At 45.4% G+C, this 71,431-nt stretch overlaps 3 protein-coding genes across 4 annotated transcripts; 2 read left to right on the plus strand and 1 right to left on the minus strand.

Annotated features, from left to right (window-relative positions):
- Window positions 1-2,265: 2,265 nt before the first annotated feature.
- LOC106589153 (transmembrane protein 64) lies at window positions 2,266-31,495 on the plus strand. 2 transcript variants are annotated; one of them, XM_014178854.3, is made up of 4 exons: window positions 2,266-2,863; window positions 3,045-3,881; window positions 20,686-20,841; window positions 22,897-31,495. In XM_014178854.3, the coding sequence occupies exons 2-4, from the start codon at window positions 3,162-3,164 to the stop codon at window positions 23,083-23,085; spliced, it is 1,065 nt and encodes a 354-aa protein (XP_014034329.2). In that variant the 5' UTR covers window positions 2,266-2,863; window positions 3,045-3,161; the 3' UTR covers window positions 23,086-31,495. The 2 variants fall into 2 exon arrangements, with proteins under 2 accessions (XP_014034329.2, XP_014034328.2); XM_014178853.3 differs by having other exon boundaries at window positions 2,266-3,881.
- A 4,941-nt stretch (window positions 31,496-36,436) lies between these two features.
- On the plus strand, window positions 36,437-38,118 carry acot13 (acyl-CoA thioesterase 13). The gene is given in 3 exon segments (NM_001146400.1): window positions 36,437-36,589; window positions 36,982-37,166; window positions 37,537-38,118. Coding segments are annotated over 3 exon segments (426 nt in total). The 5' UTR covers window positions 36,437-36,505; the 3' UTR covers window positions 37,694-38,118.
- c27h6orf62 (chromosome 27 C6orf62 homolog) lies at window positions 38,036-48,885 on the minus strand. Its single transcript, XM_014178852.3, has 5 exons — window positions 47,192-48,885; window positions 46,615-46,791; window positions 44,990-45,115; window positions 44,403-44,537; window positions 38,036-39,467 (listed from the first exon to the last, which is right to left on the minus strand). Exons 1-5 carry the CDS (start codon window positions 47,318-47,320, stop codon window positions 39,342-39,344), a joined length of 693 nt encoding a protein of 230 aa, XP_014034327.1. The 5' UTR covers window positions 47,321-48,885; the 3' UTR covers window positions 38,036-39,341.
- Window positions 48,886-71,431: the final 22,546 nt, after the last annotated feature.

The following is a 71,431-nucleotide window of genomic DNA, read 5'->3' on the forward strand; positions in this document are numbered from 1 at the left end:
AATTGACTTAAGTACAACACGCAAAATCATACAGTCACTTTTTCACCAAACTGAATCAGTGTTTATTCTAGAAATCCATCTTTCACATTGCAATACATGGTCATATAAAGTCATTGCCTTTCACAATGCAATGCTCTGAATGTGGATGGATAAAAGAGTTCCTTCTGATCATGACATAACAGTGGACACAGTTGTGACAAGAGAAATTACCATCAGGAATGATAGACATGCAATAGGATGCTTTTTTTCTTCTTAGGAAAAATCTGACTTTACTAAACAACGCCGTAAATGTTAGAGTCTTATAGCTAAATGTCTATTATCCACTTCCTTGGTCGACCTTGAAATGGTACCGTATGTAACCGTCTCTCTCCTCGCCCCAACCTGGGCTTGAACCAGGGACTCTCTGGCACACATCAACAACTGACACCCCACCGAAGCATCGTTACCCATCGCGCCATAAAAGCCACGGCCCTTGCAGAGCAAAGGGGAACAACTACTTCAGGTCTCAGAGCGAGTGAAGTCACTGATTGAAACGCTATTAGCGCTCACCACCGCTAACTAGCTAGCCATTTCACATCGTTTTTTATTTTTTTTATTTTTTTTATTTCACCTTTATTTAACCAGGTAAGCAAGTTGAAAACAAGTTCTCATTTACAATTGCGACCTGGCCAAGATAAAGCAAAGCAGTTCGACACATACAACAACACAGAGTTACACATGGAGTAAAACAAACATACAGTCAATAATACAGTACAAAAAGAAGTCTATATACAATGTGAGCAAATGAGGTGAGATAAGGGAGGTAAAGGCAATAAATAGGCCATGGTGGCGAAGTAAATACAATATAGCAATTAAAACGCTGGAATGGTAGATTTGACAGTAGATGAATGTGCAAAGGAGAAATAATGGGGTGCAAAGGAGCAAAATAAATAAATACAGTATGAGGATGAGGTAGTTGGATGGGCTGTTTACAGATGGGCTATGTACAGGTGCAGTGATCTGTGAGCTGCTCTGACAGCTGGTGCTTAAACCTAGTGAGGGAGATAAGTGTTTCCAGTTTCAGAGATTTTTGTAGTTCGTTCCAGTCATTGGCAGCAGAGAACTGGAAGGAAAGGCGGCCAAAGGAGGAATTGGCTTTGGGTGTGACCAGAGAGATATACCTGCAGGAGCGCGTGCTACAGGTGGGTGATGTATTGGTAACCAGTGAGCTGAGATAAGGCGGGACTTTACCTAGCAGGGTCTTGTAGATGACCTAGAGCCAGTGGGTTTGGCGACGAGTATGAAGCGAGGGCCAGCCAACGAGAGTGTACAGGTCGCAGTGGTGGGTAATATTTGGGGCTTTGGTGACAAAACAGATGGCACTGTGATAGACTGCATCCAATTTGTTGAGTCGGGTGTTGGAGGCTATTTTGTAAATGACATCGCCGAAGTCGAGGATCGGTAGGATAGTCAGTTTTACGAGGTTATGTTTGGCAGCATGAGTGAAGGATGCTTTGTTGAGAAATAGGAAGCCAATTCTAGATTTAACTTTGGATTGGAGATGTTTGATGTGAGTCTGGAAGGGGAGTTTACAGTCTAACCAGACACCTAGGTATTTGTAGTTGTCCAAAGAACAGAAATTGACTTAGCGCTGAGCTTGTCTAATGAAATATTGACTACGAATTATTTTAAGTTTGAATGCTGTTATTATCTTCAGGATGTGCTATGGATCACAATGTATTTATGGGGAAATGTGATTTAGACTTTGTATACAATAATAATTCACATTCTAGGTTTATCAAAGTGTAAACTTTAGGAGGGGTCCACTTGTTTTATCAGTGTTTATGTCCTAAATGGCCCCCTATTACCTAAATCGGCCACTACTTTTGACCAGGGGGCTATTCAGACTTGTTCTTCTTTGCCTGAACTTAGACATCTTGTTCATAATACCTACTGTAGACTGAGTTGTGTCTGCTAAGAAGAACATTAAACTATCTGAGGAAATCTCACTTGATAATGGAAACTATCAAGTGAACATGTGTTTACATTTATGAACCTAAATAATTAAAACACAAACTGTTTTTCAAATACAGAACTTGTTGACTGTACTGACTCTACAAAACAACTGAATGGACAAAAACAGGAATAATAACTAATAGAGATAAATAAAATACAAATTAATAATACAATTATGCTTATTATAACCATCCATTGAAAAAATGTAAACGTTCTGTGTGTTCGCGATGTCCCAGGCTCGTTGTCTGATTGGGCCAGAACGACAGTAGTCTGGTTCTTGGCATTCTGGGAAATAAACAGATTAGTATCTGGTGTATCAATAGCATGTAGCGTCTATCAGCACTTACTATTGTGGGAGAAGCGAGAAATAACACGTAGTTGGGTTGTCAGACTGACGTCGGTGCTCCGGTTGTCACTTTGCTCCGGGAAGAGAAAAATAAGGATATTTTTTTTTTTTCCGGGCGAATCGCGCGTTGGAATCGCGCGTTGAACTGGATTTCCAGGACTTTGCACACGCAGCAGCCTGTAAAGTGGAGTCTCTCTCAGTGGACTAGCACCCCTGCTGCAACGTTGTGCTAAATAGGACCGAAGAGTTGCAAAAAAAAAGTCTTGCACGGATTTATCTTTCAACCGTTTTGGTATCTATACGAATAGTAAGCATGATCTGACGTTTTTTTTTTTTTGTAAATAACGTGACTTTCTTATCAGTTTGTTTGTTGCCCTTCCTCGGCTTTCCAGATTTTCATCGACCGATGCTTTTTCAACTCAGTGATTCACTGGTGTGAGTGATTTCTGGCGTTTGACTCCTAGGCGATGTGAACGTTAATCATAAGTGATTGAACTGGCATGTCTCCCAATTACACACAAGGTAACTGTCACACTGGACAAGGATTCATATAAATGGCAACTCAGATCGGAATCATTTTTCTTTTTTGAAGTCTATGTAAACAATTGTCCTCTGTACTGATAAAGTGATGGGTCCGCAGCACAGAAGCCATCGATAACCTCCTGTGTGTCAGCACATTTTTAACCCTACTTATCTTTCTCAGTTGTCATTTTAGATTTATGTTCAAGCCTTATTCAAGTTACAACGCTCATCGTTAACCTGAACACCACCATCAGAGCGACTGGCTATCTCTTCCCGAGACTCCGTTGAAAGGACAATCATGTGGGGCCCGGCGCCACAATCCCTGCAGGTCTTCGTAAAAGTCCTGAAACACGCCGCTGTCAAAGGACAGATCCAGCTGAACCGCTGGCTCCAGAGATCCACCCCGGACGACTGCGATCAAATCGACAACTTGATATGCAACGCCTTCGACGAGAGAGGAGGCGCCGTCGGGAAGTCAGACGGAGACCCGGAGAGCATCGTTGACACAGGCGTGTCATTCACCGGTGGCGGCGCCACCAACGGGGATTTCAGACACCCGTGTTGTATTACTACGTGTTGTTTCAAGAGCGCCCTCCTGGCGTGCATTCTGACAGCTGTGTGCTTCTCCTCCGTGGCTCTCGTCCGACAGTACCTCAAGGACCTTCTCCTCTGGGTGGAGAGCTTGGACAGCCTGGTTGGAGCCTTGCTGTTCATAGTTGGTCTGATCATCGTGTCCTTCCCATTCGGCTGGGGCTACATCGTACTGAACGTGGCTGCGGGGTACCTGTACGGCTTCGTGCTGGGTATGGGGCTGGTCATGGTGGGGGTGCTCATAGGTACCTTCCTGGCTCACCTGGTGTGTAAGAGACTGTTGACGGACTGGGTGGTCAACAAGGTGGGGAACTCTGAACAGCTCAGTGCTGTAATACGGGTGGTGGAGGGGGGGAGTGGACTCAAAGTTGTGGCCTTAGCGAGACTCACACCCATTCCTTTTGGACTCCAGAATGCAGTGTTTTCAGTGAGTATGGTTGAAATACTTTCTCATTTCTTGCAAGTGAATTTGCTGGTGGTGTCCGTGGTCTGTGAAGTTGCTGGTGGTGTCCGTGGTCTGTGAAGTTGCTGGTGGTGTCCGTGGTTTGTGAAGTTGCTGGTGGTGTCCGTGGTCTGTGAAGTTGCTGAAGGTGTCCGTGGTCTGTGAAGTTGCTGAAGGTGTCCGTGGTCTGTGAAGTTGCTGGTGGTGTCCGTGGTCTGTGAAGTTGCTGGTGGTGTCCGTGGTCTGCAGATCAAGTGAGAAACGGGACCAAGATGTATGGATCCCCAATGGGACCCTGTTCCCATAGTGCGCTATAAAGACGTCTGCAGGGGTGGTCGACCTTGTTCCTGGAGAGCCTGGTGGATGTTCCAGCCCTGCTCCAACATATTTCAATGATTCAGCTAATGTAGCCTAGGTCCTGATGAGAAGCTGATTTGCAGTATCAGGTGTGTTCAAGCAGGGTTGGAACACAAGCCTGCACACTTAGGAGGACAAGGTATTTATCTATAAAAGGAGGGATGTCCACCTGGGAAAGAGGGTAAAAACTTGACTCTGGCAAATATAGACCTATAAGAAAATTACGTTTGAGCAAGTTATTGGTCTATAAGCAGTACTCCAGTTTGTTCAGCAAGTTATTGGCCTATAAGCAGTACTCCAGTTTGTTCAGCAAGTTATTGGCCTATAAGCAGTACTCCAGTTTGTTCAGCAAGTTATTGGCCTATAAGCAGTACTCCAGTTTGTTCAGCAAGTTATTGGCCTATAAGCAGTACTCCAGTTTGTTCAGCAAGTTATTGGTCTATAAGCAGTACTCCAGTTTGTTCAGCAAGTTATTGGCCTATAAGCAGTACTCCAGTTTGTTCAGCAAGTTATTGGCCTATAAGCAGTACTCCAGTTTGTTCAGCAAGTTATTGGTCTATAAGCAGTACTCCAGTTTGTTCAGCAAGTTATTGGCCTATAAGCAGTACTCCAGTTTGTTCAGCAAGTTATTGGCCTATAAGCAGTACTCCAGTTTGTTCAGCAAGTTATTGGCCTATAAGCAGTACTCCAGTTTGTTCAGCAAGTTATTGGCCTATAAGCAGTACTCCAGTTTGTTCAGCAAGTTATTGGCCTATAAGCAGTACTCCAGTTTGTTCAGCAAGTTATTGGTCTATAAGCAGTACTCCAGTTTGTTCAGCAAGTTATTGGCCTATAAGCAGTACTCCAGTTTGTTCAGCAAGTTATTGGCCTATAAGCAGTACTCCAGTTTGTTCAGCAAGTTATTGGCCTATAAGCAGTACTCCAGTTTGTTCAGCAAGTTATTGGCCTATAAGCAGTACTCCAGTTTGTTCAGCAAGTTATTGGCCTATAAGCAGTACTCCAGTTTGTTCAGCAAGTTATTGGCCTATAAGCAGTACTCCAGTTTGTTCAGCAAGTTATTGGCCTATAAGCAGTACTCCAGTTTGTTCAGCAAGTTATTGGCCTATAAGCAGTACTCCAGTTTGTTCAGCAAGTTATTGGTCTATAAGCAGTACTCCAGTTTGTTCAGCAAGTTATTGGCCTATAAGCAGTACTCCAGTTTGTTCAGCAAGTTATTGGCCTATAAGCAGTACTCCAGTTTGTTCAGCAAGTTATTGGTCTATAAGCAGTACTCCAGTTTGTTCAGCAAGTTATTGGCCTATAAGCAGTACTCCAGTTTGTTCAGCAAGTTATTGGCCTATAAGCAGTACTCCAGTTTGTTCAGCAAGTTATTGGCCTATAAGCAGTACTCCAGTTTGTTCAGCAAGTTATTGGCCTATAAGCAGTACTCCAGTTTGTTCAGCAAGTTATTGGCCTATAAGCAGTACTCCAGTTTGTTCAGCAAGTTATTGGTCTATAAGCAGTACTCCAGTTTGTTCAGCAAGTTATTGGCCTATAAGCAGTACTCCAGTTTGTTCAGCAAGTTATTGGCCTATAAGCAGTACTCCAGTTTGTTCAGCAAGTTATTGGCCTATAAGCAGTACTCCAGTTTGTTCAGCAAGTTATTGGCCTATAAGCAGTACTCCAGTTTGTTCAGCAAGTTATTGGCCTATAAGCAGTACTCCAGTTTGTTCAGCAAGTTATTGGCCTATAAGCAGTACTCCAGTTTGTTCAGCAAGTTATTGGCCTATAAGCAGTACTCCAGTTTGTTCAGCAAGTTATTGGCCTATAAGCAGTACTCCAGTTTGTTCAGCAAGTTATTGGCCTATAAGCAGTACTCCAGTTTGTTCAGCAAGTTATTGGCCTATAAGCAGTACTCCAGTTTGTTCAGCAAGTTATTGGCCTATAAGCTGTACTCCAGTTCTCAGGATATGTAGGGCCTATGTAACAGTGTAGGTTCCATCCCTCTCTTTGCCCCAACCTGGGCTCGAACCAGGGACCCTCTGCACACATCAACAACTGACACCCACGAAGCATCGTTACCCATCGCGCCATAAAAGCCGCGGGCCTTGCAACGCAAGGGGAACAACCACTTCAGGTCTCAGAGCGAGTGACGTCACTGATTGAAATGCTATTAGCGCGCACCACCGCTAACTAACTAGCCATTTCACATCGGTTACACCTATTGTCATACATTTATCTGGGTCTTGTCTCTAATACATACCCCACTGCCTTTACAAAAGGACACTTTTAGACAGTGTTAACACTAGGCCTACACTTGACAGTCAAACGACTTGGCGTGGATCCCAAATGACACCCTAGTCCCATAGGGCTCTGGTCTAAAGTAGTGCACTACTTAGGGTGTTATTTTGGGATATCTCGTCTGTCTCTCCACACCAAGGACAGGATATTGCTGCCACCTCAGTCTTTTCTGTAACCTGACGCACTTGCCCTCCAATCACTGTTTGAATTATTGATTAACCTCTCTGACGACTCCCCTTTCATTCTGATCCTAGTAATCTGAATGAATGGAATCGGTTGTTGTGCATCTGCAATGAGGTAGCATGGTCCCACGTCTGTCTGTAATTATCACGTCAACTCCTTGTCAGTCATGCCTAACATGTAAATATCATAGCGTGGCATGATGGCACAAGCATGTTTCTACCCACGCAGGCTAGCAATTAGACTGTACAAATAAAGCATGCCAAAAAAATTAAGAAACGTGGCATTTCAAATGAAAATGTTATTCGTCAACTGCTTGGTAGACAACAGGTGTAGACATAACGGTGAAATGCTTCCTGACAGGCCTTCACAACAATGCAGAGAGAAAAGAGAAATACGGATAACATGGCTATATAGATGGGTTAGCTGACCGTCGTATAAATGATGTGTGATAGCTAGCTAAGTGTAACGGCTAGCTAGCTAGCTAAGTGTAACGGCGTGATAGCTAGCTAAGTGTAACGGCTAGCTAGCTAGCTAAGTGTAACGGCGTGATAGCTAGCCAAGTGTAACGGCGTGATAGCTAGCCAAGTGTAACGGCGTGATAGCTAGCTAAGTGTAACGGCTAGCTAGCTAGCTAAGTGTAACGGCTAGCTAGCTAGCTAAGTGTAACGGCTAGCTAGCTAGCTAAGTGTAACGGCTAGCTAGCTAGCTAAGTGTAACGGCTAGCTAGCTAGCTAAGTGTAACGGCTAGCTAGCTAGCTAAGTGTAACGGCTAGCTAGCTAGCTAAGTGTAACGGCTAGCTAGCTAGCTAAGTGTAACGGCTAGCTAGCTAGCTAAGTGTAACGGCTAGCTAGCTAGCTAAGTGTAACGGCTAGCTAAGTGTGCTAGCTAGCTAACTGTAACAATGTATTTGAGAGACGTGCTTATTGTGCAAATGTATTTTCTATTTTCAATAAACATTGTAGATTAAATGTATAGCTTAGATGTTGTCAACAGTCAAAGCCAACCCCGTCTGATTTGCCCCATAGTTGCTCACACGTCGGTTTTGTTGATAAACAACCAACCCGTCTATACACGCGGTACCAGTACCGTGTCGCTGTGCAGGGGTACGAGGTAATTGAGGTAGATATGTACACAGCCTAGGTAGGGATAAAGTGACTAGACAACAGGACAGATAATAGACAGTAACAGCAGTATACTGTAGGTAGGGGTAAAGGATAGATAATAGACAGTAACAGCAGTATACTGTAGGTAGGGGTAAAGGATAGATAATAGACAGTAACAGCAGTATACTGTAGGTAGGGGTAAAGGATAGATAATAGACAGTAACAGCAGCGTATGTGATGAGTTAAAATAATTAGAGCAAAAAGGATCAATGCAGATCGTCCGGGTATCTATTGGTTAACTATTTATCTCACTATTTAGCAGTCGTATGGCTTGGTGTTAGAAGCTGGTCAAGGTACTGTTGGTTACAGACATGGTGCATCACTACGGCTTGCTGTGCGGTAGCAGAGAGAACAGTTTATGACTTGGGAGGCTGGAGTGTTGACAATTTTTAGGGCCTTCCTCTGACACCGCCTGGTATAGAGGTCCTGGATTACATTTACATTTACATCATTTAGCAGACGCTCTTATCCAGAGCGACTTACAAATTGGTGCATTTACCTTATGATATCCAGTGGAACAACCACTTTACAATAGTACATCTATATCTTTTTTTGGGGGGGAGGGGTTAGAAAGATTACTTAATTCTATCCCAGGTATTCCTTAAAGAGGTGGAGTTTCAGGTGTCTACGGATGGCAGGGAGATCGGCCCCAGTGATATACTGGGCCGTACGCACTACCCTCTGTAGCGCCTTGCGGTTGGATGCCAAGTAGATATCATACCAAGTGGTGATGCAGCCAGTCAAGATGCTCCTAAATGGTGCAGCTCTCAAACTTTTTGAGGAACTGAGGGCCCATGCCAAATCTTTTCAGTCTCCTGAAGGGGATGAGGCGTTGTTGTGCCCTCTTCACGACTGTGTTGGTGTGTGTTGACCCTGATATAGGTTATTGGTGATGTGGACACAGAGGAACTTGAAGCTTTCGACCCTCTCCCTTACAGCCCCTTCGATGTGGATGGGGGTGTGCTCGCTCCTCTGTTTCCTGTAGTCCACAATCAAGCAAACCGTTGTCGTGTCGTCAGCAAACTTAATGTTGGGGTCCAGGTGGGAAAGGGCAGTGTGGATTGAGATTGCGTCATCTGTGGATCTGTAGGGGCGATATGTGAATTGGAAGTGTGTCCAGGGTTTCTGGTATGATGGTGTTGATGTGAGCCATGACCAGCCTTTCAAAGCACTTCATGGCTACAGATGTGAGTGCTATGGGGCGCTAGTCATTTAGACAGGTTGCCTTTGCGTTCTTGGGCACAGGGACTATGGTTGTCTGCTTGAAAGATGTAGGTATTACAGACAGTCAGGGAGAGGTTGAAAAGGTTAGTGAAGACACTTGCCAGCTGATCAGCGCATGCTCTGAGTACGTGTCCACGTAATCCATCTCTCCAGCTGCCTTGTTTTAAAGGTCTTACTCACATCGGCTACGGAGAGCAAGATCACAAGTTGTTCTGAACAGCTGGTGCTCTCATGCATGGTTCAGTGTTGCTTGCCTCAAAGCGAACAGAAGGTATTTAGCACGTCTGGTAGGCCCACATCACTGGGCAGCTCTCGGCTGGGTTTCCCTTTGTAATCCATTATAGTTTGCAAGCCCTGCCACATCTGACGAGCATCAGAGCCAGTATAGTAGGATTTGATCTTCGTACTGTATTGACGTTTTGATGTTTGGATGGCTTGTCCGAGGTCATAAAGGGATTAGTGTCCTGCTGCTTGAAGGTGGAAGCTCTAGCTCAGTGTGTATGTTGCCTGTAATCCATGGCTTCTGGTTGGGATTTTCACTGGGGATGTCGTCGATGCACTTATTAATGAAGCCTGTGACTGATGTGGTACACTCTTCAATGCCATCGGTGGAATCCCAGAACATATTCCAGTCTGTGCTAGTGAACCAGTCCTGTAGCTTAGCATCCGCTTCATCAGACCACTTCTGTATTCGCTGGTACTTCCTGTTTTGAGTTTTTGCTTGTAAGCAGGAATCAGGAGAATAGAATTGTGGTCAGATTTGCCAAATGGAGGGTGAGGAAGAGCTTTGTACGCACCTCTGTGTTTGGAGTAAAGGTGGTCCAGATTTCTTTTGTATTTTTTTTTTACCTCTAGTTGCACAGGTGACATGCTGGTAAAAAAATTCGGTAAGACGGATATCAGTTTCCCTGCATTAAATTCACCGGCCACGAGCGCTGCTTCTCGATGTACATTTTATTTCTTGCGTATGACTCTGTATAGCTCGTTGAGTGAGGTCCTAGTGCCAGAATTGGTTGGTTTGTGGTAAATGGACAGCTACGAAAATGTAGAAAAATTATCTTGGTAAATAGTATGGTCTGCAGCTTATCATGAGTAATTCTAACGCAGGTCAGCAAAACCTCGAGACTACCTTTCACGTACGTTTTATGTTGAAAGTCAAGTGTTTTTTTTTAAATTATTTTTGCAACTATAGTGTTTCTTCACAGGAAATACATTACTGCTACACATCAGAAAATAGCTTTATTTTGATCAGATGACAACAGAGTTCAAAGCTATTTGGCTAGAGTGGTGTAAAGTACTTCAGTAGAAATACTACTGAAGTAGTTTTTGGGGGTATATCTGTACTTTTACTTTAGTATTTATGTTTTCGCCAACTTTTTACTTCACTACATTCCTAAAGAAAATAATGTACTCTTTACACCATACATTTTCCCCTGACACCCAAAAGGAAAATGGTCTAATTCACACACTTATCAAGAGAACACCCCTGGTCATCCTTACACTGCCTCTGATCTGGCAGACTAACTAAACACATGATTTGTTTGTAAATGATGTCTCAGTGTCAATAAAGATCTCATCATCAATAAAATAAGAAAATAGTATATAAGGAAGTTGATACTTAAGTAACTGGACTTGCTAAAATGTACTTAAGTATCAAAAGTAACTGGACTTGCTAAAATGTACTTAAGTATATTTAAAAACAAATACTTTTACTTTTACTCAAGTTAGTATTTCACTGGGTGACTTTCACTTTTACTTGAGTCCTTTTCTATTAAGGTATCTTTACTTTTTATTAAAATATGACAATTGAGTACTTTTTCCACCACAGTTTTGGCTAGCAGCCACACAAGTAATTAAGCTTACAATGAAAAACCAAGTTCTTTCTTACGCAGCAAGATATTTCTTATGTTTTATCTTTTGTGTGAAAAACGGGAAACAAGCAGCAGCAGCAATCTCACATCACATCTTTTGCAAAGCACAGCTGTGAGTGACCCTGTCAGAGTGAAGCAGGTAACACTACAGCTCATTATGGTTTCAATTAAGGAATTCTCAAATGGCACCTTTTAAAATAATAATAATAATAATAATTATTGACTGATTATACCTGGGGAAATTTAGCAATTAGAACTTATCTGTAATGGTTATGATAAATTAGGCATTGTTGCTGTTGGCATATACAGCACCCCAAAAAATACCCCTTGACTTTTTTTTCTAATTTTGTTACATTACAGCCTTATTCAAAAATGTATTTAAAAATAAAACATGCATCATCAACCTACCCCATAATGACAAAGCGAAAACGGGTTTAGTATTTATTTCAAATGTATAAAAACGACAGCTTATTTACATAGGTATTCAGACCCTTTGCTATGAGACTCGAAATTGGGCTCAGTTGATTCCTGTTTCCATTGATCATCCTTGAGATGTTTCTACAACTTGATTGGAGTCCACCTGTGGTAAATTCAATTGATTGGACATGATTTGGAAAGGCACACACCTGTCTATATAAGTTGACAGAGCAAAAACCAAGACGTGAGGTCGAAGGAATTGTCCGTAAAGCTCAGAGTACGGATTGTGTCGAGGCACAGATCTGGGGAAGTGACCAAAAAATGTCTGCAACATTGAAGGTCCCCAAGAACGCATTGGCCTCCATCAGTCTTAAATGGAAGAAAGTTGGAATCACAAGACTCTTCCTAGAGGTGGCCGCCTAGCCAAACTGAGCTATCAGGGGAGAAGGGAGGTGACCAAGAACCCGATGGTCACTCTGACAGAGCTCCAGAGTACCTCTGTTGAGATGGGAGAACCTTCCAGAAGGACAACCATCTCTGCAGCACTCCACCAATCAGGCCTTTATGGTAGAGTGGCCAGACGGAAGTCACTCCTCTAAAATGACAGCCAGCTTGGAGTTTGCCAAAAGGCACCTAAAGGACTCAGACCATGAGAAACAAGATTCTCTGGTCTGATGAAACCAAGATTGAACTCTTTGGCCTGAATGCAAAGAGCCACGTCTGGATGAAACATGGCACGGTCTCTACGGTGAAGCCTGGTGGTGGCAGCATCTTGCTGTGGGGATGTTTTTCAGGGACTGGGAGACTAGTCAGGATCGAGGAAAAGATGAACGAAGCAAAGTACAGAGAGATCCTTGATGAAAACCTGCTCAAGACCTCAGACTGGGGCGAAGGTTCACCTTCCAAAAGGACAATGAGACAATTCAGGAGTGGCTTTGGGACAAGTCTCAATGTCCTTGAGTGTCCCAGGCAGAGTTTGGACTTGAACCCAATTGAACATCTCTGGAGAGACCTGAAAATAGCAGTGCAATGATGCTCCCCATCCAACCTGACAGCGATTGAGAGGATCTGCAAAGAAGAATGGGAGAATCTCCTCAAATACAGGTGTGCCAAGCTTGTAGCGTCATACCCAAGAAGACTGGAGGCTGTAATCGCTGCCAAAGGTGCTTCAACAAAGTACTGAGTAAAGGGTCTGAATACTTATGTAAATGTAATATTTCCGTGATTTTTTTTTAGTAACATTTCCAAAAACCTATTTTTGCTTTGTCATTATGGGGTATTGTGTGTAGATTGACAAGGAAAACAAAAAATGTAATCCATTTTAGAATAAGGTAAGATAAGACTGGAGGCTGTAAGGTAACAAAAATGTGGAAAAAGTGAAAGGGTCTGAATACTTTCCGAATGCACTGTAGATTAATCTGCATTTATTTGTTCAGTGCAAAAAAAAAATCATGCCAGTACTCAAACTGGGGCGGCAGCGTAGCCTATCGGTTAGAGCATTGGACTAGTAACCGAAAGGTTGCAAGTTCAAATCCCCGAGCTGACAAGGTACAAATCTGTCGTTCTGCCCCCTGAACAAGGCAGTTAACCCACTGTTTCTAGGCTGTGATTGAAAATAAGAATTTGTTCTTAACTGACTTGCCTAGTTAAATAAAGGTTAAAAAAAGTCAACAAATGTTTAATGCCCATCCCTACTAATCATTGAAGCATTGCTCTCTCAGGCACACCAGATGTTAGGTCTAGGATGGGTACATTGTTCTGATCAGCCTGTCAGGAATGGAGCTAGCTAGCTAACAAGACTACCGAATTTGCTAGCTCACAAGACTAGCCAAGTTAGCTGCGTTGTTCCTTGCATACGATTGATTGCCTGTTGTCTTGGGGGTTGCACGCAGCCCTGGAGACGGAGCTGCTTGTTAGGCAGCGTTCAGGGCTTAAATACCTCACGAGTGCATTGTGATCACAGGGCTCCTTGATGAGGTGGGGATCGTTCATCTCAACAAATTAATGGATGATGCATTTTATCTCGGATCTCCACACAACTTTTGTTATGTAGTGATCTTGACATAAGGGAATTTATTATAATATTTTTTTACCCCTTTTTCTCCCCAATTTTGTAATATCCAATTGGTAGTTACAGTCTTGTCCCATCGCTGCAACTCCCCTACGGACTCTGGAGAGGTGAAGGTCGAGAGCGTCCTCAAACACGACCCTGCCAAGCTGCTTCTTGACACAATGCTCGCTTAACCCAGAAGCCAGCCGCACCAATGTGTCGGAGGAAACGCTGTCCAGCTGGCGATCGTAAGTCAGCTTGCAGGTGCCCGGCCCGCCACAAGGAGTCGCTAGAGCGCGATGGGACAAGGAAATCCCGGCCGGCCAAACCCTCCTCTAACCCGGACGACGCTGGGCCAATTGTGAGCCGCCTCATGGGTCTCCCAGTCGCGGCCGACTGTGATACAGCCTGGGATCGAACCCGGGTCAAGTAGTGACACCTCAAGCACTGAGGTGCAGTGCCTTAGACCGCTGCGCCACTCGTTGTAACCCGAGGATTCGTCCCAAATGGCACCTTATTCATTACATAGTGCACTAACATGGGAATAGGGTACCGTTTGGGACGCTGGCTGAGTGAGTCGTATAGGATTGTAGCTTCCAACCAGTCAGCAGCAGGTCATACTTTCATAAACTAGTGCACTATGTAGGAAATAGGATGCCATTTGGGACAGAGACACTGTGAGGAACTTTGGTGTTGGATTTGGACGTTCCATATCCAAAAGGTTATCATGTCCCATGAGTAGGAGTGCTGATATAGGATTCCCCCCCCCCCCCCCCCCCCCCCATATAATCTTATGCACTGTAATCTAAAAGGTGTAACTGATTGCATAGCCTTATCAGCACTTCTATTCTGGGTCTATTTAAATACAGCTTCCAAGGCTGAGAAGGAAGGGGGTGATTCCATAGCCTTATCAGCACTTCTATTCTGGGTCTATTTAAATACAGCTTCCAAGGCTGAGAAGGAAGGGGGTGATTCCATAGCCTTATCAGCACTTCTATTCTGGGTCTATTTAAATACAGCTTCCAAGGCTGAGAAGGAAGGGGGTGATTCCATAGCCTTATCAGCACTTCTATTCTGAGTCTATTTAAATACAGCTTCCAAGGCTGAGAAGGAAGGGGGTGATTCCATAGCCTTATCAGCACTTCTATTCTGAGTCTATTTAAATACAGCTTCCAAGGCTGAGAAGGAAGGGGGTGATTCCATAGCCTTATCAGCACTTCTATTCTGGGTCTATTTAAATACAGCTTCCAAGGCTGAGAAGGAAGGGGGTGATTCCATAGCCTTATCAGCACTTCTATTCTGGGTCTATTTAAATACAGCTTCCAAGGCTGAGAAGGAAGGGGGTGATTCCATAGCCTTATCAGCACTTCTATTCTGGGTCTATTTAAATACAGCTTCCAAGGCTGAGAAGGAAGGGGGTGATTCCATAGCCTTATCAGCACTTCTATTCTGAGTCTATTTAAATACAGCTTCCAAGGCTGAGAAGGAAGGGGGTGATTCCATGCCAGTGTAGCCCGGGAAATCTTTTCGGTATCTCCAATTTCTTCAGCCAATTTTCGACAGTAACTTTAGGATGTTTTTGACTTTTCTTTTACATTTGATTAACTTTTTTTTTTTGAGAGAGAGAGAATCATGATGAGTGGCCTTTAGACCTAAAAATGCCTCCCTTTTGATCTGTGAACCGTACATGATGGACAAGACTACATTTTGTTGTTATTCTCCTTATAGTGTGCTCTAACATATGGAGTGTCTAGATTGTGAAATACACTTTTCACGTTCATTTATTCAACATTTAAAAAAAAAATGATATCTTGATTTTTATTATTTTTAGGCATATTGCTCATGTATGTATGTATGTATGTATGTATGTATGTATGTATGTATGTATGTATGTATGTATGTATGTATGTATGTATGTATGTATGTATGTACATATACTCTTATAGACCCCTCAAACACATCCAACTCCCACTGTGGGCTCTCTGGTGCTTTTAATGATATGACATATTTTTATACATAGAAATTGACATTATAGGTCATTATCCAATCATAGCCCTCCTTTTAGGATTGCACATTCAGCAAATCATAAAGCAGAGGGAGTTCCCTTTTTTGAAACCATTTTCACATTCACTGTGTTTGTGGTGCTCATAAAATGGATCATACCTATAGAATTAGCAGAGAGCTTCCCGGAAATGGATCATACCTTTCAGAATTAGCAGAGAGCGTATTAGAGATGGATCATACCTTTCAGAATTAGCAGAGAGAGTACCGGGGATGGATCATACCAGGTAACCAGGTAGGCAAGTTGAGAACAAGTTCTCATTTACAACTGCGACCTGGCCAAGATAAAGCAAAGCAGTTCGACACAAACAACACAGAGTTACACATGGAGTAAAACAAATATACAGTCAATAATACAGTAGAAAAATAAGTCTATATACAAAGTGTGCAAATGAGGTAGGATAAGGGAGATAAGGCAATAAATAGGCCATAGTGATGAAGTAATTACAATATAGCAATTAAACATTGGAATGGTAGATTGAGGTGAACAGGTTTAGTATTGTCTGGAATCTGTAGGGTTGCTATCTTGTAGTAGACACCTGCTGCTGCTGGTTGGAACAATATAGACTAGTAGTTAGTCATTAATTCAATCCCAGACAATTTAACCGGTTTACATTAGTCGCTAAGTGATAGATTGGTTTACAACTGAGCCGATTGTAGCGTATTGTTGATTTAGGAAGGCCTATCCTTTAGATTACTACTGTTAGTAGACTAAAGATCTATCCTACATATGTCATTAGTATTGGGCCTACTAGGGCGATATAGCCAAAATATCACATCACTGTATTTTAAAAAGATTAGACGGTATGATGGTATTTTGTGTTTTTGAATAGTAAAACTTCAAAATGTGCTTTGAGTAGTACATTACCCTAGAGTCAACACATACATTCTAAATGATTTCAATGGAACTTTCTCCATTCTGATTTAGCGGCTAACAAGACCCAATTTACTAAGAAAATACAAAATGGCTGTTTGCAGATGTAAGAAACACAAACTAACAGTGGATTTATATTGTTTTAGTCACGTCGGCCACGGCGAAGGAGAGCAGCCCACAGTCCTTGGTAAGCAGGCTGCGTCGGAAGCACTTTGTTATCCTCAAAGCGTGCGAAGAATGTCTTTAACCTGTCCGGAAGCAAGACGTCGGTCTCTGTGACGTGGTTGGTTTTCCTTTTTGTAGTCCGTGATTGTCTGTAGTCCCTGCCACATATGTCTCATGTCTGAGCCGTTGAATTGTGACTCCACTTTATCACTATACTGACGTTTTTAGCTTGTTTGATTGCCTTGCGGAGTGAATAACTACACTGTTTTAGATTTTACCATATTACCAGTCGCCTTGTCATTGTTAAATGCTTTCAGTTTCGCAACGAATGCCACCATCTATCCACGGGTTTTGGTTAATCATGAAACACACACCTCCGCCCTTCTGCTTCCCGGAGATATTTATCCCTGTCTGCATGATGTACTGAGAATCCTGCGGGCTTTACTGACTCTGACAGAGTGTCCCGAGAGAGCCATGTTTCCGTGGAACAAAGTATGTTACAAGCCCCGCTGTTTCTCTGGAAAGAAATCCTTGCTCTAAGCTCATCAACTTTTTTTTTTTTTTTTTATCCAAAGACTGAACATTAGTGAATAATATACTCGGAAGCGGTGGGTGGTGTGCGCGCCTCCTAAGTCGAACCAGCAGGCCGCCTCGTGCCTCTCCTCCGCCGGCGACGTTTTGGGTCGGCCTCTGGAATAAGTTCAATTGCTCTGGGGAGAGTGAACAAAGGATCTGCTCCAGGGAAGTCGTATTCCTGGTCGTAATGCTGGTAGTTCTGGTGAGTTACCGCCGCTCTAATATCCAATGGTCTAAGAGCTAGTCGCGATGCTGCGATCTCCATCGGCGACATCTGCTGCGATCTCCGTCAGTGCCTAACTGCCATACATAAGCAGCGTGTGAGTTTCAAGTTTGGGGAAAATCATTTTCATCATAAAAATGCACCTTTTATAATAAAAGCATTACGTGCATAATTGCTTTTGTGGTCACTTTTGATAATGGTGTTTTCCCACTAATGGAACATTCACCCTTATACCCTGCTACCATGTGCACATTTGAAGCTAAACTTTCTGATTGGTTGTGTCAGCCACATTTTTTTATGCTAGTGGTTGTATTAATTTGGGATCTATCGCATCCTACAACTGTCCCAGACCTATGTTTTGGAATATTTATTTCTCGCACAGAATAGGTCAACTTTTGTACTATGGGAGGGTAGTAGATTGACATAGGCTAGTGTTTTTGCTGTTCGTTAGGCCTACTCATCTTGTTGGCTGATGAAAAGTAAATATGGACAGTTGTTCCAATATCTTCGATATGCACCTTGGAATTGGATGTGTTTGTCTTCACTTGTAGCCTGTGAGAAAGACCCGATCATGTGATGGAGCTCAGGGAGAAGGCCACAACGGCCACTGGCCGCAAAAGGCATGGATATGTTTTTTTTTAGGGTGCGTTACGCCAACACAAAGGGGATGCCGCCGTATCAAGTGCTTGTCAAATTGTGAATGAGAGACTGATGAAGTGTGTACAGCCTGCGGAAAAAAACAAAGCAGAGCTCATACCTTTTCAAGCAACTTTTAAAAAAAATCACCATTAGTCGCATCATGCAGCCTTACAATGTATTAAACATCAACATATAGCCCAACGTTTGTTCAATTGTATCTTTCATTCTATAAAATAATGGCATGGAATTCTAAGCCAATCTTGTCTGCTAAATGAACCAGTGTAGCCCACAGCCATTTGGCATAGCCACATCAGGACCTAACATACAGTGGGGGGGAAAAGTATTTGATCCGCTGCTGGTTTTGTACGTTTGCCCACTTACAAAGAAATTATCAGTCTATAATTTTAATGGTAGGTTTATTTGAACAGTGAGAGACAGAATAACAACAACAAAAATCCTGAAAAACGCATGTCAAAAATTTTATAAAATGATTTGCATTTTAATGAGGGAAATAAGTATTTGACCCCTCTGCAAAACATGACTTAGTACTTGGTGGCAAAACCCTTGTTGGCAATCACAGAGGTCAGATGTTTCTTGTAGTTGGCCACCAGGTTTTCACACATCTCGTGAGGGATTTTGTCCCACTCCTCTTTGCAGATCTTCTCCAAGTCATTAAGGTTGAGGCTGACGTTTGGCAACTCAAACCTTCAGCTCCCTCCACAGATTTTCTATGGGATTAAGGTCTGGAGACTGGCTAGGACACTCCAGGACCTTAATGTGCTTCTTCTTGAGCCACTCCTTTGTTGCCTTGGCCGTGTGTTTTGGGTCATTGTCATGCTGGAATACCCATCCACGACCCATTTTCAATGCCCTGGCTGAGGGAAGGAGGTTCTCACCCAAGATTTGACGGTACATGGCCCCGTCTATCGTCCCTTTGATGCGGTGAAGTTGTCCTGTCCCCTTAGCAGAAAAACACCCCCAAAACATGTTTCCACCTCCATGTTTGACAGTGGAGATGGTGTTCTTGGGGTCATAGGCAGCATCCCTCCTCCTCCAAACACAGCGAGTTGAGTTGATGTCAAAGAGCTCCATTTTGGTCTCATCTGACCACAACACTTTCACCAGTTGTCCTCTGAATCGTTCAGATATTCATTGGCAAACTTCAGACGGGCATGTATATGTGCTTTCTTGAGCAGGGGGGCGCTGCAGGATTTCAGTCCTTCACGGTGTAGTGTGTTACCAATTGTTTTCTTGGTGACTATGGTCCCAGCTGCCTTGAGATCATTGACAAGATCCTCCCGTGTAGTTCTGGGCTGATTCCTCACCGTTCTCATGATCATTGCAACTCCACGAGGTGAGATCTTGCATGGAGCCCCAGGCCGAGGGAGATTGACAGTTCTTTTGTGTTTCTTCCATTTGCAAATAATCGCACCAAATGTTGTCACCTTCTCACCAAGCTGCTTGGCGATGGTCTTGTAGCCCATTCCAGCCTTGTGTAGGTCTACAATCTTGTCCCTGACATCCTTGGAGAGCTCTTTGGTCTTGGCCATGGTGGAGAGTTTGGAATCTGATTGATTGCTTCTGTGGACAGGTGTCTTTTATACAGGTAACAAGCTGCGGTTAGTGCTCCTAATCTCAGCTCGTTACCTGTATAAAAGACACCTGGGAGCCAGAAATATTTCTGATTGAGAGGGGGTCAAATACGTATTTCCCTCATTAAAATGCAAATCAATTTATAACATTTTTGACATGTGTTTTTCTGGATTTTTTGTTGTTGTTATTCTGTCTCTCACTGTTCAAATAAACCTACCATTACAATTATAGACTGATCATTTCTTTGTCAGTGGGCAAACGTACAAATTCAGCAGGGGATCAAATACTTTTTTCCCTCACTGTAAGGACAATTCAGAGTATGCTATTCTGTTCTTCTGAAATAGACTACATTTTCTTCATATCATGTTTCATTAGACCTGTCCAAAATAAATAATGGATTTATTGTGAGGGTGTAGGCTATATTACATGGATTTATTAGACTTTTTAAAATGTAGATGTTCCAAAGGTCTGCATCAGTGGCTTGTAGGCTGTGTGTTTGAAGCCAGGAGATGCTAAATGTGTTTTATGTTCATTAACAGTCAAATACCGTGAAGACCGACCCAGTTATTTGCTTGACAATCACCAGCTGACTAAATCTTGTGACCGCCACAGCCCTATCCCTCCCCACCAATATCTGCTAGGCTACGGAACAGTAGGCATAATACCTGCAGTCTTGTCTGTCTACCAAGGTCATATCTGGAGGCTCATTTCATCAGTCCTGGGACGTTCTAGGCCAAGGGGACTGAAACATCATTCTATTGAGTAATCTAGTGAGAAGAAACAAGAGAGGTGCAACTGTAAGCTTCAATACTCTATTTTTTATTTTTTATAGATCAGTTTAGAGAAACGTGACACCACTTAGAGGTTATAGCTATTCACTAGTCTGTAGGAGAAACGATCAATCTCGGAAATAAAGGTCGAAAACACAGGAAAACGTCATGTCTTCACTGTATTTTTTTCACCTTTTAATATGAGATTGATTGTTTCCTCTACAGACTAGCGTCTTGTCCAAGTGGTGTACTTAGATATGAAGCTGGCTCGCGCTACATAGGCCGTCCCTATAGGCCGTTCTGGCTGGGACAAGACTAACTTTGAAACACTCTTCCTTTCAGATCACAGACGTGTCGTTGCCAAACTACCTGGTGGCGTCGTCAGTCGGCCTGCTGCCCACTCAGCTCCTAAACTCCTACCTGGGCACCACGCTGCGCACCATGGAGGACGTCATCGCAGAACAGAGCGTCAGCGGATACCTTGTCTTCAGTCTACAGGTGAGTCAGAACAGAGAGTTGGATACCTTGTCTTCAGTCTACAGGTGAGTCAGAACAGAGAGTTGGATACCTTGTCTACAGGTGAGTCAGAACAGAGAGTTGGATACCTTGTCTTCAGTCTACAGGTGAGTCAGAACAGAGAGTCAGCGGATACCTTGTCTACAGGTGAGTCAGAACAGAGAGTTGGATACCTTGTCTACAGTCTACAGGTGAGTCAGAACAGAGAGTTGGATACCTTGTCTACAGGTGAGTCAGAACAGAGCATCAGCGGATACCTTGTCTACAGGTGAGTCAGAACAGAGAGTTGGATACCTTGTCTTCAGTCTACAGGTGAGTCAGAACAGAGAGTTGGATACCTTGTCTTCAGTCTACAGGTGAGTCAGAACAGAGAGTTGGATACCTTGTCTACAGGTGAGTCAGAACAGAGAGTTGGATACCTTGTCTTCAGTCTACAGGTGAGTCAGAACAGAGAGTTGGATACCTTGTCTACAGGTGAGTCAGAACAGAGAGTTGGATACCTTGTCTACAGTCTACAGGTGAGTCAGAACAGAGAGTTGGATACCTTGTCTTCAGTCTACAGGTGAGTCAGAACAGAGAGTTGGATACCTTGTCTACAGGTGAGTGAGAACAGAGCGTCAGCGGATACCTTGTCTACAGGTGAACCAGCAGCAGGGGTCTGTCCCCAGGGGCCTGTTAAACCTCGTCCTGGACTGTGTACCCACTAGATATTCTCAATTCAAAGTGCCTCTTTGTTCTCGACCGGGCTGAATCTGTGTCCTGAAAACTGTCCCTAGAAGTTGTTTTTCTTTTTTCTAGTTTATGCTCCTTCAAACCTGGGCTTTTTATGTAGAATGACAGTCTTTTTGTAGAATGACAGTCTTTTTGTGGAATGACAGTCTTTTTGTGGAATGCCAGTCTTTATGTAGAATGACAGTCCTTGGTTCTTCAGGTCAGACACACCTGTTGTATGTGTATATATATTTTTATTTTTTATTTGTATATATTTTTTTTCATTCCATGAAGCACACCATGTTCCTCAGCACATAAACCCCAAGGCAGCAAGCAGACACAGTACATGTTGGATGGATGAAGAAATGAAACCATCAGTCTGGATGTTCTGAGAGTTAGTCTGCCTCATCCAGTATGGTCCTAAAACTGTATGGTTCTAGCCACTATGGTCCTTTTTTTTTTTTTTTAATATTTTTTTATTTTACTAGGCAAATTGACAGAGAACACAATCTCATTTACAGCAACGACCTGGGGAATAGTTACAGGGGAGAGGAGGGGGGGATGAATGGGTCAATTTGGAAGCTGGGGATGATTAGGTGACCGTGACCGTATGAGGGACAGACTGGGAATTTAGCCAGGACACCAGGGTTAACACCCCTACTCTTACGATAAGTGTCATGGGATCTTTAGTGACCACAGAGAGTCAGAACACCCGTTTAACGTCCCATCTAGACACTGTGGTCCCGGACACTGTGGTTCTAAACAGTATGGTTCTAAAACACGGTTCTGTTCCCCTCTCTCTCTCTCTCAGATCATCATCCAGTATAGGTCTGATGTTCTACGTGGTATTAATTCCTTGGTTCTAAAACACGGTTCTGTTCCCCTCTCTCTCTCTCTCAGATCATCATCCAGTATAGGTCTGATGTTCTACGTGGTATTAATTCCTTGGTTCTAAAACACGGTTCTGTTCCCTCTCTCTCTCAGATCATCATCCAGTATAGGTCTGATGTTCTACGTGGTATTAATTCCTTGGTTCTAAAACACGGTTCTGTTCCCCTCTCTCTCTCAGATCATCATCCAGTATAGGTCTGATGTTCTACGTGGTATTAATTCCTTGGTTCTAAAACACGGTTCTGTTCCCTCTCTCTCTCTCAGATCATCATCCAGTATAGGTCTGATGTTCTACGTGGTATTAATTCCTTGGTTCTAAAACACGGTTCTGTTCCCCTCTCTCTCTCAGATCATCATCCAGTATAGGTCTGATGTTCTACGTGGTATTAATTCCTTGGTTCTAAAACACGGTTCTGTTCCCTCTCTCTCTCTCAGATCATCATCAGTATAGGCCTGATGTTCTACGTGGTCCATCGGGCCCAGGTGGAGCTGAATGCGGCCATCGCTGCCTGTCAGATGGAGCTGAGGACTTCGCACATGAACGGCACTTCCACCAATCACAGCGGCTTCACCTACTGCAGCAAGAGGGCGTCGGCCGGGGGCGGGATCATCAACGTGGTCTGACGTCTCAAAACCCTGATTTGACACGAGCGAATGGGATCAAACTGAACACCGATTGGCCAGTAGAGCAGATCTGATATCTTCCACGACGAGGAGGACCTACCAAATAGCGACACTGATTGTGTGGATCTGTGGGGCTTGTAGCTGCAGCTGAGGGCTGCCAGGTGTTTAGTAGTCAGGTACACTGGTCTTGTCATCACAGACTTAGCTACAACCTGAACACTCTATGCAGCACAGCTCACCATTCAGATCTCAATGAGACCAAGGGCTTGTCTTCTACAGTGTGGGACCAGGGGCTTCTCTTCTACAGTGTGGAACCAGGGGCTTCTCTTCTACAGTGTGGAACCAGGGGCTAAGGGCTTCTCTTCTACAGTGTGGGACCAGCGGCTTCTCTTCTACAGTGTGGGACCAGGGGCTTCTCTTCTACAGTGTGGGACCAGGGGCTTCTCTTCTACAGTGTGGGACCAGGGGCTTCTCTTCTACAGTGTGGGACCAGGGGCTAAGGGCTTCTCTTCTACAGTGTGGGACCAGGGGCTAAGGGCTTCTCTTCTACAGTGTGGGACCAGCGGCTAAGGGCTTCTCTTCTACAGTGTGGGACCAGGGACCAGGGGCTTCTCTTCTACAGTGTGGGACCAGGGGCTAAGGGCTTCTCTTCTACAGTGTGGGACCAGGGGCTAAGGGCTTCTCTTCTACAGTGTGGGACCAGGGGCTAAGGGCTTCTCTTCTACAGTGGGGGACCAGGGGCTAAGGGCTTCTCTTCTACAGTGTGGGACCAGGGTGCTTTGCGAAAATGTTGACCTCATTTCTAATGATGTCAAAAGGAAGAAATGGTTTAGCATACACTACGAGGCCTTTTTTCTATTGTTTTTTTGTTTGTTTTTTTCTCTCTCTCACCATAAGAAGCAGTACGCCAACTTATTGTTCCTGCTCTGTTACTGCGGTAGAGGCTTAATGATGACGTATGGCTTAATGATGACGTATGGCTTAATGATGACGTATGGCTTAATGATGACGTATGGCCTAAGGATGACGTATGGCTTAATGATGACGTATGGCTTAATGATGACGTATGGCTTAATGATGACGTATGGCTTAATGATGACGTATGGCTTAATGATGACGTATGGCTTAATGATGACGTATGGCCTAAGGATGACGTATGGCTTAATGATGACGTATGGCCTAAGGATGACGTATGGCCTAAGGATGACGTATGGCTTAATGATGACGTATGGCTTAATGATGACGTATGGCCTAAGGATGACATATGGCTTAATGATGACGTATGACATATAGCTTAATGATGATGTATGGCTTAATGATGACGTATGACATATAGCTTAATGATGACGTATGACATATAGCTTAATGATGACGTATGGCTTAAGGATGATGTATGGCTTAAGGATGACTTAATGATGACGTATGGCTTAATGATGACGTATGGCTTAAGGATGACGTATGGCTTAAGGATGACGTATGGCCTAAGGATGACGTATGGCTTAATGATGACGTATGGCTTAATGATGACGTATGGCCTAAGGATGACGTATGGCCTAAGGATGACGTATGGCCTAAGGATGACGTATGGCCTAAGGATGACGTATGGCCTAAGGATGACGTATGGCCTAAGGATGACGTATGGCCTAAGGATGACGTATGGCCTAAGGATGACGTATGGCCTAAGGATGACGTATGGCCTAAGGATGACGTATGGCCTAAGGATGACGTATGGCTTAACGATGACGTATGGCTTAACGATGACGTATGGCTTAACGATGACGTATGGCTTAATGACCATAGCTGAGAGGGTCACTACAACAGAGGCACAACCTGGCTGGTCACAAATGCCCCCCTATTCCATATGCACTACTGTAGAGCCCTATGGTTCCTGGTCAAAAGTAGTGCGCTAATATAGGTAATAGAATAGGATGCCATTTGGCACGTAATCCCTGTTTGCCTGTCAGATGTACAACATGCTAATAATATGCCTGTGTAAAGTAGAAGGAATTTGTTGTGTTCCGTTTCCATGTTCCATCCAAACCTCCCATGCATATTATAGCTGTTTTTAGTTACCAACCATTTTGGGGGGGATTAATTCATTTGTTATTATTATTTTTTGAATTTTTTTCATGTTCATTTGCAAAATAGTAAAGGGCATTATTTGGATAGGTTTATCAGTCTGTAGTTGAATTCTGTTTAATTGTGCCTTATTGCTTAGAATAGAGGAAGACAAAGCTGTCTGTTGGTGTTACCAAGCTAGGAGTACTGGAGTTCATTAGGCACCAAACGGAAAAAAGGTCGGCTTTGGCCTGGCTGGCCAATGGGAGCAGGTCGGCTTTGGCCTGGCTGGCCAATGGGAGCAGGTCGGCTTTGGCCTGGCTGGCCAATGGGAGCAGGTCGGCTTTGGCCTGGCTGGCCAATGGGAGCAGGTCGGCTTTGGCCTGGCTGGCCAATGGGAGCAGGTCGGCTTTGGCCTGGCTGGCCAATGGGAGCAGGTCGGCTTTGGCCTGGCTGGCCAATGGGAGCAGGTCGGCTTTGGCCTGGCTGGCCAATGGGAGCAGGTCGGCTTTGGCCTGGCTGGCCAATGGGAGCAGGTCGGCTTTGGCCTGGCTGGCCAATGGGAGCAGGTCGGCATTGGCCTGGCTGGCCAATGAGGGCAGGTCGGCTTTGGCCTGTTCTGTCTGTCAGTTGATACTTTTAGCAGCTCTGCAGTTCTGACAGGAACAGATGGAAAGGAGAGAGACGTCCTCAGCTCAGCAGGAGATGTTGTAATGTTTACTGTAGGCTAGCTAGTTTAACCATTCTGATTTACTGTAGGCTAGCTAGTTTAACCATTCTGATTTACTGTAGGCTAGCTAGTTTAACCATTCTGATTTACTGTAGGCTAGCTAGTTTAACCATTCTGATTTACTGTAGGCTAGCTAGTTTAGGCTAGCTAGTTTAACCATTCTGATTTACTGTAGGCTAGCTAGTTTAGGCTAGCTAGTTTAACCATTCTGATTTACTGTAGGCTAGCTAGTTTAGGCTAGCTAGCTTAACCATTCTGATTTTACTGTAGGCTAGCTAGCTTAACCATTCTGATTTTACTGTAGGCTAGCTAGCTTAACCATTCTGATTTTACTGTAGGCTAGCTAGCTTAACCATTCTGATTTTACTGTAGGCTAGCTAGCTTAACCATTCTGATTTTACTGTAGAAAACAATGTTCTATTGTGAGGATAGCTGTAGATTAGCCAGGCTCCAGATCTGTTTGGCTGTACACTTCTCCCAAATAAAGAAAACTGTTTTCTACTGTGAGTAAAAAGGATAGCTGTTTAAGTCTCTCTAGCCTGCTTCAGAAAATCCTACAACTAATTTATTTGTTTTGAGCAGGTTTGTTGTAACTTCAGTTCTATGATCTATTCACTTTTTTTTTGCGGTCTATGATAGTTTAGGCTGTGGGATTATTTTGATCATGTACTGTAGGCTAGCTAGGCTAGCTAGTCTTGTCTCCAGTACAATACCCCTATACAACCAATGACATGGTAAAGCTGTAGTTTTTGTACGTAAACGTTCTCCTTGCATCCACCAAACCCTTGATTCGTCCGTCGGACTGACAAATGGTGAAACATGAGACATCACTCTTAAGAAAGCGCTTCTACTGCTCCAGAGTCCAATGGCCTGCGAGCTTTACACCACTTCAACCGACGCTTGGCACGGCGCATGGTGATCTTAGGCTTGTGTGCGTCTGCTCGGCCATGGAAACCCATTTCATGAAACTACCGACGAACAGTTATTGTGCTGCAGTTGCTTCCAGAGGCAGTTTGGAACTCGGTAGTGAGTGTTGCAACCGATGACAGACTATTTTTACGCACTTCAGTACTCGGCGGTCCTCTTCTGTGAGCTTGTGTGGCCTACCACTTCGCGGCTGAGCCGTTGTTGCTCCTAGACGTTTCCACTTCACAGTAACAGCACTTATAGTTGACCGGGGAAGCTGTAGCAGGGCAGAAATTTGATGAACTGACTTGTTGGAAAGGTGGCATCCTGTGACGGTGCCACGTTGAAAGTAACTGAGCTCTTCAATAAGGCCATTCTACTGCCAATGTTTGTCTTTGGAGATTGCATGGCGGTGTGCTGGATTTTGTACACCTGTCCGCAATGGGTGTGGCTGAAATAGCCGAATCCATCTTTATTTTTTTTAAGGGGTGTCCGCATACTTACGTAAATATAGTGTACATGAATCTAGAGCTCCAGATTCCAGCTGGTTTAAACAACTAGTATATAAAATGGTGTTTCTTAATACGGACAAATGAAACATGACATGTACGCAAAACGATGAATGTGAGCATCCTTATGTGCGCATTTTATTCTATGGACTTGAATATTCTTATTGTGGTGATGCTGCTGCTTTGATGGTAAAGGTCTAGTAGAGGATACTGGTTTCTACCAAACATCATCTCGTCTGGTTTGGTCTTCGTTTTGTTCCCAAGCCTGAATTCTCTCTTCCCCATAGCCTGGTCCCAGACCGGTTTCTGTTGTCCTGCCAAAATGACACTATAAGGTGTTGGCTTGGCTCCACCACAAACCGATCTGACAACAGTCTCTCTGTTCCATCTTTTCTCATTCTTCTTCTCTGGTTTTGGAAGCAGCATAGAGGTATACACCAACACATTCCATGCTGTCTTGTCAGTTTGTTGTCTCTCTCAAAAAGCTGTTGAATATTTTTTTTTTTATTCTAATAATGTGTATACCAGAATTTAAGTCTTCACTATTTCTGAGAATGGGGCCTCCTCCTTCCTGAATTTAGCAATAATGTTTTTGAAAAAGTGTGCAGAAATGTGATGACGGGACTATATTGATATTAACGGGCAGAATCATACAACATTCCCTGCGTTGCTTTTCCAACTCCGTTGGATTTAGCCTGGCTCCAGATCTGTTTGTGCTTTTACCACCTTCATGCTGTCGTTCAAGCCAAGACGAGGAGTGGCACGGTGGCACAAACAGACTGGTACCCAGGCTACATTAGAGATTGACAAGACCGCACAAGCAGATCTGGGATCCAGGCGAACAACCTGCCTTGTACTTCCTGCTGTCTGACACGTAAAGCTGCCTAACACGTCATCATAGACGGACCGACGTTTCATTAATTCTACTCTGTCCACCAGCACAGCATTTAAACTGCTTTTATTTAGACAAACAAACGGGGCAGTTGGAAAAAGTGTCGTCTCTAGCCACTGAGCCTGGGGACGAGGTTAGTAGAGGTGTCGTCTCTAGCCACTGAGCCTGGGGACGAGGTTAGTAGAGGTGTCGTCTCTAGCCACTGAGCCTGGGGACGAGGTTAGTAGAGGTGTCGTCTCTAGCCACTGAGCCTGGGGACGAGGTTAGTAGAGGTGTCGTCTCTAGCCACTGAGCCTGGGGACGAGGTTAGTAGAGGTGTCGTCTCTAGCCACTGAGCCTGGGGACGAGGTTAGTAGAGGTGTCGTCTCTAGCCACTGAGCCTGGGGACGAGGTTAGTAGAGGTGTCGTCTCTAGCCACTGAGCCTGGGGACGAGGTTAGTAGAGGTGTCGTCTCTAGCCACTGAGCCTGGGGACGAGGTTAGTAGAGGTGTCGTCTCTAGCCACTGAGCCTGGGGACGAGGTTAGTAGAGGTGTCGTCTCTAGCCACTGAGCCTGGGGACGAGGTTAGTAGAGGTGTCGTCTCTAGCCACTGAGCCTGGGGACGAGGTTAGTAGAGGTGTCGTCTCTAGCCACTGAGCCTGGGGACGAGGTTAGTAGAGGTGTCGTCTCTAGCCACTGAGCCTGGGGACGAGGTTAGTAGAGGTGTCGTCTCTAGCCACTGAGCCTGGGGACGAGGTTAGTAGAGGTGTCGTCTCTAGCCACTGAGCCTGGGGACGAGGTTAACGTAGACATATGTTATGCAATCATGAAGCGGGTTTTACCGACATCGAAATCTTTAGTTTCTGTTCATCTGTTGGCTCTACTTAACGTAGACACATGTTATGCAACCATGGATTTGTACAGGAAGTCTTCCATAGACCTACCAAGTCTTAGCCTGGCCCCAGATCTGTTTCTACTGTTTAGCCAACTCCTAAATGGTGTTTGACATGACAATGACCATAAGAGTTGGATATACAAACTAATCTGTGTCCAGGCTAACAAAGCCCTACTCTGTGAGCTAACTGGAGTCTGGTGAAGTAGCCTCTAGATCAGAGGTAGGCAAACTTTTTGGCTTGAGGGCCACATCGGGATTTTGAAATTCAACAGAGGGATGCATTTTTTGGGGGGGGGACCAATTGCTTGTTAAAATCAATTTGCGGGGGGCCTCCCGAGTGGTCTAAGGCGTCATTACAGACCCGGGTTCGATCCCAGGCTGTGTCATAGCCGGCCGTGACTGGGAGACCCATGAGGCGGCGCACAATTGGCCCAACGACGTCCAGGTTAGGAGAGGGTTTGGCAGGCCGAGATTTCCTTGTCCCATCGCGCTCTAGCGACTCCTTGTGGCGGGCCGGGCGCAGTGCACGCTGATACAGTCGCCAGGTGTACGTTTTTTTCCTCTGACACGTTGGTGCGGCTGGGTTAAGCGGGCATTGTGTCAAGAAGAGTCCTTACTGGAGTTGCAGCGATGGGACAAGACTGTAACTACCAATTTGGATACCACGAACTTGGGTATTCAGATACTGGGTCGGTTTATACATTTTTGCCAGCTAATGGTTAAGGTTAGGATTGGGGGGAGGGGAAGCTGTTCCTAGATCTGTACCTAAAGAGAAACTTGGTTTCTTGATTTAACTGCCCATTGGAACACAGCCTGGTCTCATAGACCTGACGTAACATAGTAAAAGCAAATCCGCGATACTAATTAGTATGATAGGTTACGTTACGTTTGGTTACATGAGACATGGTTACTGAAGGTAAAAATTAAAATAGGATGGTTGAGGTGGACGTGTGGGCGTATAAAGCCAATGTCTTCTAACCGTTGCGACTTTGCAACTACTTAACATGTTAGCTAGCCCTTCCCCTAATCTTAACATGTTAGCTAGCCCTTCCCTTAATCTTAACATGTTAGCTAGCCCTCCCCCTAATCTTAACATGTTAGCTAGCCCTCCCCCTAATCTTAACATGTTAGCTAGCCCTTCCCCTAATCTTAACATGTTAGCTAGCCCTTCCCCTAATCTTAACATGTTAGCTAGCCCTCCCCCTAATCTTGACATGTTAGCTAGCCCTTCCCCTAATCTTGACATGTTAGCTAGCCCTTCCCCTAATCTTGACATGTTAGCTAGCCCTTCCCCTAATCTTGACATGTTAGCTAGCCCTTCCCCTAATCTTGACATGTTAGCTAGCCCTTCCCCTAATCTTGACATGTTAGCTAACCCTTTCCCTTTAACGTAACTCCAAAACGAACTGTTTGCCATCTAACTAGAATTCGTAACATATCATACGTTTTACAAATTTGTAACATATTGTACATTTTGGCAAATTCGTAACCTATAAAATGGGTGACGGACTTTCACAAATTAATACATACGAAACATAACGTATCATATCAAATGGAGTGTCTCGGATTTACGTATAGAATAATAGGAAATGATCTGAGACCAGGTTATGGAACAAGGTACTAGACTAGCTTCAGACCAGGTTATGGAACAAGGTACTAGACTTGCTTCAGACCAGGTTATGGAACAAGGTACTAGACTAGCTTCAGACCAGGTTATTGAACAAGGTACTAGACTAGCATCAGACCAGGTTATGGAACAAGGTACTAGACTAGCTTCAGACCAGGTTATGGAACAAGGTACTAGACTTGCTTCAGACCAGGTTATTGAACAAGGTACTAGACTAGCTTCAGACCAGGTTATGGAACAAGGTACTAGACTAGCTTCAGACCAGGTTATGGAACAAGGTACTAGACTAGCTTCAGACCAGGTTATGGAACAAGGTACTAGACTAGCTTCAGACCAGGTTATGGAACAAGGTACTAGACTAGCTTCAGACCAGGTTATGGAACAAGGTACTAGACTAGCTTCAGACCAGGTTATGGAACAAGGTACTAGACTAGCTTCAGACCAGGTTATGGAACAAGGTACTAGACTAGCTTCAGACCAGGTTATGGAACAAGGTACTAGACTAGCTTCAGACCAGGTTATGGAACAAGGTACTAGACTAGCTTCAGACCAGGTTACGGAACAAGGTACTAGACTTGCTTCAGACCAGGTTACGGAACAAGGTACTAGACTTGCTTCAGACCAGGTTATGGAACAAGGTACTAGACTAGCTTCAGACCAGGGATGATGAAATACTCGTCCCACCGTTATCAAGCGCATTACAAACGTACTCTCTTTCGTCATCCAGATAACATCAGTGTATGAATTGATATTTATCACCCCACCATGCTTGTTCAGTGTTATTTATTAAATAAATAAAAATAACTGGCAACAAGTTTTTTATTTATTTTTACTTTTAAGATGCTCATTGACATATTTAGCAAATCACTAAGGATCAAGGTTTATGTGTACTTGTGTTAATACGGTCAACACCAAGCTAAATGATACATTTACATTCAGGGACAAGCTGGTTCATCTTGACCCTCCGCTGTTCGTTGCTGATCGACTCGGGACCTGATATGAGTGATGTTTTGTAATAAAGATCCTTGCTGTCTGTTTCAAACCGATTTATCAACTACAGTATGGAGCTGAGCTTTGGGAACGTGTGTTTTTTCACATGGAAAGCAGTGGCATAGCGGTGCTAAGTAACTTTACAGTATGTTTTTTGAAGCCTGAGTTTTGGACATACAGGATGACCATGGTCAGCTTGACTGGAATGGAATGCCCTTAAACAGTGACCCAGATCAAGGCTCTATCCCAAATGGCAGAGCTGATGAAACTGTGGGTTTGTAAAAACCAAAGAATTTCTTCACAACCTGTCAGAAACTGTCTCAGGGAAGCTCGTCGTCCTCACCAGGATTTTGACCTGACTGCAGTTCGGGGATTTAATGGACTTCAGTGGGGAGTGTACTCACGGATGAATCCCGGGTTTTAACTGTACCGGGCAGATGGCATCAATGTGGGCGAGCGGTTTGCTGACGTCAACGTTGTGAACAGAGTGCCCCGTGGTGGTGGGGTTATGGTACAGGCAGGCATAAGCTATGGACAATGAACACAACTGTATTTTATCGATGGCAATTTAAACTCACAGAGATACCTTGATGAGATCCTGAGGCCCATTGTCGTGCCATTCATCCGCCACCATCACCTCATGTTTTAGCATGATAATGTACGGCCCCATGTCAACAAGGATCTGTACACAATTCCTGGAAGCTGAACATTTTCCGGTTCTTCCATGGCCTGCATACTCACCCATTGAGCATGTTTGGGATGCTCTGGATCGACGTGTACGACAGTGTTCCAGTTCCCGCCAATATCCAGCAACTTCACACAGCCATTGAAGAGGAGTGGGGAACAACATTCCACAGGCCACAATCAACAGCCTGATCAACTCTATGAGAAGATGTCGCACCGCATGAGGCAAATAGTGGTCACACCAGATACTGACTGGTTGTCTGATCCATGCCCCCTACCTTATGCACATGTTGGTCACAGATACCTTATCTGGATTCCCAGTCATGTGAAATCCATAGATTAGGGGTTAATTTATTTATTTCAATTGATTGATTTCCTCATGAACTGTAGAATCTTTTGAAATTGTTGCACGTTGTGTTAATATTTTTGTGCAGTGTAGGTCAGTTACCAGGTAATGCTACCTCTAAATTTACCAGATACATGAGTTTATGGGTTACAATCAATCAAGCCAGAATACCAGTAAGCACCTAGGTCAGAGAGAGATTAATATCTATATGTATGTATCCACTTCGGTTGGAGTCATTTAAAACTGATTTTTCAACCACTCCACAAATTTCTTGTTAACAAACTATAGTTTTGGCAAGTCTGTTAGGACATCTACTTTGTGCATGACACAAGTCATGTTTCCAACAATTGTTTACAGACAGATTATTTCACTTGTAATTCACTGTATCACAATTCCAGTGGGTCAGAAGTTTACATACACTAAGTTGACTGTGCCTTTAAACAGCTTGGAAAATTCCAGAAAATGATGTCATGGCTTCAGAAGCTTCTGATAGGTTAATTGACATCATTTGAGTCAATTGGAAGTGTACCTGTGGATGTATTTCAAGGCCTGCCTTCAAACTCAATGCCTCTTTGCTTGACATCATGGGAAAATCAAAATAAATCAGGCAAGACCTTCACAAGTCTGGTTCATCCTTGGGAGCAATTTCCAAACCCCTGAAGGTACGACGTTCATCTGTACAAACAATAGTATGCAAGTATAAACACCATGGGACCACGCAGCCGTCATACCACTCAGGAAGGAGATGCGTTCTGTCTCCTAGAGATAAACGTACTTTGATGGGAAAAGTGCAAATCAATCCGAGAACAACAGCAGAGGACCTTGCGTAGATGCTGGAGGAAACTGGTACAAATGTATCTATATCCACAGTAAAACGAGTCCTATATCGACATAACCTGAAAGGCCGCTCAGCAAGGAAGAAGCCACTGCTCCAAAACCGCCATAAAAAAGCCAGACTACGGTTTGCAACTGCACATGGGGACAAAGATCATACTTTTTGGAGAAATGTCCTCTGCTCTGATGAAACTGTTTGGCCATAATGACCATTGTTATGTTTGGAGGAAAAAGTGGGGGGCTGCAAGCCAAAGAACACCATCCCAACCGTGAAGCACGGGGGTGGCAGCATCATGTTGTGGGGGTGCTTTGCTGCAGGAGGGACTGGTGCACTTCACAAAATAGATGGCATCATGAGGATGGGAAATTATGTGGACATATTGAAGCAACATCTCAAGACATCAGTCACGAAGTTAAATCTTGGTCGCAAATGGGTCTTCCAAATGGACAATGACCCCAAGCATACTTCCAAAGTTGTGGCAAAATGGCTTAAGGACAACAAAGTCAAGGTATTGGAGTGGCCATCACCTCAATCCTATAGAAAATGTGTGGGCAGAACTGAAAAGGCTTGTGCGTGCAAGGAGGCCTACAAACCTGACTCAGTCACACCAGCTCTGTCAGGAGGAATGGGCCAAAATTCACCCAACTTATTGTGGGAAGCTTGTGGAAGGCTACCCGAAACGTTTGACCCAAGTTCAACAATTTAAAGGCAATGCTACCAAATACAAATTGAGTGTATGTAAACTTCTGTCCCACTGGGAATGTGATGAAAGAAATAAAAGCTGAAATAAATAATTATCTTTACTATTATTCTGACATTTCACATTCTTAAAATAAAGTGGTGGTCCTAACTGACCTTAAACAGGGAACTTTTACTACAAGTTTAAATGTATTTGGCTAAAGTGTATGTAAACTTCCGACATACAACTGTATCTATGTATGTAATAAGAAATAAATATAAATATATATACACACACACAAATAAAAAAATATATATATACACACACACACGTTATAATATATCTATGTATAGAATAACATATAGATGTATTAACAGATTACAGATTATAAAATATCTCATAACATATAGATGTATTAACATATAAACTCAGCAAAAAAAGAAATATCCCTTTTTCAGGACCCAGTCTTTCAAAGATAATTCGTAAAAATCCAAATAACTTCACAGATCTTCATTGTAAAGGGTTTAAACACTGTTTCCCATGCTTGTTCAATGAACCATAAACAATTAATGAACATGCACCTGTGGAACGATCGTTAAGACACTAACAGCTTACAGACGGTAGGCAATTAAGGTCACAGTTATGACAACTTAGGACACTAAAGAGGCCTTTCTACTGACTCTGAAAAACACCATAAGAAAGATGCCCAGGGTCCCTGCTCATCTGCGTGAACGTGCCTTTGGCATGCTGCAAGGAGGCATGAGGACTGCAGATGTGGCCAGGGCAATAAATTGCAATGTCCGTACTGTGAGACGCCTAAGACAGCGCAACAGGGAGAGAGGACGGACAGCTGATCGTCCTCGCAGTGGCAGACCACGTGTAACAACACCTGCACAGGATCGGTACATCCGAACATCACACCTGCGGGACAGGTACAGGATGGCAACAACTGCCAAAGTTACACCAGGAACGCACAATCCCTCCATCAGTGCTCAGACTGTCCTCAATAGGCTGAGGGAGGCTGGACTGAGGGCTTGTAGGCCTGTTGTAAGGCAGGTCCACACCAGACATCACCGGCAACAACGTCGCCTATGGGCACAAACCCACCGTCGCTGGACCAGATAGGAGTGGCAAGTTGTGCCCGGATTTCAATCCCATTGAGCATGTCTGGGACCTGTTGGACCGGAGGGTGAGGGCTAGGGCCATTCCCCCCCAGAAATGTCCGGGAACTTGCAGGTGCCTTGGTGGAATAGTGGGGTAACACCTCACAGCAAGAACTGGCAAATCTGGTGCAGTCAATGAGGAGATGCACTGCAATATTATTTTACCCCACAGTCTGTTTGTGGTTAAAGTTCTCTGAGTGTTTATTTTCAGAGAACCAGCTGGTGGCCACACCAAATACTGACTGTTACTTTTGATTTTGACCCTCCCTTTGTTCAGGGACACATTATTCAATTTCTGTTAGTCACATGTCTCAGTTGTTGAATCTTGTTATGTTCATACAGATATTTACACATGCTAATTAAGTTCTCTGAAAATAAAAACACAGTTGACAGTGAGAGGAAGTTTATTTTTGTTGTTGTTGCTGAGTTTAGTTACATAAAGGATGATTGACATAACATTAAAAACAGTTGTGAGGCCTGAAAACATCGGACAAACTTTATTGGAGTGAACTTTAACCACAAACAGACTGTGGGGTAAAATAATATTGGCAACACACTGGATAGTATGTGAATAGTTTCAGGGAAAGGGGAACTAATAACAACTGGACTGATATGAGCTAGCTAGACCTCCATGTCCCTGTCATTTTCAGCAAGGCAACGTTATCTTTGAGCCAGACACGAAGTCATCACAGAGAATAAGTCCTGGTTTCTTCTGAAGTCGACAAGGACTTGGAAATATTACTCGTTGTTTCTCTATTTTCATAGCGATGCTTACATCTTGTTAGAAGCGAAAGCAAAAAGTATTTTAGATGAGTGTTGTCGCTGGAGCTCCGACACCACTTTACAGCTGTGTGACAGTTTAAATAGTCCGGGTTGACGCAAAGATCTGGACAGTTAATTAATAAATATGTAGAAATATGTTGAAAATTAACACGAAGTCCTTCAATATATATGACACTTTCATATCCGAGTTAATAAATGCATAATCATACCCAATAAATATTAAGTCAAAGCGGAACCTTGTTAAAACTGTATGATATCCGGAAGATTTAGTTATCGGAACAGTTTCCTGTTTGGAGGAAAATCTACTTGTATCAAGTTGACATTGAACTCATTCAGCATTAAACATGGTTACTCTGTCTTTAAACTCGTTAAAAACAATTATGCGGGCGATGGTGGACAGTCCGGGGTTTGATCGAGTTTTAAGTAAGGTATGTCACGGTAAAACAAATGATATTTTACGAGTTACTGTACAAGAGACTCGTACTGTAAGCACCGGGAGGTTGCTTCCCATCTCCACCCATTTACCTACCTTGACTGGCTTGTTGTGTATGTGGAAAAACAAGTGTTTTCACGACACCCTTACATCTCTTTACCTAGAGTGGATCTCAATTGTATTTTATTGATTCCTCACGTCCTCCCTCGTGTCCTTCTCGATGCACATTGGAGCAGAATATCTGGAGGTTCCTCCAATGCATTTTTGAGGAGGAAAGTAGAGGACACAAGGAAATACAATTGAGATTTACCCCTAGTCTTACAACTCTTGATATATTACAGTGTCCTCTACATTAATTGATCAAGGGATAATTATCTATTCCACCAGGTGGACATTGTAACAGCCAGCCCAGGGAAAGTGGTGTGTGAGTTTAAAGTGGAAGAGGAGCACACAAACCGAGGGGGCACCCTTCACGGGGGTCTGACAGCAACGCTGGTCGACGTCATCTCCACCACTGCCATCATGTACACGGAACGGGGGGCACCCGGTGTCAGCGTGGACATGAACATCACGTGAGTTTTATAGTTAAAATTACAGTAGCTAGGTGATCAATGAAGAACGTAGCCAGGTCTCAGATCTATGTGGTGCGGTTTGGTATGACTGGCACAAAAGACTGGTATCCAGGCTTGATAATATACTTGTAGAATAAAACAGAATGCGTGTTTTGGTTTTCTAGTCTTGGGCTGAGCCCGAACTCTCTAAGCCTCTACAAGTCACACACTGTAATAGGTGAAGGATTAGAGATTAACCCGTTGTCAAAACACTGAAAGGAAAAATCTCACTTTGTCTGAAAAATAAAACACTCTAGGGCTCTGGTCTAAAGTGCACAAAAGAGTTCCATTTAGGACACATCCACTGAATGGAACAACTGTTCACCGACAGGTACATGAACGCCGCCAAGATGGGTGAGGATGTGCTGATCACAGCCACTGTGTTGAAGCAAGGACGGACCCTGGCGTTCGCTACTGTAGACCTCACAAGCAAAGCCTCTGGGAAACTCATCGCACAAGGAAGACACACAAAGCACCTTGGGAGCTAGATCAGTTGTAGGGTGATGTTGCCCCTACACACTGGTCTTGGGTCAGTTTAGCACCCCCCCCCACTAATATTTAAGATTGGGGGGAGGGAAAGCTGATCCTAGATCTGTACCTAGGGGAAACTCTTCCCCCGTCAGCAAATTGTGAATGATCGTACTGCTGCTGTGACACAGTCCAGCAGAAAGTCTGTGGGGTGAAGAAACATGACTATTGTGATACTGTCAGTAAATTGTTCTTCACCCCACAACAGACTTGCTAAATATATATATATTTTTTTTTTTTGCATGTCATTCTGCTGTAAATATATATACTTTGTGTACACACAATAAAAACACACCAAGAAATACTTTCAAATGTTACATTGTATTGGGATTTGTTCAGCCATGTTGATTTCTAGATGCATTAAAAAAAATTAAAAAAAATAAACTCAAAATGAACTGCCTTTAAATCCAACATATTGAATCAACAAAGAAAAACCCTCAATTAAAAATGTACTGACTGATTTGTGCCTTATTTTCCCCAGCAAAGCAAAGCAAGCAACAAAAAAAAAAACACCCCCCATTTTACATTTTATAAAGCACTGCAACAATTAGTACTTTTTAGGATACTTGTCTATCAAATTAAAAGGAACATGAACATGTAACGATCCCATTAATATCAATTCAACAACCTGGTATATTAATTCTTCCACACACACAACACCCATGCCAACCCATACCCAGAAAAAAACAAACAGATTTCAGTAGCTTGAATGGCTTGCGTGGTAACAACCTTCAGCATATAACAAAACATTTCAACCCTGTGTGTCGGTCCGCACCATGCGATTCACAATACTGGTCTTGACAACTTCTTCCCATCAGTTCCCAACTATACTCCAGATCTTACCAATGGTGTTCCTGGCATATTTCACAGGAAAAGCAAATGAACCCAGGAAAAAAAAAAAAAAAAAGCCAACATTAAACCTTAAAAGGAAAAATAAAGGATGTGAATACCTACACCAAAATGATTTGACAAATACTCCTTCACCTTTTATCTTTGCTTTAGAGGAGACGTTTTAAAACGCCACCTAGGCTGACCCGTCATAGATTGTAGCTAGTCGTTCTAGAAAAAAAAAAACACACGTTTCCCTCTAACCCAGCTTTGAAATGACAGAAGCTTTTCCAATCTGTTATGACATGGGTTACAATGTGTCCAGCAGAGACAAGAGGACCCCTGTGTGGCTTTGTTCCTGCTTGGTAGCAACATAATGAGTTCCTTCAGTGACTGGACTGCTCTGTGTCGTTGACAGTGCAGCTCCAGGGGAATAACCAACCACTCAAAATCAATGTTCGTGCAGGTTCAAAAATAAAAACAAGATGGACGGTGGAGGACGGGTGGATAAAAGGGACAACCAATCCAAAACTGGTAGGAGCAGAGCTAGGAGGAGGAAGCTTGGTAGGTAAGGAAAAACAAATATGGATTTTTTTTTAAATTTATTTTAAATTAGCTTCAGGAAGATGGAAACCAACAAACAAGAGGAGATCCAAGCAGCAGTTCTACTCAATGGAAGGAAGGATATGTGGTGGATGAGAAAGATCAACTTGCTTCAGTGGCTTAGGGGTTAAGTCTTCCTTGTGTTGTGGGTGGAAGCCATGGAGGGCCGGCTGGGCCCTAGTCGGGCATGTACGGGAGGAGATGGTCTTCGATGTCTCCAACGCCCCAGCACGTTAGCTGGTCCTGGGGCAGGTACAGGCAAAGGCTGCACAACTTAAAAACTGTGGCCTTGGTTTTAGGAGTCTGACAGGGGAGAGAAGGGGTGACAACAAGGAGAGAGAAGGGGTGACAAGAGGGGAGAGAAGGGGTGACAACAAGGAGAGAGAAGGGGTGACAACAAGGAGAGAGAAGGGGTGACAACAAGGGGAGAGAAGGGGTGACAACAAGGAGAGAGAAGGGGTGACAACAAGGAGAGAGAAGGGGTGACAACAAGGGGAGAGAAGGGGTGACAACAAGGAGAGAGAAGGGGTGACAACAAGGAGAGAGAAGGGGTGACAACAAGGAGAGAGAAGGGGTGACAACAAGGAGAGAGAGAAGGGGTGACAACAAGGAGAGAGAGAAGGGGTGACAACAAGGAGAGAGAAGGGGTGACAACAAGGGGAGAGAAGGGGTGACAACAAGGGGAGAGAAGGGGTGACAACAAGGGGAGAGAAGGGGTGACAACAAGGAGAGAGAAGGGGTGACAACAAGGAGAGAGAAGGGGTGACAACAAGGAGAGAGAAGGGGTGACAACAAGGGGAGAGAAGGGGTGACAACAAGGAGAGAGAAGGGGTGACAACAAGGAGAGAGAAGGGGTGACGACAAGAGGGGAGAGAAGGGGTGACAACAAGGGGAGAGAAGGGGTGACAACAAGGAGAGAGAAGGGGTGACAACAAGGAGAGAGAGAAGGGGTGACAACAAGGAGAGAGAGAAGGGGTGACAACAAGGAGAGAGAGAAGGGGTGACAACAAGGAGAGAGAGAAGGGGTGACAACAAGGAGAGAGAAGGGGTGACAACAAGGAGAGAGAAGGGGTGACAACAAGGAGAGAGAGAAGGGGTGACAACAAGGAGAGAGAGAAGGGGTGACAACAAGGAGAGAGAAGGGGTGACAACAAGGAGAGAGAAGGGGTGACAACAAGGAGAGAGAAGGGGTGACAACAAGGAGAGAGAAGGGGTGACAACAAGGGGAGAGAGAAGGGGTGACAACAAGGAGAGAGAAGGGGTGACAACAAGGAGAGAGAAGGGGTGACAAGAGGGGAGAGAAGGGGTGACAAGAGGGGAGAGAAGGGGTGACAACAAGGGGAGAGAAGGGGTGACAACAAGGAGAGAGAAGGGGTGACAACAAGGAGAGAGAAGGGGTGACAACAAGGAGAGAGAAGGGGTGACAACAAGGAGAGAGAAGGGGTGACAACAAGGAGAGAGAAGGGGTGACAACAAGGAGAGAGAAGGGGTGACAACAAGGAGAGAGAAGGGGTGACAAGAGGGGAGAGAAGGGGTGACAAGAGGAGAGAGAAGGGTAAGACCATATAATTTATTAATAATAATAATAATAATAATAATGTCATTTCACTAATTTATTATATTTCTTTGGGTTGGACAGTATCAGAGGACCTTTGTCTGATCCTCTAACACCTACATGAGAGCTCCAAATAGAGGTTTTAGCTTCTCCAAAACCATTGTGACTAGTGCAGCGGTGACAGGTTAGCATTGAGGGGAGAAGGACTGTTAGGCACAATCAACAGGCCTGGAGCGCGGTAAGACAGGCCTGGAGCGCGGTAAGACAGGCCTGGAGCGCGGTAAGACAGGCCTGGAGCGCGGTAAGACAGGCCTGGAGCGCGGTAAGACAGGCCTGGAGCGCGGTAAGACAGGCCTGGTGCGCGGTAAGACAGGCCTGGTGCGCGGTAAGACAGGCCTGGTGCGCGGTAAGACAGGCCTGGAGCGCGGTAAGACAGGCCTGGAGCGCGGTAAGACAGGCCTGGAGCGCGGTAAGACAGGCCTGGAGCGCGGTAAGACAGGCCTGGAGCGCGGTAAGACAGGCCTGGAGCGCGGTAAGACAGGCCTGGTGCGCGGTAAGACAGGCCTGGTGCGCGGTAAGACAGGCCTGGTGCGCGGTAAGACAGGCCTGGTGCGCGGTAAGACAGGCCTGGAGCGCGGTAAGACAGGCCTGGAGCGCGGTAAGACAGGCCTGGAGCGCGGTAAGACAGGCCTGGAGCGCGGTAAGACAGGCCTGGAGCGCGGTAAGACAGGCCTGGAGCGCGGTAAGACAGGCCTGGAGCGCGGTAAGACAGGCCTGGAGCGCGGTAAGACAGGCCTGGAGCGCGGTAAGACAGGCCTGGTGCGCGGTAAGACAGGCCTGGTGCGCGGTAAGACAGGCCTGGTGCGCGGTAAGACAGGCCTGGAGCGCGGTAAGACAGGCCTGGAGCGCGGTAAGACAGGCCTGGAGCGCGGTAAGACAGGCCTGGAGCGCGGTAAGACAGGCCTGGTGCGCGGTAAGACAGGCCTGGTGCGCGGTAAGACAGGCCTGGAGCGCGGTAAGACAGGCCTGGAGCGCGGTAAGACAGGCCTGGTGCGCGGTAAGACAGGCCTGGTGCGCGGTAAGACAGGCCTGGAGCGCGGTAAGACAGGCCTGGAGCAAGGTTTGGTTTGGCAACATTGTCTGAATAATTGCCTACTTCAAATCATTTCAATAGGCTCCTCACTTCCCCAAAGCCATTGAGTGGCTGCACTAGGCTGTGTGGCAACCTGTTTCAGTTGAAGTCTAAAGTCAAGACACACTTTACGCCTGCCTTCCAGATGGCACCCTATTCCCTACATAGTGCACTACCTTTGACCAGAGTGCAATGGAACCCTGGTCTAAAGTAGTGTCCCATTTAGGGAATAGGGTGCCATCTGGAACTGCGTTCCAAGCAAGGATCTCCATTTGAGACACAGGATGGGTTGCACCAACATGGATTAACTATTACTCTGGGTTAAATCAAGGAGTAGCTATTACTTTGGGTTAAATCAAGGAGTAGCTATTACTCTGGGTTAAATCAAGGAGTAGCTATTACTCTGGGTTAAATCAAGGAGTAGCTATTACTCTGGGTTAAATCAAGGAGTAGCTATTACTCTGGGTTAAATCAAGGAGTAGCTATTACTCTGGGTTAAATCAAGGAGTAGCTATTACTCTGGGTTAAATCAAGGAGTAGCTATTACTCTGGGTTAAATCAAGGAGTAGCTATTACTCTGGGTTAAATCAAGGAGTAGCTATTACTCTGGGTTAAATCAAGGAGTAGCTATTACTCTGGGTTAAATCAAGGAGTAGCTATTAATGTTGTTACACCAAATATTAAACCTGGTTTTAAATTAATCATAGTTAAATTAAATCCTTCCTCTAACATAAGATTAATTTTCACTTTAAACCTAGATTAATTAAGCTTGTTGCTCAATGAATAAAACATTTTTTTTATATGAATTTAGATCGGTAGAGAATAATTAAGACAGGTTGAATCCTGTTGAGTTTAATGATAATTAAACTCATTATTACTAGGCTATTTACTTTCCCCATTTTGTACAACAATTGAATTGAGGTTTATGATATGCCCAGCCTTGGTACGAATGATGATGTTATGTAACATGTTGTAATGAAGTAGCATTAGCTTTTGTTTTAAGTCGTGCATCGTAGGCATTGATATTTACCAGTTATTTATGCTTAGTAAATATTGGTGGGTCAAGTTGTCTATCGTCATCATAGGGGTTATGGAGAGGGGCAAACTGCTGGGGAACCATCTCGCATATCTTCTAGGTGATAGGATCAATTCCCTTGGCCGGAGGCCCCTTCGGTCTGAAATAGCCCCCGCCTCTCCTTTGCTGTATCCTTTTTGGCTTTTAAGGTTTTTTTTCCCCCCGATTTGGTTCCCTCTTCTCTTTAAATCCGTGTCAATCCATTACATTTGTCACATAAAATGGCCCAGGTGTTTTCCATCTTTTTGACATTTGTGTTGTTTGTCTTTATTTATTTATCCTCCAGTAGGTTCCTAAATTGCTCCATCATCTCCTACAAGAGGGTTTCCCCCCCCCCGCCCGCCCCATAAGCGGAGAAATGTGAACTTCTTTGACGTGTCATGATCAGGCGGCTAGCGCACAAATAATAAAATGGCTAAATAACATTAAGTAATGACAATAATAAATTATATTGTACGCTAGCTAGCTTGGTTTATAAACTAGCTATCTGAGCAGATAGCTAGCTGATCGCTGCAGCTGTACACCATCTACCAACCTCATCCCCTTACTGTTTTTATTTTATTTACTTTTCTGCTCTTTTTGCACACCAGTATCTCTACATGCACATCTTCATCTGCTCATTTATCACTCCAGTGTTAATCTGCTAAATTGTAATTATTCGCTCCTATGGCCTATTTATTGCCTTACCTCCTCATGCGTTTTGCACAACACTGTATATAGACTTTCTTTTTTCTACTGTATCATTGACTTGTTTATTGTGTTATTGGCTTGTTTATTGTTTATTCCATGTGTAACTCTGTGTTGTTGTTTGTGTCACACTGCTTTGCTTTATCTTGGCCAGGTCCCAGTTGTAAATGAGAACTTGTTCTCAACTTGCCTACCTGGTTAAATAAAAGGTGAAATAAACAAATAAAAAGCTAGCGACAAGTAGCTAACAAATTACCGTTTTCTGTCTAGTACTGATTTTATTTAAAAATCAGCCAACCCATGAGAACCTTCACCGATGCAGTGGTTATAACGTTACATTATTATTTTATCAAGGAACATGAAAGTCAGTGGTCTCATTTGTCAAGTAGGCTAGCTACTCCGTTTCATCTCACGAGATTCCTCCAAATATATATATATATCGGGTTAACACTAAACATGTCACTAATCATAGTTTAAAAAATCGTTAATTATAGATTTACTGATCCGGACTTAGAATGAAGTGGTGCAACACATCTCTGATGAATTATTAAACCTAGGATTTACAAAAATCTAGATTAGCTCTAATCATCGATGAATTTAAACCACATCGGTGGAACCCACCCACAGGCCCAAATGGATCAACAGCTGTCTGAAAACTAAAGCGAGAGAGATGCGACTCATCCGCCACCTATCAACCCAAGTGGCACCTTATTCCCAATACAGGTCACCGTGTCTAACCAGAGCCCTAGAGGTGGTAAAAACTCAGCTGTGCCGTGTGAATGGACTGACCTGTAAGTGCTGTCGGTCCATAAAGAGGAAGAGCGACTGAGTCGGGTTGTTCATAACCATTCCAGCCTTGTCCCTCCTGCCGACAGCGTGCGACAACTGCTTCTCGTAGTCTCCGTGATGAAACTCAAACTTGGCCTGTGGATAAACAAAAAAAAAACAGAAATACATATTGGATACAACACTTCGTAAAAATGTATAAATAGAGATACTACACCATGACTGGCCCTCAACGGAACAGTATAGAATACTGCTTGAATATGGGGCGGCAGGGTAGCCTAGTGGGTTAGAGCGTTGGACTAATTACCAAAAGGTTAGAAGATCGAATCACCAAACCGACAAAGGTAAAAATCTGTCGTTCTGCCCCGTGAACAAGGCAGTTAAACTCACTGTTCCAAGGCCATCATTGAAAATAAGAACATGTTCTTAACTGACTTGCCTAGCTAAATAAAGGTAAAATAAAAAAATACACACACATATATATATATATATATATATATATATATATATATAACATTTGAATTCAGGGGCGTAAGTGAATAGGACCCAGGTGTGTAGCTATTTGATGAAGGAAGCTATAAATGTTTTACCTGAACAGGCCTGAAGGGTTCTTCCTCGGCCCCTTTCCATCTGGAGAACAAGAGACAGACTATCTTCTCGATGTCGTTGCGCGGCCACAGGATGAAGTCCATCTCCTGGGTGCATCCTATGACATCCTGCAACAACAACAGAGGAACGATACAGTCAATAAAACAGCACGTCACCTACCTACATAGGACTCTGGTCAAAAAGGAGTGTACTGTATCACTAGCTAGGGTTCACATCTAATTTAGCAACAGATTTCCATGTGAATATTCAAACATTTTCCCACCAGTGGTGTTTCCACCAATCAGTGTGCGATGCCGTAGTGCACACAAAGCGGACCCCCCCCCCCCCCACCCATGTACCAAATTAAACTCTGAAGTTCATGTGTTCACATTTAACGATACCGATAAGTTTTGTCACAAAAACTGTTGTGTTAAATAGTAAATGTGTCTACTCTGGTCTAGCCAACAGTTCACAGATAATGTAGACTAGCCTACCCACACTATGAGAATATTTATTGGTCAAACGGCAGTCGAACCTCACGCCGAAAAGGGGCATCGAACTCATCAACATGCACTTTTCGCCACATAACTTATTTCATCTTTAGGCTAATAAACAGCATGGTTTCCCCCGGGCAGGGTGGGGAAATGAACACCCGCCAGTAGTCTACAGACAGCCAGGTCCGTGTCTACCCAAGGACAATAGACAATGTGGCAGGCAGACTGGCTGAAACGCTACAATGTGAGTCATGCTAGTAGAAATGAGGAACATTCATTGTTGACACTGATGAATATGAAAATATACTTATTCATGTCACTGAGGGAGTGCTGAGGTTTAGACGGTCTACACCAGAAGTGAATGGTTATAGGAGGAAGGTATATAGTGGGTGCAATTAAGCTTGGAATGTGTTGAGTGCATGGGCGCGATTACATGTGTCAGGCATCGATAAGGGGAGAGAGCTATGGGTTAGTGATTGGGAGTGGAGGGGGGGGGTTGAGGTCAGGTCACGTGAAGGGAGAAATAAGTTTTTTTGCCCGTATTACTAGTGTCCTGCCTAGCAGTAAAGATACAATGTTTGTACAGATGTGTAGGAGGAGACTCAGTCTAGGAGGAAGGGTTAAATATCAGTGTTTGTGTGAAAATGTTTGTCTAATGCAGCTGTATTGATCCTCTGGGAAGAATTTAAAAACTTGGTTAAGCTTTCGTAAATGTCCGTAGGAGTTTTTAACTCTGAGAATTAGAACCTAAAAACATTTCCTCAACAACAACATGGAGGAAAGCCCAACTGTGCCCGTGGCGGGGTGTGTGTGTGTGTGTGTGTGTGTGTGTGTGTGTGTAACCGCTGTGAAATGGATAGCTAGTTAACGGTGGTGCGCGCTAATAGCGTTTCAATCAGTGACGTCACTCGCTCTGAGACTTGAAGTAGGGTTTCCCCTTTGCTCTGCAAGGGCCGCGGCTTTTGTGGCGCGATGGGTAACGATGCTTCGAGGGGTGTCAGTTGTTGATGTGTGCAAGGAGCCCAGGTTGGGGGCGAAGAGAGGGACGGAACCTACACCGTTACATGTTGTTCGCACACGGTTTGGTAGGTTTGCCCCAAAAAAACGGAACGGAATCCGTGTTCTTGACTTACCCTGCGCATTGATTGGTAACGTGGGGCGTGCAACTGCACAACATCTTTCTGCAGAAGTTCCATGGAACTCTGGAGGGAATAGCTGGAATCCTGTACACCTTTCAGGATATTCTCTTCATAGTTGTTGGTCATCACCGGTAGCACTTCAGCTACCTCGAAAAGAGCTGACTTCTTCTTCTGAAGGAACAGAGAGGACAGGGGGGAAAAAAGACAATAACAATAACCCGTGCAGATGACTTCTGCCATAGGAGCAGAAAAGAGAGGAAATGGAAGAGACATTAAAAAAAAGGCAAACTTCGGTATTTTGACAACGAGGTCCTTTATCTACTTCCCCAGAGTCAGATGAACTCGTGGACGCCATTTTTAATGTCTCCGTGTCCAGTGTTAAAGGAAGTTAGAGGTAGTTTCGAGAGCCAATGCTAACTAGTGTTGATTGAAGTAGAAGCGCTAACGCTAGTTAGCAACTTTTTTTCAAACTGCAGGCAGAAAAAAAAAAAAAAAAAAAAATGGTATCCACGAGTTAAATGGGACTCTGGGGGAAAAGTAGGACCTCATTTGCTTCCTCCATAATAGTCACCTTGTCCTTGAACACAAAGGCTACGTAGATCTTGAAGTCAAACTGGTCAGCCAACGATTCCCTTTTCTTTCGAATCTGAGCACGGAGTCGATCTCTAGTCTGATTTCTTCTCCAGGTTGGGTCCCCCATTATTAGATGTTGACGGCTAGTGTCAGTTTCTATTACAGAATATTTTTTTTGGACTATACTTTCGAGTTGTCTATATGTAGCTAGTTAGCTACCCTTTTTTTTTTTTTTTTTAAACAGAACGAGAAATCTAAATTATTTTACACTAGATCTTTTGAAAATAACTACCAACTTGTTGAGGAGGAAACGAATGAAATAGCAAGCTATGTCATTTTATTTATTTAAAATTGTTTATGCTCAGGAAGAGGGGGGGGGGTTTCTTAAATCAATATTTGGCTACATTTGTTTTATTAATTACTCAAGAAGCCATGTTGTGATTAAAAGTATGACATTCGAATACAGGCCAAATTAACTTTAATTCAACACATTTGCCTAGTGAAAACAAATGAGCAAATTAAAAAATAAAAATAAAAGGTACACCTTTTTCTTTAGGTTACTGACAACTACTAACAGAAAGGATAGCCATTTCCAAAACCCATACCGACACTACTTCTCGCTAGTGAAATAGGAGATTACAACACAAAAACAAAAGCAGACAATTCTATTCGTGTTTTCTCAAACTCAAAGCTTCGTCCATGATTGACCCCGTTTGTTTTGTGTTTATTTCTCGGCAGAGACCGCGTTATGAACGTGTTCCTGAATAACTGGGGGTATAGAAAACCATCGTGGCAAATACATGTAGATTCCACAAGACGACGGCACCAACTTACAACGTTGAAGTTTACAGAGTAGTTTTGACATGTCGGGTTGTTTTTTGTTTTACTGCCATTGAACTGGCCCGCGGCCTTGTTTACATCCGTTGTCGATACTCATAGTGACGGGGAGTATTTTTGTTGTTGACTAGTTAACGTGAGCTAGCTAGGCTAAGCAGTATACACTTCCAACACTAACTAGTTAGTGGGCTAACTAGCTAGCTACATCGTTTTATTTCTTGACGTAATTGAGGCCTGTGTGTCGTGCGGGTTAGTTAGCTAACTAGCTAGCTGACAGTCCCATCTTTCGTTTTACATTTCCGCCGAGTTTTTATCTGGCTAGCTTGGTATTTACTAGTCGAATGACTTGTCCCGTTGACTTGCTAGCTAACTGTTGTATCTCGGCATTTTAAATGACATTTTGCTTCAATATCATCATCATCATCGTGTTGGTTAGGATTCCCGTCGAGAGAACCAACTTGATTTTCTTAATTTTTTTTTGTTTTTTTTACAGACAACAAACGTGTTTCAAAAAGACAAAAATCTCTTTCAAGCGTTGAGGTACTAACTAGCTAGCTATCTGCGCTTTGTGTTGTTTTTTTTCTCCCTTCAGTCGTCACAACCACCAACTAACCTACATGCCATGTCAAGATAAATTGACAAACCAACTGAAATCCTCCGTTCTTTCAGAGGACACACGACGTGGGTTGTCTCCTGGTGGACCCATATTGAACGATGTTTTTGTTGTAAAAACGTCTCTTTTTGTTTGTTGTTCAGTTCCAGTTGTTGTATTCGTCCTGGTGTTGTCGTGTGGTAGCTAGCAAGCTCGTCCGTTCAACAACCTAACCTCAAAATGGCGGCCACACACACCAGAGAGGAAGAGGAAGCGAGAGGGTCAACTCGGCGGAAAATAAATACAATAATAAATCCTTCCAGCTGGTGGTGATGTTTATCCCACTAAAGCAAGGAGGGTTTTTTTTGTATGGAGGTCAAATTGAGAGAAGTGTCGAATTTGGTTAACCAAAAACAAAACAAAAATGAATGAATGAATGAATGAATGGGTTATTTTCTACGTGAGGTTTATTTGATCGATTATAAGTTTCGTAATGTTTAAGTTGATAAGAGTGATACTGATTGATATAAGTGGGATACGTGACATTCCGTCAACTTTGAGAAGAAAAAAACCCACTATATTGGCGTTATTGGAGTTATTTTTATTTAACTAGCTTATTATCTTTATGTTTTTATTCATTTATACAAAAGTATCTGCAAAGTATCAGCAATCAACAACTTACTGGGATGTCAAGTATCCCACTTATATCAGTAAGTAGGCCGTTATTGTAAATAAGAATTTCTTGTTAATTGACTTTTAAAAATAAAAACATCCCTACATCAAACATGTCTAACAAAACACGGGTTTAAACAAGAAAATCCTAAATACATACAACAAAAATAAAAATATGTGAAATTATATTCACTCAGATAAATATCTCAATGATTCAGGAAGATGTTATTAATTTTGTTATTCACTATGGATAATGTCTTAACAAATCAAATATTTTTAATTTTGGTGTAGAATTCTGAAATTTTGTATTTGGCAACAAGAATAAAAAATTCACAATCATTTCAATGGTCTTTTATCATTGTAATAGTAACACATTATATCCTTCATGTCAAAAACATGGGTAGTGTTCAAAATCTATCAGACATTTACATTCATATAACAAGTGTGTAAGATTTTCACCATGTTTATCACAGAAAACGCAGATATCATCAATATCAACACATTAGGACAACATGGATATATCGTATGTAGAATCTTGAAGTGCACTTCCTTAAATTCGTTTGGTATAGAATATTTGAAAGGCATCAACCAAGCTTTTTTCCAGACAAGGTCAGGAATAAGCATGTTCCAGATTTAAGTTGGTTCTGTGAATGGAAAATGTGTCTTATGTATTTGAAACAGCATTTCTCAAGTAAGTCCCACTTTCCAAGCTGAGTTCTGGGGATAAGCCCCGCCTTCCAAGCTGAGTTCTGGATAAGCCCCGCCTTCCAAGCTGAGTTCTGGATAAGCCCCGCCTTCCAAGCTGAGTTCTGGGGATAAGCCCCGCCTTCCAAGCTGAGTTCTGGATAAGCCCCGCCTTCCAAGCTGAGTTCTGGATAAGCACCGCCTTCCAAGCTGAGTTCTGGATAAGCCCCGCCTTCCAAGCTGAGTTCTGGGGATAAGCCCCGCCTTCCAAGCTGAGTTCTGGATAAGCCCCGCCTTCCAAGCTGAGTTCTGGGGATAAGCCCCGCCTTCCAAGCTGAGATCTGGATAAGCCCCGCCTTCCAAGCTGAGTTCTGGGGATAAGCCCCGCCTTCCAAGCTGAGTTCTGGATAAGCCCCGCCTTCCAAGCTGAGTTCTGGATAAGCCCCGCCTTCCAAGCTGAGTTCTGGATAAGCCCCGCCTTCCAAGCTGAGTTCTGGGGATAAGCCCCGCCTTCCAAGCTGAGTTCTGGATAAGCCCCGCCTTCCAAGCTGAGTTCTGGATAAGCCCCGCCTTCCAAACTGAGTTCTGGATAATCCCCGCCTTCCAAACTGAGTTCTGGATAATCCCCGCCTTCCAAACTGAGTTCTGGGGATAAGCCCCGCCTTCCAAGCTGAGTTCTGGATAATCCCCGCCTTCCAAACTGAGTTCTGGGGATAAGCCCCGCCTTCCAAGCTGAGTTCTGGATAATCCCCGCCTTCCAAGCTGAGTTCTGGGGATAAGCCCCGCCTTCCAAGCTGAGATCTGGATAAGCCCCGCCTTCCAAGCTGAGTTCTGGATAAGCCCCGCCTTCCAAGCTGAGTTCTGGATAAGCCCCGCCTTCCAAGCTGAGTTCTGGATAAGCCCCGCCTTCCAAGCTGAGTTCTGGATAAGCCCCGCCTTCCAAACTGAGTTCTGGATAATCCCCGCCTTCCAAGCTGAGTTCTGGGGATAAGCCCCGCCTTCCAAGATGAGTTCTGGATAAGCCCCGCCTTCCAAGCTGAGTTCTGGGGATAAGCCCCGCCTTCCAAGCTGAGTTCTGGATAAGCCCCGCCTTCCAAGCTGAGTTCTGGATAAGCCCCGCCTTCCAAGCTGAGTTCTGGATAAGCCCCGCCTTCCAAGCTGAGTTCTGGGGATAAGCCCCGCCTTCCAAGCTGAGTTCTGGATAAGCCCCGCCTTCCAAGCTGAGTTCTGGGGATAAGCCCCGCCTTCCAAGCTGAGATCTGGATAAGCCCCGCCTTCCAAGCTGAGTTCTGGGGATAAGCCCCGCCTTCCAAGCTGAGTTCTGGATAAGCCCCGCCTTCCAAGCTGAGTTCTGGATAAGCCCCGCCTTCCAAGCTGAGTTCTGGATAAGCCCCGCCTTCCAAGCTGAGTTCTGGGGATAAGCCCCGCCTTCCAAGCTGAGTTCTGGATAAGCCCCGCCTTCCAAGCTGAGTTCTGGATAAGCCCCGCCTTCCAAACTGAGTTCTGGATAATCCCCGCCTTCCAAACTGAGTTCTGGATAATCCCCGCCTTCCAAACTGAGTTCTGGGGATAAGCCCCGCCTTCCAAGCTGAGTTCTGGATAATCCCCGCCTTCCAAACTGAGTTCTGGGGATAAGCCCCGCCTTCCAAGCTGAGTTCTGGATAAGTCCCGCCTTCCAAGCTGAGTTCTGGATAAGCCCCGCCTTCCAAGCTGAGTTCTGGATAAGCCCCGCCTTCCAAGCTGAGTTCTGGATAAGCCCCACCTTCCAAGCTGAGTTCTGGATAAGCCCCGCCTTCCAAGCTGAGTTCTGGATAAGCCCCGCCTTCCAAGCTGAGTTCTGGGGATAAGCCCCGCCTTCCAAGCTGAGTTCTGGGGATAAGCCCCTCCTTCCAAGCTGAGTTCTGGGGATAAGCCCCGCCTTCCAAGCTGAGTTCTGGGGATAAGCCCCGCCTTCCAAGCTGAGTTCTGGGGATAAGCCCCGCCTTCCAAGCTGAGTTCTGGATAAGCCCCGCCTTCCAAGCTGAGTTCTGGATAAGCCCCGCCTTCCAAGCTGAGTTCTGGGGATAAGCCCCGCCTTCCAAGCTGAGTTCTGGGGATAAGCCCCGCCTTCCAAGATGAGTTCTGGATAAGCCCCGCCTTCCAAGCTGAGTTCTGGGGATAAGCCCCGCCTTCCAAGCTGAGTTCTGGGGATAAGCCCCGCCTTCCAAGCTGAGTTCTGGGGATAAGCCCCTCCTTCCAAGCTGAGTTCTGGGGATAAGCCCCGCCTTCCAAGCTGAGTTCTGGGGATAAGCCCCGCCTTCCAAGCTGAGTTCTGGATAAGCCCCGCCTTCCAAGCTGAGTTCTGGATAAGCCCCGCCTTCCAAGCTGAGTTCTGGGGATAAGCCCCGCCTTCCAAGATGAGTTCTGGGGATAAGCCCCGCCTTCCAAGCTGAGTTCTGGGGATAATCCCCGCCTTCCAAGCTGAGTTCTGGGGATAAGCCCCGCCTTCCAAGCTGAGTTCTGGGGATAAGCCCCGCCTTCCAAGCTGAGTTCTGGGGATAAGCCCCGCCTTCCAAGCTGAGTTCTGGATAAGCCCCGCCTTCCAAACTGAGTTCTGGATAATCCCCGCCTTCCAAACTGAGTTCTGGGGATAAGCCCCGCCTTCCAAGCTGAGTTCTGGATAAGCCCCGCCTTCCAAGCTGAGTTCTGGGGATAAGCCCCGCCTTCCAAGCTGAGATCTGGATAAGCCCCGCCTTCCAAGCTGAGTTCTGGATAAGCCCCGCCTTCCAAGCTGAGTTCTGGATAAGCCCCGCCTTCCAAGCTGAGTTCTGGATAAGCCCCGCCTTCCAAACTGAGTTCTGGATAATCCCCGCCTTCCAAGCTGAGTTCTGGGGATAAGCCCCGCCTTCCAAGATGAGTTCTGGATAAGCCCCGCCTTCCAAGCTGAGTTCTGGGGATAAGCCCCGCCTTCCAAGCTGAGTTCTGGGGATAAGCCCCGCCTTCCAAGCTGAGTTCTGGGGATAAGCCCCGCCTTCCAAGCTGAGTTCTGGGGATAAGCCCCGCCTTCCAAGCTGAGTTCTGGGGATAAGCCCCGCCTTCCAAGCTGAGTTCTGGATAAGCCCCGCCTTCCAAGCTGAGTTCTGGATAAGCCCCGCCTTCCAAGCTGAGTTCTGGATAAGCCCCGCCTTCCAAACTGAGTTCTGGATAATCCCCGCCTTCCAAGCTGAGTTCTGGGGATAAGCCCCGCCTTCCAAGCTGAGTTCTGGATAATCCCCGCCTTCCAAGCTGAGTTCTGGGGATAAGCCCCGCCTTCCAAGCAGAGATCTGGATAAGCCCCGCCTTCCAAGCTGAGTTCTGGATAAGCCCCGCCTTCCAAGCTGAGTTCTGGATAAGCCCCGCCTTCCAAGCTGAGTTCTGGATAAGCCCCGCCTTCCAAACTGAGTTCTGGATAATCCCCGCCTTCCAAGCTGAGTTCTGGGGATAAGCCCCGCCTTCCAAGCTGAGTTATGGATAATCCCCGCCTTCCAAGCTGAGTTCTGGGGATAAGCCCCGCCTTCCAAGCTGAGATCTGGATAAGCCCCGCCTTCCAAGCTGAGTTCTGGATAAGCCCCGCCTTCCAAGCTGAGTTCTTGATAAGCCCCGCATTCCAAGCTGAGTTCTGGGGATAAGCCCCGCCTTCCAAGCTGACTTCTGGATAAGTCCCGCCTTCCAAGTTGAGTTCTGGGGATAAGCCCCGCCTTCCAAGCTGAGTTCTGGATAAGTCCCGCCTTCCAAGCTGAGTTCTGGATAAGCCCCGCCTTCCAAGCTGAGTTCTGGATAAGCCCCGCCTTCCAAGCTGAGTTCTGGATAAGCCCCACCTTCCAAGCTGAGTTCTGGATAAGCCCCGCCTTCCAAGCTGAGTTCTGGATAAGCCCCGCCTTCCAAGCTGAGTTCTGGATAAGCCCCGCCTTCCAAGCTGAGTTCTGGGGATAAGCCCCGCCTTCCAAGCTGAGTTCTGGGGATAAGCCCCGCCTTCCAAGATGAGTTCTGGATAAGCCCCGCCTTCCAAGCTGAGTTCTGGGGATAAGCCCCGCCTTCCAAGCTGAGTTCTGGGGATAAGCCCCGCCTTCCAAGCTGAGTTCTGGGGATAAGCCCCGCCTTCCAAACTGAGTTCTGGGGATAAGCCCCGCCTTCCAAGCTGAGTTCTGGGGATAAGCCCCGCCTTCCAAGCTGAGTTCTGGATAAGCCCCGCCTTCCAAGCTGAGTTCTGGATAAGCCCCGCCTTCCAAGCTGAGTTCTGGGGATAAGCCCCGCCTTCCAAGATGAGTTCTGGGGATAAGCCCCGCCTTCCAAGCTGAGTTCTGGGGATAATCCCCGCCTTCCAAGCTGAGTTCTGGGGATAAGCCCCGCCTTCCAAGCTGAGTTCTGGGGATAAGCCCCGCCTTCCAAGCTGAGTTCTGGATAAGCCCCGCCTTCCAAGCTGAGTTCTGGGGATAAGCCCCGCCTTCCAAGCTGAGATCTGGATAAGCCCCGCCTTCCAAGCTGAGTTCTGGATAAGCCCCGCCTTCCAAGCTGAGTTCTGGATAAGCCCCGCCTTCCAAGCTGAGTTCTGGATAAGCCCCGCCTTCCAAACTGAGTTCTGGATAATCCCCGCCTTCCAAGCTGAGTTCTGGGGATAAGCCCCGCCTTCCAAGATGAGTTCTGGATAAGCCCCGCCTTCCAAGCTGAGTTCTGGGGATAAGCCCCGCCTTCCAAGCTGAGTTCTGGGGATAAGCCCCGCCTTCCAAGCTGAGTTCTGGGGATAAGCCCCGCCTTCCAAGCTGAGTTCTGGGGATAAGCCCCGCCTTCCAAGCTGAGTTCTGGGGATAAGCCCCGCCTTCCAAGCTGAGTTCTGGGGATAAGCCCCGCCTTCCAAGCTGAGTTCTGGATAAGCCCCGCCTTCCAAGCTGAGTTCTGGATAAGCCCCGCCTTCCAAGCTGAGTTCTGGATAAGCCCCGCCTTCCAAACTGAGTTCTGGATAATCCCCGCCTTCCAAGCTGAGTTCTGGGGATAAGCCCCGCCTTCCAAGCTGAGATCTGGATAAGCCCCGCCTTCCAAGCTGAGTTCTGGATAAGCCCCGCCTTCCAAGCTGAGTTCTTGATAAGCCCCGCATTCCAAGCTGAGTTCTGGGGATAAGCCCCGCCTTCCAAGCTGACTTCTGGATAAGTCCCGCCTTCCAAGCTGAGTTCTGGGGATAAGCCCCGCCTTCCAAGCTGAGTTCTGGATAAGTCCCGCCTTCCAAGCTGAGTTCTTGATAAGCCCCGCCTTCCAAGCTGAGTTCTGGATAAGCCCCGCCTTCCAAGCTGAGTTCTGGATAAGCCCCACCTTCCAAGCTGAGTTCTGGATAAGCCCCGCCTTCCAAGCTGAGTTCTGGATAAGCCCCGCCTTCCAAGCTGAGTTCTGGATAAGCCCCGCCTTCCAAGCTGAGTTCTGGGGATAAGCCCCGCCTTCCAAGCTGAGTTCTGGGGATAAGCCCCGCCTTCCAAGATGAGTTCTGGATAAGCCCCGCCTTCCAAGCTGAGTTCTGGGGATAAGCCCCGCCTTCCAAGCTGAGTTCTGGGGATAAGCCCCTCCTTCCAAGCTGAGTTCTGGGGATAAGCCCCGCCTTCCAAGCTGAGTTCTGGGGATAAGCCCCGCCTTCCAAGCTGAGTTCTGGATAAGCCCCGCCTTCCAAGCTGAGTTCTGGATAAGCCCCGCCTTCCAAGCTGAGTTCTGGGGATAAGCCCCGCCTTCCAAGATGAGTTCTGGATAAGCCCCGCCTTCCAAGCTGAGTTCTGGGGATAAGCCCCGCCTTCCAAGCTGAGTTCTGGGGATAAGCCCCGCCTTCCAAGCTGAGTTCTGGGGATAAGCCCCTCCTTCCAAGCTGAGTTCTGGGGATAAGCCCCGCCTTCCAAGCTGAGTTCTGGGGATAAGCCCCGCCTTCCAAGCTGAGTTCTGGATAAGCCCCGCCTTCCAAGCTGAGTTCTGGATAAGCCCCGCCTTCCAAGCTGAGTTCTGGGGATAAGCCCCGCCTTCCAAGATGAGTTCTGGATAAGCCCCGCCTTCCAAGCTGAGTTCTGGGGATAAGCCCCGCCTTCCAAGCTGAGTTCTGGGGATAAGCCCCGCCTTCCAAGCTGAGTTCTGGGGATAAGCCCCTCCTTCCAAGCTGAGTTCTGGGGATAAGCCCCGCCTTCCAAGCTGAGTTCTGGGGATAAGCCCCGCCTTCCAAGCTGAGTTCTGGATAAGCCCCGCCTTCCAAGCTGAGTTCTGGATAAGCCCCGCCTTCCAAGCTGAGTTCTGGGGATAAGCCCCGCCTTCCAAGATGAGTTCTGGGGATAAGCCCCGCCTTCCAAGCTGAGTTCTGGGGATAAGCCCCGCCTTCCAAGCTGAGTTCTGGATAATCCCCGCCTTCCAAGCTGAGTTCTGGGGATAAGCCCCGCCTTCCAAGCTGAGTTCTGGATAAGCCCCGCCTTCCAAGCTGACTTCTGTGGATAAGCCCCGCCTTCCAAGCTGAGTTCTGGGGATAAGCCCCGCCTTCCAAGTTGAGTTCTGGATAAACTCTGTGATCATCACCAAAGCTAAGATGAGTTTTCATTAGTGTAGTTAGACGACTGGGAATGGCTTTGATCACATAAATAAACTCTCTGAACGGTAATAAATTGTTCACATGAAAGAATATTGCCCCTGTTGTCATAAACATCAAGAACAAAGTCAATATTCCTCTCATGTCAGCTAGGGTAGAACAATTACTTATTCCTTATGTCTGAATAATTCCTCTAAAGAGCGCTATGTGGGGAAACGTTGTGCAGGAAACATATTTTCCAGGACATTAAAGCTTGGAAAATGTGTCTTATGTATTTGAAACAACATTTCTCAACATAATATTGTTTTTACAGACAACAAACGTGTTTCAAAAATCTCTTTCAAGCGTTGAGGTACTAACTAGCTAGCTATCTGCGCTTTGTGTTGTTTTTTTTCTCCCTTCAGTCGTCACAACCACCAACTAACCTACATGCCATGTCAAGATAAATTGACAAACCAACTGAAATCCTCCGTTCTTTCAGAGGACACACGACGTGGGTTGTCTCCTGGTGGACCCATATTGAATTATCCAGAACTCAGTTTGGAAAGCTAACCAATTTAGCGGGTAATTTTTCACGAATATAATTACATTTCAGAAAAAACACATTGTTTTGAATGAAATACCAAATTGATTCTATATTAACCAAACATATTTTCAACCAATTGATCTAGAAAGTGTTATTTATGTCAACAAAATCCAACACTTTCAGACCTCATTCAAATCTTTTATTTGAGAGGACTGACTTTTTTTAGTTTGTGCGACTTATTTTTTCAGATGAAGTCAAGAAAGGTTTTGTTGATTTCTTAACAGGTAGAGAGATTTACAAATAAAGATAATGAGGGGGACACAAAGCGAGACAGTCCTTCCGCCTTGGACAGAAGCACTCTCCCAAGTATAGAAAGATCTCTTTGTAGTCAATTATTAATATATATTCTTGGTTTTCTTGATTTAAGAAGAGAAGTTCCTATGTTGTCTGACTTAAGTGATTTTTTGATAGATGTATTCTTAAATATCTAACATCAGAGAGTCATATAAACATAAGATTTCACATTTAGAAACATTCAGTTTTATCCCAGATGCAACAGGGAATGCAGTGATAGCATTAAGGCCATGGGCGACCTGGTCTTTGTCTTTTACAAAAGAGTAGTATAATTAGCCAGTTGGGGCATGTTGATTTCTCTGTTAAAAATGGTTAAGCCATACAGATTTGCATTATTCCGAATTTCTAGAGATAGAAGTTCCACTACCAAAATGAATAAAAAAGGTGAAATCGGACATCCCTATCGACACGTCTGTTGATACTGATTATTTTTAATGTATTAAGGTTTAGTACAACTATTTATATTTTTGTAAAACATGCAAATTACTTTGATAAAACCGTTTTTTTTACCGAAACCAAAAAGTTTAAGAGGCCGAAAGAGAAATTCATGTTCAATTGTGTCAAAAATGTTTTTACAGAAGTCCAGAAATAAAATAACAGCATCTGAATCAAATGCATCTGATTAATGTAAAAGATCCTAGACTATATGTTGAATGTTGGAACTTATGTGACGGCCCGTCATGAAGCCTGTTTGAGTCTCATTTATTAAGGCATCAGTTCCTTTCGTTAATCTTTTGGCATAAACCAGAGCAATCAATTTGTAATCAATATTTAATAAAGTAATTGGTCTCCAATTGCCAATGAGAGAAGGGTCTTTATCATGTTTTGGGAAAATCAGTCAATTAAGGCCCTGTTTCATAGTGGAGACCATTTTACAATTTTCAATGCAATCTTGAAACATATAAAACAATAGGCTCTTCAAGTAACTCCCCAAACTGCCTTAGAATTAAACTGACAGGCCGTCACGGCCAGGTGATTTCCCTTTTTCATTGAATTCAGAGTCTCTTCTGTCTTCGATTGAAACACAGGTGAATCACAAACTGAGTTGAAATCGTCTTCAGTTACAGGGATATCATTCTGAATGTGGCAAATGTAGCTTTCACAACCTTCTTCCTGAAATTGTGAGTTGTAAAGGTTAAAAAAAAATAAATAAAAAAGGAATTGACAAACGTTGATGTTGTAACAGGATCTTTGCATAATACATCATTCATTTCGAGTGCCTGTTATAGATTTTCTTTTGTAGTTTCTCTTTTCAAGTGCAAAGAAATAACTGGTGTTTCTTTCTCCCTCTTCAATCCATTTTTCTCTTGATCTTACAAAGGCACCCTTTGATCCGTATAAAGCTGTTCTAATTCTAGTTGTAAAGACTTAAATACAGACTCCTCTTCTTCAGATAGATTATCTTTCTTTAGAAAAGCTGTCAAGCTTGCTCATCAACTCTTTTTCTCTAAGGTTCTTTAAGTGCTTCAGCTCTTTGGCGCGTTTAATGGCTACAACTCTGACTTTATATTTGAAAAATTCCCATCTACTTCCATGACCCAAGTCTTCTCTCTCTCAAAAATATCTTTGGCTAACGATTCAATGTTTCCAATGAAAATAGAATCTTTAAGAAGTGTGTTGTTTAATTTCCAATATCCTCGAATACCCTTTTGTGACATAGTTTTGTTGGTCCAGGTATAACCCTTTGCATCCAGATTGAAAGCCAGGCATCATGAACAGAGAGATCCTTGCATAACGTTGTGATGATATTGCTATTTGTAACAGGTGTCGTAATGATTGGACCAAGGTGCAGCGGGAACGTGTATACTCATCTTCTTTAATTTGTAAAAAGAAGGAAAACAAACAAAACACATACAAACACAACGGCCGCCACTAACAGTCCTGTCATGTGCTCAGACACTAAACAAGGAGACAACTACCCATAGTTCCCGTACAAACACACCCCTATACATAGGACCTTCAATCAGAGGCAACGAGGAACAGCTGCCTCCAATTGAAGGCCAATCCCAATAAACTAAACATAGAACTAAACAACCTGGATCTAACATAGAAATACACTAACCTAGAACATAACCCAAAAACCCCGGAACACTCTAAACAAACACCCCTCTACATAACACATAGCCCAACAAACCCTGAAACACTCTAAACAAACACCCCTCTACATAACACATAGCCCAACAAACCCTGAAACACTCTAAACAAACACCCCTCTACATAACACATAGCCCAACAAACCCTGAAACACTCTAAACAAACACACCTCTACATAACACATAGCCCAACAAACCCTGAAACACTCTAAACAAACACCCCCCCTGCCACGTCCTGACCAAACTACAATAACAAATAACCCCTTATACTGGTCAGGACGTGACACTATTTTGAGAGCTTTGACTCGTTCTAGGAGGAAAACGATCAGCAGATCAGAGCAGGGTGTTTTGGTTAAAATCTTCTGAGAGAATTAGAAAAGCCTCTTGAGTTTTTTGTTGTAAATCCTGTAATTATCTGGTCAGTTGGGCAAAAAGGGTTTTTATCTGGAGCACGTGAGTTATGTCCATACACATTACAGATGATGAAAATAACATTGTTAAGTTTAACAGTTACTATGACCAATCTATGACCAATCTAACCATTCTGTTGAAGATGTGGGATTCTAGAACTGTGGATAAGCGTCTAAACACCAGCAGAATGGTTTGATCCATGACAGAGAGAGGCCACGTCCCCCCCCCCCCCCCCCCCCCACTGTGACTTCCACCTCGTACGGACGGGAGTCACCGCTGTTGACTGAGTTAAACAATAATATATACAATTATTACATATACTGTAGTCTTTCAAAATGTGTGATTAAATTAATGTTGTTTTTCTAATGCTATTTTTGTATAACGTACATTCAGATCACTGAAACTCCACCTGATCTGGTGGAAGCTGTCGAAAGCAGATCGGAAAGCCTTTGATGACCACCGTCAGGGACAGACTGAGAAGGATGTGGAGGTTTTTTGACCAGGTAAAAATGTCCGTTGTTCATTTATTTTCTGGCCCTCCAAGAGATATGTAAGAGATGTATTTGTAATATGAAATATAATAGCATTTATTCCCGTTATCAATCAAGGTGAGACTGAACATGGACAAGGCCCATGAGAAACAGAAGGAGAGCTACCGGAGCAGAATCAAGATGGGGAACAAGTACTACGATATCCGGGTGAATTACTTGGTTTGGAAGAAGGACGAAAGGAAGGCGAGAACTGGGAGACCTCGCTGCTCTTTCGCTCCTAGCTGGGGTCACCTTCTGTTAAAGTGAATATAAAAGAAATGTCAGATAATAACTATTTGCATTTGCATACAAAATAATCTGAAGCTAGTTTTAGTTTCCCTAACACTGATATTTTTCTCTTTGTCTTCCTAGGGTTACCTCGGTGGAAGCCAACAATCTCCTCCAGGTGGAGCAGTTGGACGGTCGACCACTGAAATCCCTGACGCCCTACACTTCAGTGAAGCCCAATAGACAAAGCATGTTAAGCTTTGGTTGACATTTGAAAAGCAAGAAATGGTAGTTATGCTGAGTCTATAAAAATGTACCTCTCCAAATTACTGCAGGACCATCGACTGTCCGAGCCCCCCAGGAGGTATCCCATCTACCAGAACCAGTGAGTTCGGATCAGTCTGATTCTCTGTGCTCTGAGTCGGAGGGGGACCAGCTTGAGGTAGGTTATACCTTCCAGAAATGTTGAAAAGTACATATCTCCAATTTCTAACACATCGACCACATTTTCTCACTGTAAAGTGTAACCTGTGTGTTTGCTTGTTTACGTCTGTCTCCTACCCTGGTTCCCTTTAACTCTACTCCTGTTCTCCAGGACCTAGGGGTTCTGCCCAACACCTTGACCTGGATCCACCTGATGTCCTCCATTACCTGTTCTCCAGGACCTAGGGGTTCTGCCCAACACCCAGAGCAAGTGACGTCACCGATTGAAACGCTATTAGCTAGCCATTTCACATCGGTTACACTCACCCCCCTTTTTGACCTCCTCCTTTTCCGCAGCAACCAGTGATCCGGGTCACGGCACCAATGTAACAGTATGGCTTCCGTCCCTCTCCTCGCCCCGAACCAGGGACACTCTGCACACAGACAACAGTCACCCTCGAAGCATCGTTACCCATCGCTCCACAAAATCCGCGGCCCTTGCAGAGCAAGGGGAACAACTACTTCAGGTCTCAGAGCGAGTGACGTCACCCGACTGAAACGCTATTAGCGCGCACCACCGCTAACTAGCTAGCCATTTCACATCGGTTACATAGGCCACTCAAGGACATTCAGAGACTTGTCCCAAAGCCACTCCAGCATTGTCTTGGCTGTGTGCTTAGGGTCGTTGTCCTGTTGGAAGGTGAACCTTCACCCCAGTCTGAGGTCCTGAGCAGGTTTTCATCAAGGATCTCTCTGTACTTTGCTCCATTCATCTTTCCCTCAACCCTGACTAGTCTCTCAGTCCCTGCCGCTGAAAAACATCCCCACAGCATGATGCTGCCACCACCATGCTTCACCGTAGGGCTGGTGCCAGGTTTTCTCCAGATGTGATGCTTGGCATTCAAGCCAAAGAGTTCAATCTTGGTTTCATCGGACCAGAGAATCTTGTTTCACATGGTCTGAGAGTCTTTGGCTGCTTTTTGCAAACTCCAAGCTGGCTGTCATGTGCCTTGTACTGAGGAGTGTCACTCAACCATAAAGGCCTGATTGGTGGAGTGCTGCAGAGATGGTTGTCCTTCTGGAAGGTTCTCCCATCATCACAGAGGAACTCTGGAGCTCTTTCAGAGTGACCATTGGGTTCTTGGTCACCTCCCTGACCAAGGCCCTTCTCCCCCGATTGCTCAGTTTGGTGACACGGACAGCTCTAAGAAGAGTCTTGGTGGTTCCAAAGTTCTTCCATTTAAGAATTATGGAGGCCACTGTGTTCTTAATGTAGATTGATGAGGATGTTTTATTTATTTAATTTTAGAATAAGGCTGTAACCTAACAAAATGTGGAAAAAGTCAAGGGGTCTGAATACTTTCCAAAGGCACTGTGTGTGTGTGTGTGTATATATATATATATATATATAGAGAGAGAGAGAGAGAGAGAGAGAGAGAGAGAGAGAGAGAGAGAGAGAGAGAGAGAGAGAGAGAGAGAGAGAGAGAGAGAGAGAGAGAGAGAGAGAGAGAGAGAGAGAGAGAGAGAGAGAGAGGAGAGAGAGAGAGACGAGAGAGAGAGAGAGAGAGAGAGAGAGATGAAGTCGGAAGTTTACATACACTGAAATACATCCAAAGGTGCACCTCCAATTGACTCAAATGATGTCAATTAGCCTATCAGAAGCTTCTGAAGCCATGACATCATTTTCTGGAATTTTCCAAGCTGTTTAAAGACACAGTCAACTTAGTGTATGTAAACTTCTGACCCACTGGAATTGTGATACAGGGAATTATAAGTGAAATAATCTGTCTGTAAAAAATTGTTGGAAAAATTACTTGTGTCATGCACAAAGTTGATGTCCTAACTGACTTGCCAAAAATATAGTTTTTTAACAAGAAATGTGTGGAGTGGTTGAAAAACAAGTTTTAATGACTCCAACCAAAGTGTATGTAGATATATATAATTTGTGTTCTATATATATATATATATATATATATATATATATATATAGTTTAGTTTGAGTTGAGTCAGATCTCTCTCTCTCCGTCTCATTTCCTTTCCTGTAGGTGGTGTGTGAGTGTTAAGTTTTGTGAAGCACATTTTCACTATAAAATGCACCTTTATAATAAATCATAATAATAATCCATGTGTTTATCATCAAAATTTGTAGACTTACACTACCGTTCAACAGTTTTGGTGTCACTTAGAAATGTCCTTGTTTTTGAAAGATTTTAAAAAAAAAATTTTGTCCATTAAAACCTCTTGGGGCTAGGTGGGACGCTAGCGTGCCACCTGTGGTGCACTCCATCAACAGCAGGTGCATTTCAAGAGCGGCAAATTTGAATCCAAATAAATGTCAAAATTCAAATTTTTCAAAAATACAACTATGTTACACCATTTGAAAGATAAACATCTCCTTAATCTAACCACGTTTTACGATTTCAAAAAGGTTTTACGGCGAAAGCATACATTTAGAGTATGTTAGGACAGTACATTTACAAGAGTTGTGTGTAATGTTTTGTCAAGTCAAAGACAGGGTCACCAAAACCATAAAACCAGCTAAAATGATACACTAACCTTTTACAATCTCCATCAGATGACACTCCTAGGACATTATGTTAGACAATGCATGCATTTTTAGTTCTATCAAGTTCATATTTATATACAAAAACAGCGTTTTACTATGGCATTGATGTTGAGGAAATCGTTTCCCTCCAATAACCGGCAGTCAAGTCAGCGTCACAAATTAAATAATTAAAATTAGAAAACATTGGTAAAATATTATATTGTCATTTAAAGAATTATAGATTTACATCTTTTGAACGCAATCAACTTGCCAGATTTAAAAATAACCTTACTGGGAAATCACACTTTGCAATAATCTGAGCACTGTGCCCAGAAAAATACGCGTTGCGATACAGACTAGACGTCATGTTGGGGAGATCTAAAATCGAAAATACTATGTAAATAATCCATTACCTTTGATTCTCTTCATCAGATGTCACTTCCAGGTATCACAGGTCCATAACGAATGTAGTTTTGTTCAAAAAAGCTCATCATTTATGTCCAAAAATCTCCGTCTCGTTAGCACATGATGTAAGCCAGCCGGACTTCTCGTCATGAACGAGGGGAAAAAATATATTTCCGTTCGTTCAAACATGTCAAACGTTGTATAGCATAAATCATTAGGGCCTTTTTTAACCAGAACATGAATAATATTCAAGGTGGACGAATGCATAGCCTTTTATAACGTATTGGAACGAGGGTACCCAACATGAAGTAGCGCGCCAGGTGTCTAATGGGACATCACCGTTCCATGGCTCTTGTTCGGTCAGATCTCCCTCCAGAAGACTCAAAACACTTTGTAAAGGCTGGTGACATCTAGTGGAAGCAATAGGAAGTGCCAAAATATTCCTAAACCCCTGTGTTTTTCAATGGGATAGGTTTAAAGTCAATACAACACATCAGGTATCCACTTCCTGTCAGAAAATGTCTCAGGGTTTTGCCTGCCAAATGAGTTCTGTTATACTCACAGACACCATTCAAACAGTTTTGGAAACTTTAGAGTGTTTTCTATCCATATATAATAAGTATATGCATATTCTAGTTACTGGGTAGGATTAGTAACCAGATTAAATCGGGTACATTTTTTTTATCCAGACGTGCAAATGCTGCCCCCTAGACCCAACAGGTTAAATTAACATCAAATTGATCAGAAATACAGTGTAGACATTGGTGATGTTGTAAATTACTATTGTAGCTGGAAACGGCAGATTCTTTTAATGGAATATCTACATAGGCGTATCAGCTGTCACGGTTGTCGTACGGATTGGACCAAGGTGCAGCGGGAATGTGTGTGCTCATCTTCTTTTATTCGGCAGAAAGAAGGAAAAACAAAACAAAACACACGTATACAAAAAAACAACGACGATAAACAGTCTTGTCAGGCACACAGCTAAACAAGAAACAACTACCCACAAAAAAACATAGAAAAAACACCCCTACTAAATAGGACCTTCAATTAGAGGCAACGAGGAGCAGCTGCTTCCAATTGAAGGTCAACCCCCCCCCCCCCCCCCATTAAGTAAACATAGAAATAGAAAGACTAGAACTAACATAGAAATAAACTAACAAGAACATAGCCCAACAAACCCCGAAACACTCTAAACAAACACCCCTCTTACATAGGAACATAGCCCAACAAACCACATAAAACAAACACCCCCTGCCACGTCCTGACCAAACCTGGCTCCAAACTTTTGAACTGTAGTGAATGTAAGGTAGCCTACTATTCCTAAGGCGATGAGTAGATTGGATAATAATATTTTCATAATTTGTGCTAATAATATAACTCAATCGCTGTTCGATATTTTCTCGCGTAATTCATTTTACAGACACAAAAAGATCTGTCGCCATTTATAAAATTGTACCGAAACTTCCTGTTTCCTTCACAGCTGCCCTGATTTTTTTTTTTAGACACTATGACTTTACTCGCATAGAAACTGTGGATGGAATCGTGGTTAGTGGACGATCAATATTTATTCTTGTTTTCTAGAACACAACTTGAACCTTCCGTAGGAGGAACCCAAGTGGTGGACCTGGTTTCAAGGACAGAAAAGTCTACAAATGCAATTTCTTCAGTTGATTTTTACATTTGCCATATTGTGTTTAATACCGTATTATCAGACAAAAAAAAACATAATTTGGTGCAGCTTGCCAGCTCAGAGTTCAAAACAATACTAAACACTGCATTGGAGAAGAGGACAAAAGCAGTGTTGGAGACCATCTGTTGGAGACCATCTGTTGGAGGCCATCTGTTGGAGGCCATCTGTTGGAGACCATCTGTTGGAGACCATCTGTTGGAGGCCATCTGTTGGAGGCCATCTGTTGGAGACCATCTGTTGGAGACCATCTGTTGGAGGCCATCTGTTGGAGGCCATCTGTTGGAGGCCATCTGTTGGAGGCCATCTGTTGGAGACCATCTGTTGGAGGCCATCTGTTGGAGGCTATCTGTTAGAGACCATCTGTTGGAGACCATCTGTTGGAGGTCATCTGTTGGAGGCCATCTGTTGGAGACCATCTGTTGGAGGCCATCTGTTGGAGACCATCTGTTGGAGGCCATCTGTTAGAGGCCATCTGTTGGAACGCACCTTTATGTGAGGCATAATGAGGAAATATGTTATGAAAATCTTAGTACCATTGCTGTAGTTCTATACGCACATTAGGACAGTATAATTGAAACTGTAATACTAACTAACGAACAAAGTTTTATTTCTGTTTTTCTTTCATTTCAGAGGGTCAAGCAACATGGTTATCAAGGCGGAGTTAAAGCGGAGTCCCTTCTTCAATCTCCCTGAAGAGGAGGCCCTTCTCCAATCTCCCTGAAGAGGAGGCCCTTCTCCAATCTCCCTGAAGAGGAGGCCCTTCTCCAATCTCCCTGAAGAGGAGGCCCTTCTCCAATCTCCCTGAAGAGGAGGCCCCTCTCCAATCTCCCTGAAGAGGAGGCCCTTCTCCAATCTCCCTGAAGAGGAGGCCCTTCTCCAATCTCCCTGAAGAGGAGGATCCTCTCCAATCTCCCTGAAGAGGAGGATCCTCTCCAATCTCCCTGAAGAGGAGGCCCTTCTCCAATCTCCCTGAAGAGGAGGCCCTTCTCCAATCTCCCTGAAGAGGAGGCCCTTCTCCAATCTCCCTGAAGAGGAGGATCCTCTCCAATCTCCCTGAAGAGGAGGCCCTTCTCCAATCTCCCTGAAGAGGAGGCCCTTCTCCAATCTCCCTGAAGAGGAGGCCCTTCTCCAATCTCCCTGAAGAGGAGGCCCTTCTCCAATCTCCCTGAAGAGGAGGACCCTCTCCAATCTCCATGAACTGCTGACTTTAGAGGCGACAGTCAATCTGCAGGGTGGTGTCTAGAGCCAGTAAACCTTTGGATGACTGGCACAACACTCTAACCACTAGGCTACCTGCCGCCCCTACACTCTAACCACTAGGCAACCTGCCGCCCCTACACTCTAACAACTAGGCTACCTGCCGCCCCTCCACTCTAACCACTAGGCTACCTGCCGCCCCTCCGCTCTAACCTCTAGGCTACATGCCGCGCCTCCACTCTAACCACTAGGCTACCTGCCGCCCATCCACTCTAACCACTAGGCTACCTGTCACCTCTACACTCTAACCACTAGGCTACCTGCCGCCCCTCCACTCTAACCACCAGGCTACCTGCCGCCCCTCCACTCTAACCTCTAGGCTACCTGCCGCCCATCCACTCTAACCACTAGGCTACCTGCCGCCCCTCCACTCTAACCTCTAGGCTACCTGCCGCCCCTCCACTCTAACCACTAGGCTACCTGCCGCCCATCCACTCTAACCACTAGGCTACCTGCCGCCCCTCCACTCTAACCACTAGGCTACCTGCCGCCCCTCCACTCTAACCACTAGGCTACCTGCCGCCCCTCCACTCTAACCTCTAGGCTACCTGCCGCCCATCCACTCTAACCACTAGGCTACCTGCCCCCTCTACACTCTAACCACTAGGCTACCTGCCGCCTCTCCACTCTAACAACTAGGCTACCTGCCGCCCCTCCACTCTAACCACTAGGCTACCTGTCGCCCCTCCACTCTAACCACTAGGCTACCTGCCGCCCCTCCACTCTAACCACTAGGCTACCTGCCGCCCCTACACTCTAACCACTAGGCTACCTGCCGCCCCTCCACCCTAACCACTAGGCTACCTGCCGCCCCTCCACTCTAACCACTAGGCTACCTGCCGCCCCTCCACTCTAACCACTAGGCTACCTGCCGCCCCTCCACTCTAACCACTAGGCTACCTGCCGCCCCTCCACTCTAACCACTAGGCTACCTGCCGCCCTCCACTCTAACCTCTAGGCTACATGCCGCCCCTCCACTCAAACCACTAGGCTACCTGCCACCTCTACACTCTAACCACTAGGCTACCTGCCGCCCATCCACTCTAACCACTAGGCTACCTTTCACCTCTACACTCTAACCACTAGGCTACCTGCCGCCCCTCCACTCTAACCACTAGGCTACCTGCCGCCCCTCCACTCTAACCACTAGGCTACCTGCCGCCCCTCCACTCTAACCACTAGGCTACCTGCCGCCCTCCACTCTAACCTCTAGGCTACCTGCCGCCCATCCACTCTAACCACTTGGCTAACTGCCACCTCTACACTCTAACCACTAGGCTACCTGCCGCCCTCCACTCTAACCTCTAGGCTACCTGCCGCCCATCCACTCTAACCACTTGGCTAACTGCCACCTCTACACTCTAACCACTAGGCTACCTGCCACCCCTCCACGATAACCACTAGGCTACCTGCCGCCTCTCCACTCTAACCACTAAGCTACCTGCCGCCCCTCCACTCTAACCACTAGGCTAGCTGCCGCCCCTCCACTCTAACCACTAGGCTACCTGCCGCCCCTCCACTCTAACCTCTAGGCTACCTGCCGCCCATCCACTCTAACCACTAGGCTACCTGCCGCCCCTACACTCTAACCACTAGGCTACCTGCCGCCCCTCCACTCTAACCACTAGGCTACCTGCCGCCCCTCCACTCTAACCACTAGGCTACCTGCCACCCTCCAATCTAACCACTAGGCTACCTGCCGCCCCTCCACTCTAACCACTAGGCTACCTGCCGCCCCTCCACTCTAACCACTAGGCTACCTGCCGCCCCTCCACTCTAACCACTAGGCTACCTGCCGCCCCTCCACTCTAACCACTTGGCTACCTGCCACCCCTCCACTCTAACCACTTCGCTACCTGCCGCCCCTCCACTCTAACCACTTCGCTACCTGCCTCCCCTACACTCTAACCACTAGGCTACCTGCCGCCCCTCCACTCTAACCTCTAGGCTACCTGCCGCCCCTCCACTCTAACCACTAGGCTACCTGCCGCCCCTCCACTCTAACCACTAGGCTACCTGCCGCCCCTCCACTCTAACCACTAGGCTACCTGCCGCCTCTCCACTCTAACCACCAGGCTACCTGCCGCCCCTCCACTCTAACCACTAGGCTACCTGCCGCCCCTCCACTCTAACCACTAGGCTACCTGCCGCCCTCCACTCTAACCACTAGGCTACCTGCCGCCCCTCCACTCTAACCACTAGGCTACCTGCCGCCCCTCCACTCTTAACCACTTGGCTACCTGCCGCCCCTCCACTCTAACCACTTGGCTACCTGCCGCCCCTACACTCTAACCACTAGGCTACCTGCCGCCCCTCCACTCTAACCTCTAGGCTACCTGCCGCCCCTCCACTCTAACCACTAGGCTACCTGCCGCCCCTACACTCTAACCACTAGGCTACCTGCCGCCCCTCCACCCTAACCACTAGGCTACCTGCCGCCCCTCCACTCTAACCACTAGGCTACCTGCCGCCCCTCCACTCTAACCACTAGGCTACCTGCCGCCCCTCCACTCTAACCACTAGGCTACCTGCCGCCCTCCAATCTAACCACTAGGCTACCTGCCGCCCCTCCACTCTAACCACTAGGCTACCTGCCGCCCCTCCACTCTAACCACTAGGCTACCTGCCGCCTCTCCACTCTAACCACTAAGCTACCTGCCGCCCCTCCACTCTAACCACTAGGCTAGCTGCCGCCCCTCCACTCTAACCACTAGGCTACCTGCCGCCCCTCCACTCTAACCTCTAGGCTACCTGCCGCCCATCCACTCTAACCACAAGGCTACCTGCCGCCCCTACACTCTAACCACTAGGCTACCTGCCGCCCCTCCACTCTAACCACTAGGCTACCTGCCGCCCCTCCACTCTAACCACTGGGCTACCTGCCACCCTCCAATCTAACCACTAGGCTACCTGCCGCCCCTCCACTCTAACCACTAGGCTACCTGCCGCCCCTCCACTCTAACCACTAGGCTACCTGCCGCCCCTCCACTCTAACCACTGGGCTACCTGCCACCCTCCAATCTAACCACTAGGCTACCTGCCGCCCCTCCACTCTAACCACTAGGCTACCTGCCGCCCCTCCACTCTAACCACTAGGCTACCTGCCGCCCCTCCACTCTAACCTCTAGGCTACCTGCCGCCCCTCCACTCTAACCACTAGGCTACCTGCCGCCCCTCGACTCTAACCTCTAGGCTACTTGCCGCCCTCCACTCTAACCTCTAGGCTACCTGCCGCCCATCCACTCTAACCACTAGGCTACCTGCCGCCCCTACACTCTAACCACTAGGCTACCTGCCGCCCCTCCACCCTAACCACTAGACTACCTGCCGCCCCTCCACTCTAACCACTAGGCTACCTGCCGCCCCTCCACTCTAACCACTAGGCTACCTGCCGCCCCTCCACTCTAACCACTAGGCTACCTGCCGCCCTCCAATCTAACCACTAGGCTACCTGCCGCCCCTCCACTCTAACCACTAGGCTACCTGCCGCCCCTCCACTCTAACCACTAGGCTACCTGCCGCCTCTCCACTCTAACCACTAAGCTACCTGCCGCCCCTCCACTCTAACCACTAGGCTAGCTGCCGCCCCTCCACTCTAACCACTAGGCTACCTGCCGCCCCTCCACTCTAACCTCTAGGCTACCTGCCGCCCATCCACTCTAACCACTCGGCTTCCTGCCGCCCCTACACTCTAACCACTAGGCTACCTGCCGCCCCTCCACTCTAACCACTAGGCTACCTGCCGCCCCTCCACTCTAACCACTAGGCTACCTGCCACCCTCCAATCTAACCACTAGGCTACCTGCCGCCCCTCCACTCTAACCACTAGGCTACCTGCCACCCTCCAATCTAACCACTAGGCTACCTGCCGCCCCTCCACTCTAACCACTAGGCTACCTGCCGCCCCTCCACTCTAACCACTAGGCTACCTGCCGCCCCTCCACTCTAACCACTAGGCTACCTGCCGCCCCTCCACTCTAACCACTTGGCTACCTGCCGCCCCTCCACTCTAACCACTTCGCTACCTGCCGCCCCTCCACTCTAACCACTTCGCTACCTGCCGCCCCTACACTCTAACCACTAGGCTACCTGCCGCCCCTCCACTCTAACCTCTAGGCTACCTGCCGCCCCTCCACTCTAACCACTAGGCTACCTGCCGCCCCTCCACTCTAACCACTAGGCTACCTGCCGCCCCTCCACTCTAACCACTAGGCTACCTGCCGCCTCTCCACTCTAACCACTAGGCTACCTGCCGCCCCTCCACTCTAACCACTAGGCTACCTGCCGCCCCTCCACTCTAACCACTAGGCTACCTGCCGCCCCTCCACTCTTAACCACTTGGCTACCTGCCGCCCCTCCACTCTAACCACTTGGCTACCTGCCGCCCCTACACTCTAACCACTAGGCTACCTGCCGCCCCTCCACTCTA

This window comes from Salmo salar, chromosome 27 (assembly GCF_965601325.2).
Source record: "Salmo salar chromosome 27, fSalSal1, whole genome shotgun sequence".
NCBI classification, from domain to species: Eukaryota; Metazoa; Chordata; class Actinopteri; order Salmoniformes; family Salmonidae; genus Salmo; species Salmo salar.

What these genes read in the sequence shown, in the direction of transcription:
- LOC106589153 (XM_014178853.3), top strand. Translation starts at nt 3,162, where the DNA reads ATGTGGGGCCCGGCGCCACAATCCCTGCAGGTCTTCGTAAAAGTCCTG. An exon ending in TCCAGAATGCAGTGTTTTCA is followed by an intron (nt 3,882 to 20,685) that starts GTGAGTATGGTT and finishes TCTTCCTTTCAG; the next exon opens with ATCACAGACGTGTCGTTGCC. An exon ending in ACCTTGTCTTCAGTCTACAG is followed by an intron (nt 20,842 to 22,896) that starts GTGAGTCAGAAC and finishes TCTCTCTCTCAG; the next exon opens with ATCATCATCAGTATAGGCCT.
- c27h6orf62 (XM_014178852.3), bottom strand. Translation starts at nt 47,320, where the DNA reads ATGGGGGACCCAACCTGGAGAAGAAATCAGACTAGAGATCGACTCCGT. An exon ending in GTTACCAATCAATGCGCAGG is followed by an intron (nt 45,116 to 46,614) that starts GTAAGTCAAGAA and finishes TTGTTGTTGCAG; the next exon opens with GATGTCATAGGATGCACCCA. An exon ending in AACCCTTCAGGCCTGTTCAG is followed by an intron (nt 44,538 to 44,989) that starts GTAAAACATTTA and finishes GTTTATCCACAG; the next exon opens with GCCAAGTTTGAGTTTCATCA.